The sequence below is a fragment of the Talpa occidentalis genome, unplaced genomic scaffold (assembly GCF_014898055.3).
Source record: "Talpa occidentalis isolate TD23 unplaced genomic scaffold, MPIMG_talOcc4v2.1 talOcc4.16, whole genome shotgun sequence".
In the NCBI taxonomy this organism is placed as follows: domain Eukaryota; kingdom Metazoa; phylum Chordata; class Mammalia; order Eulipotyphla; family Talpidae; genus Talpa; species Talpa occidentalis.
The window spans coordinates 66,503,503-66,575,591 of NW_023601653.1; the positions used below are offsets into that span (position 1 = coordinate 66,503,503).

Sequence of the window (72,089 nt, forward strand, 5' to 3'; positions counted from 1 at the left end):
TAAAATTACATACCTTATATTTTGTAAGTGATAAAAATGTCATTCACCGATAAGTTAAAATGCAACAGATGATGTGTTTCTTTATTGACATCCATGCAAGTTTATCTGAACAGCCTGGAGCTCAACTCCCTCTTCAGCGTCCCCTGCTCTTGCCTCCTTTTCAGTCTCCCTTTTACTTCCACCTTCCTCCATTTTTGCCCAAATTCTACTGGTACACATCTTCTTTTCCAACATAAGTATTTCTCCAACCTGCATGTTTCATTCAAACTCTCTCTTCTCAATTGTGCTTTCTTCTTATTTTTTAAATTTTAATTATTTGATTTATAAATCATATTCTATCTACTACCTGCAACTTAGCTCACAATCCTTCCATAAAAATTGTTTCTTCTATTTTTCCACAATATTCTTCATTTGTCATCATTCTGTGGTATCTCCTCTTACCTTGCTATTGTTAAAGCTTCCCCAATTAATTGCGAAGCCCTTGATAGGTCTCACATCTGTTTTGCCTTAAACGCTTGTTTGCTTTCTTAATGCACTATGAAAATAGTTAAATTTATCTTCAAAACTAATAATATATAATAAATAAAATCTAGCACTGAGAAAATTTGAAAAACATTTTCCTCATTATAATATTCCACAAAATTTGAAAGGAATCATTGTAAGATATTTGTTGTTCTCTACTGGAGTATAATAGACCCAAGTTGCTAAAATCCAAAGACAAATCCTGTGGGAAGATTAACTATGATTTAGTACGGTTGAATTTTTTATGTCCTTGTTTATTTCCTTTGAACCCATATTTCAGATAATTTAACAATTCCTGTGTCATACAATATCACATCAAATAATAATATAATAATAATAATAAAATTATTAACATATATAATATTTAAAAGTTCCCTATGGTCTCTCAAATACGCCTGACTCCCCTGAAGCATCTCCCTTGTTAATCTTTTGTCATTTCCTTTTTCCTATGTTCTATGTTCTCTTCCCCTATCTGTAAGTCATACTTCTATTCCCTTTTCTTACAAACAACACACAAGGAAATATAGATAGATAGATAGAGATTGCATGAAAATCCTATATATATGTATAATTTGTAAGAAAATATATATATATATGCCTGCATTGTGAATTAACATTCCCTTTGCATATAAACCTTTAATTTCCTATAATCTCATTTCCCTCAAAATTCTAAATAAGCACAAGTTGAGAAAGAGAATGAATATCTGGGAAATTATAATTACCTGATTTTTAGAAGAAAATGTCTGATCTTTTGAAGAATGCGTGTATATATCCTGGAAAGAAGCAGATGCAAACTCTTATTTAAAAGAGCTGGAATTTAAAATTTTTAGAGTCCATGGTAGGAATCTAGGGTCCAGAATAGAAGAAAAGAAAAGAAATGAATATACACAGGCTAGTGATGCCTTTTTCTCTTCGTGAGAGATTCTGCAGGTGAGCACAGAGTTCAAGAATAAGAGAGCTCTGGATGCAACCACACAGGAAACTCTTCTACTGCTGCTCAGCTTAGTTCTGCATCACCTCTAGATTGGGCCTTTCTTCTGGCTTACCTTAGGTTACATAAGATATGTAGTATATTGCATAGCAAACCAATCCCTTTCACTCAATCTTTATATTATCACAGATACAATCAAATATCATTGACTATTAAGAAAGTAGCTAAATATATTTTTATTAATTTAATGTACTTTCTTATATTCTAAATTTAATTATTATTTTGGATTTATTTTTGAGGCACTTTTCCTATGTTTCTCATTGACCCATTCAGTTCTAAGGTAAGTGCTATATTTTTTCACTAGATGGTACATGAGTAAACTGTCTCAGTCCCCTCCAACATTTCCTGTTAGTGGGCTATCCATTGATTCCCAAGAATCATCTTTATTGGCTCAAGTCACAAAAACAAGAAGTCAGTAAATACTAGCAATAAGATTTTCACATTCTTATCAAATATAATTTTTCAAAATTATTTTATTCTTTGTGTGACATAAAATATTTCAAACCCTTTAACTATCATATATGGTTTTATCCTATGTTAGTTTGTATTTGTATTCAATTACCCTTTCCTTTGAAATTTTCAAAGATCTTTAATTTAATGGACCTTTCTTCATCATCTGTAGGAAAATATGCATATTTCATGATATTAAATACAAAAAATATTCACAATAAATAATTTGTGGATAAATGTCAATAACCCTTTTAAAATTTCATAATTTAGAAAAAAGAGTAAATATAATAATGAATTAAATCTAAGTGTGAGAACTTTATATGTGTCTGTATATGTATATGTATATGTATATGTACACATACTTGTAAACATTATGGTACCAAAGGCCTTTATTGGTGGCAAGAGGAAGTAGAAGATTGTGGGGACTATGACAGCTTGGGCTCCAGGGAAGCTTTCGAAGTTCTGGTAGCAGCTCTAGGAAAAGTAGGGAGAGCTTTATCAATAAATGTGATATAATAAATTTCAAAAACAAGATGAATTTTTGAAATCAAATATTTGACTTCTTATTTGATTTTTAAATTTATTATTGAAAATTAGTTGTCAGCAAATAATAAATACAAATGATTATGAATTGTGTCTTGAAAATCTAAAGCTATCATATATACTAGAAGATAGAAAACGTAAAATTTGCAAACTTTTAACTATTAATAATTAAAGTTCCTATTCTTTTAAGAATGAAGAACAGAGAAAACTCTGAACTACATGCAGCATTGTAACTGATGTTACCTTAATTAAAAAAGAAAAGGCTTTAACTATAAGATGCAACTACTTTATCCATCTGCAAAAATTGTTTGAATTGTAAAAATAAGCATCACTTTTATGAGGTACTAGGCACTAATTGACCAATATTTGAAAACTATATATATATACATATATATATATATAGTTTATTCACTTTTACAGAATTCTAATATTGCAAAATAATTGAAAATAGGAAATATTTTCTTCAAAGTTTCTCACTGAAAGATATTTTGTAACATATGTAATATAATGGGAAAATTTTAAATATGATTCATTAACTCTGCATGAAATGAAACATAAAAACATTTGATCAATGAGTACAAAAATATTTCTGAAGACTTTTGTTAATTTAATGAAAACAGTAGTGACAAAAAGGAGAAGTTAATTACCCACATTTAAAATTCATGTAGTAGAGAACCCCAAAAACTCCACAGAAAAATTAATTCAACTAATCAATCAGTTCAGTAAAGTGGCAGGATACAAAATCAACACACAAAAGTCAATAGCCTTCCTATACACAAACAATAAATCAGAAGAAGAAGAAATAAAAAAAAATCCCTTTTATTATCAAAGCAAAAAAAATCAAATACTTGGGAATAAATCTAACAAAAGAGGTAAAAGACCTATACAAAGAAAACTATAAAACACTGTTAAAAGAAATAGAAGAAGACACAAAGAAATGGAAAGACATTCCCTGCTCATGGATTGGAAGAATAAACATTATTAAAATGGCCATCCTACCAAAAGCAATTTACAGATTCAATGCTATTCCAATAAAAATTTCAATGTCATTCTTCAAAGAAATAGAACAATTATTGATGAAATTTATATGGAATCACCAAAAACCCTGAATGGAGGCATCACTCTCCCAGACTTCAAACTATACTACAAAGCCATAATCATCAAAACTGCATGGTATTGGAACAAGAAAAGACACACAGACCAATGGAATCAAATAGAAAATCCAGAAATAAACCCACAGATTTATGGTCAACTAATCTTTGACAAAGGAGCAAAGAATATGCATTGGAGCAAAGAAAGTTTGTTCAATAAATGATGCTGGGAAAACTAGGTGGCTGTATGCAAAAGAATGAAGCTTGACCACTACCTCACACCATACACAAAAAACAACTCAAAATGGATTAAAGAACTAGACATAAGACCTGAAACCATAAAATACATAGAAGGACATATAGGTGAAACACTACAGGATATGCACCTCAAAGACATCTTTACAGACACATCACCCAAAGCAGTGATAGTGAATGCAAAAATAAACAGCTGGGACTACAAATTAAAGAGTTTCTGCACAGCAAAAGAGACAATAACAAAAACAAAGAGAAACCCCACCAACTGAGAGAACATTTTTGCACACAACACTAATGATAAGGTACTGATCACAAAAATCTACAAAGAGCTGATGAGACTCAACAACAACAAAGAAAATAATCCAGTCAAAAAATGGGCAGAAGAGCTAAAAAGAAACTTCTCCAAAGAGGAAATGCAAATGACCAACAGGCATATGAAAAAATGTTCACCATCACTTGTAATCAGGGAAATGCAAATCAAAACTACCATGAGATACCATCTCACAACAGTGAGAATGGCACATATCAAAAAACTAGCAACAACAAATGTTGGCGAGGTGTGGAGAAAAAGGAACTCTCCTGTACTGTTGGTGGGAGTGCAAACTGGTCCAACCACTATGGAGAGCTGTGTGGAGATTTCTGGACCTACTAAACATAGAGCTTCCATATGATCCAGCAATTCCACTCCTAGGTATTTACCCAAAGGACACAGAAACATCAATTCCAAAGAACACCTGCACCCCTATGTTTATAGCAGCACTGTTTACAATAGCTAAGCTTTGGAAACAACCCAAATACCCAAAAATAGATGACTGGATCAAGAAGATGTGGTACATATACACCATGGAATATTACTCAGCATTCAAAAAAGATAAACACATGCAATTTGCAGCAACATGGATGGTGCTGGAAGGGATCATGCCCAGCGAAATAAGCCAGAAAGAAAAAGAAAAATACCGGATGGTCTCACTCATAGCAGGAATCTAGAAAACTTAAATAAGGGACCAGGAAAAAGAATAACTATAAGAAAGAAAATATCAAAATCAACAAACAATTATGAACCAGAGACACTCTATGGGGGGTGGGGGTGGGGAAAGGAGGGATTGGGGTCAAAATAAGGGTGTTGTAATTGTATGGGGAATATAAAAATAAAATTTATATAAAAAATTTTAAAAAATGTAATCATGTGGTGTTCAAAAACTCCTTACTTTAATTAAAATAAAATTTTAAACTTAAAAATAAATAAATAAATAAATAAATAAATAAATAAAATTCATGTAGCCTCGGGGCAAATTCTTTTATTTTTTTTACGTATTTTCTGTGTTCTTTTCAACAAACACATATGCACACACACACACACATTGTTACTATTTCTAGTTAATTTCTTTATTATTGAAGAAAAATGTGATATGATTTGAATTATTTTAAGTTATTAAATTTGTTTTATTGAACAGATTACAGTCTATCAGAAAAGTTTGTTTGCATTTGAAAATAATTCACATTTTTTGTTGTTGTCATGTGAAGTGTTGTATAAATGTCATTTTGACAAGTTGTTGGATGTGTTAGATAAGTTTTCAATGTAATTTTAATACTTATATTATTAGTTACTAACTTAAGTGTTGCATCAGGAACACTACACTGATAAATGGGAGTCGTGAAATGGGCTGCATAATGCAGTATGATGCTGCACAAACAAGATCCTGGCCTTTTTATTGATAGAATAATCATATAGCATCAGTTATGTAGGGTAGGAGGACAAAGAAAAAGATGGGAGAAACTAAAGAATGTGCTTTTGTTATCTAGAGCTTCTGGGCGACATGAATCTGCTGATCAGATAATTCTTATCAGCTTGACAACAAGTGTTGTAATCAAAACCATACCCGGCCCCGGCCCTGGTTCCAATCTTGTCAACAAGGCATTCCACTGATCAGCTTCTGGGGTCCCTTGTCATACATCGGTCCTCAGCCTCCTGGGAGTTCCCAGTTATACCTCATGATGCATAGCCTTCCCCAAGTGATCAAGCTTTCTGCTCTTGGTTGATTTGTAAGGTGACTGACTGACTGGGCAGCTCTGACCTTGGATTGGAATGCAGAACAGCAGGTAAGAAAAATGATGGCCAAACAGGCAACATGAGTCTAGCAGACTTAAGCTTTTTAATATCTCCAGCAAGAATTACACATATATCTATGTCTCATTCCTTTCTTCAATTGTGTCAAATTTTGTTTCATGTATTTTGAATAACTGCTACTGCATTCATGACATTAGGATTATTATAGTTTTTTGATGAATTATTCTTATTATGAATCTTCTTGTTTTCCTCTTTTCTGTATCTGCCACATATTCATTATCTGTGTATAAAAGGGCACCAAGAGGATTCCAGCTTTTGTCTATTATAAATTAATTTCTATTTTATAATATTCACAGAGAAACCTTTCTGATTTCCTAAGGACATAATTATACATACAAATATTTTTTGCTTCAAGTCGTTTTCCTTATTATGTAACTTATTTTCTTATCTCATTAAATTAGATGATATGGGCCTCCCCTAGTGGCACAGGCAGTTGAGCACCATGCTGTAAAGCTGTCCGCAACCTCTGCAGCGCCGGTTCGATCCCCACCAGCAAGTGAGGGTCTCTCATGGCACGCCAGACCTCTCCTGTCTCACCCGCTGCTCCCCTCAGCAGTGTATTTCAGTAATTCTGCTCATTCTGTTCCCCTCTCTGTCTCTGATGAATCCTCTCATCCTCCCGCACATCTGGCCTGTACCCCAGTTCTCGTGTGAATAAATAAATAAATCTTTAGAAAAAAAAATTAGATGATAATTCCAAAGTAAGTTGACTGGCAAAGGTGAGAGCTTACCATATGAATTTTCATAATGGAAATGTTTCTGGCTTCTCTCTGCTACCCAGATTTGATTGTAGTTTGGGTCAGTAGAAATCAAAGTTATGATCTTTTTTCTATTACAATTTTATTATTTCATCATTTATTTTCCTATTTTATATAGGATGTGTTTGCCAAATTTTCTCAAATTATTTTAGTACTTAAGAGAGGACCTTATGAGACTGTGTTCTCATCTTCATTCTCAAATGGATTACCTCATAATAATAGAGGCCCTCTAATTATCATATCTTAGTAAACATTTGTAAGCTGCACAAAATAAATTTGAGGACCTTTATCTTTTTACCAATGTCACAATACTTTCAGTAGATAGTAGCAAAGTTTTCTTAAAGTTTAAATAAAATCTGTATGAAATACTATGTGAATATTTTTAATGTTAAACTACATTTTCTTTATCAATGGCTTCAGTGGTTATTAATGTGTTTGTGTTATTTTTGTCTCTTTGCAGTAATCAGGTATTATATGTTGCTAGTTAATCACCTACTACCTTTCATTTTTTCCAATTTATCAACAATTGTGTGGCCAAAATAATGATATATTTTTGATTTTCAATTGGTGCCACTGAACTAAACTTTTGGCTTATTAAATCTTAGCTCTGTACTACTAAGTTTTTTGTTCCTTTATCAGATGTCTTAGTGGTTGATTTTATTTGCCATTTCCACGATTGAACTTTTGGTTATGCGTAGGGTTTATATATATGTACATACATATATATGTATTATCTACACATCATCTAATATGTATCAGTATATGTCTTTGGGATCAATAAATGAAGACTTAACAGACATTAAACAGAAAAGGATATCTAAATTAACAAAAATCAAAGCCATTCATCATAAAAAAAGTAAGTCACAAATATATCAGGAGTCCTCTCTAAGAGTTGCTTCATTAGCATAGCAGGCTAACTAAAGCTAGGAGAGGAGAGGAGAGGAGAGGAAGGGAGGGGAGGGATAGAAGGGAGCAGGGAGCAATTCCTCCATTGTTGTGTACCATTTAACAACCCTGCCTTCAATGTATGAAAATGTGAATTTTGCCTTCAGCTTCATCAGGCTTATAAATATTTGCCTAAATGACAGAATAAAAATGGAATTCAGTGTAATTTTCCTTTGCATTACTCTTATGATGATTGCACTTAATTTTTTTTAATGTTCTTGTCATTTGGATATCTATTGGAATGAATTAACCTTCCAGATGACTTTGACCTTTTTTTTTTCTATGCAATTTCATCTTTTTCCTCTATGTTAAACATTCTGTCTTAAGGATTTTAGTCTATTATCTGCAATGTATGTTGGGAATATTTTTCCAAGTTTTCATGTGTTATTTTGACTTTAAGTGTTTTATTCTAAACCATATTTTTCTACCATTACATTTATTATATCCGATTTTGAATTATAAAAATTAGAAAGCTTTCCCCAGACCATAGAGAAATGTTTCCAGTTATCCTCTAGGATATTTGTACTTTCCTTGTACATATTAAGATTTATGATTCCTTTGAAGTTTACTCATGTATATGATTTGAGGAATATATACAATTTAACCTTTAACAAATGCCTATCCACATGTCCATATTGAACACCTATTAAAAATTCATTGTTTGAATTTTACTTTATTATAATTAGCCTTTTTCCTGGTCCCTTATTTAGGTTTTCTAAATTCCTGCTATGAGTGAGACCATCCGGTATTTTTCTTTTCCTTTCTGGCTTATTTTGCTGAACATGATCAAAATCAACAAGCAACTATAAACCAGAGACACACTACTGGGATTGGGGGTTAGGAGGGATTACAGTCAAAATAAGGGGGGTGGGAATTGTATGGGGACTATAACCAAGATGAAAATGCATGCATTGTGCAAAAATGAAAAATGATGTAAAAAATAAAAAAATTTAAAAATTCATTGTTTGAGAATGTAGTCTTTTTTTTTTTCATTCATATTTACTGCTCAAGGTTCCTGGTACAAAGTTCCCTGTTCTTTCAGTACTCTCCTATATCACACATTTTCATTTCCAGATTGTGATGATATGAGGTGAGGAAGACATCAACATGTCTGTCTTCTCTTTTTCTTTAGATCTTCAAACCCTCCAAATTGGGCTTTGCTTTCACACTGACATCTCTAAGAGATGCTCTTCTTCTTTATTATCTGCTTCTCCTAGAGAGGAAAAATGCTTTTCCAAGTTCTTCACTTCTTGTTTTATATTTTAAATCCCTCCTCATTTTAATGATCTACCAAACTACATAAAGTATTTTAAAATTTGCTCTTGCACTTTTATTATTCTGAGTTGATTATATGTATACTTCATCTATGCCCTCTGTACTTGTATTTTTCTAGAGAATACTTTGATAACTAATTCCCTTAGCCCATATGTGTTCAGTATTAGGTTGGAGAAAAAGTTCTGTTAAAATGTCTTTTCTCTATCACATTTAATTTTAAGTCTGTGGTATCTGTATCTCCAGATCCATTCCAAAAGGCATGGATCGTGTGTATTTTTAATTTGCTTTTTAAATTGATTTTTGGAGTGAGGGAGACATGGATGTTAAAATGTTCTTACCAATCAAACAATTATCTTTTTTATCACAATGATATGAAAACTAAGCATAGGAGGAAAAAAACTAGAATTTCCCAAACTTGTTCCACTATCTGTTTTCGAAATAAGTTCTTATGCAACACAGATGAACCATTTACCTATTATCCATATCTTCTTTTTCCCTCGGTGAAAAAGTGGAGTAATGTCAGCAGAGCCTGGCCCTCAAAGTTGAAAGTATTTTCTACCTACTTCTTTAGAAAGAGCTTTTCAACACACTGCACTAAGATATAAATAGAAAAGATTCAAAAGATTCAATATAATGTTTAAATAATAAAAGGATTTACAGGCTTAGAAAATGGAATGAAACCATAATGGTACAATGAACATACTCAAGAAACTCATGCAATAAAGCAAATAATGTGAGACAAGAGGGAAAAGAGAATTCAAGGAAGCATTGGGAACCATGAAACCACCAGGGGCAACCTTCACCACATTGTTATTTGCCTGGTGATATATATAATCTCTGGTGAAGCTGTTGATAGTTATATCTAAAAATGTTTTCAGAAGGGCTCAAGAAGTTTCTTACAAATTTCATCATATAGAAAAAGGAATTGCAATGATTATCATTACTGCAAGTTAAAATTCAAATATTAAACTACTTGTCCCTAGATTCCACTTGGAATTTTGAACATTAATCAAAATTAAATGTGATAGAGAAAAACCTTTTTAACCGAACTTTTGCTCCAACCTAATACTGAACACATTGGTATGGGCTAAGGGAATTAGTTATCAAAGTATTCTCTGGAAAAATACAAGTACAGAGGGCATAGATGAAGTACAGATATAATCAACTCAGAATAATAAAAGTGCAAAGCAAATTTTAAAATACTTTATGTAGTTTGGTAGATGGGATGTTGACCTCTTGAATGGAATTCTCCATTGCTGGGTTCAAACTGTCCATTAATTGATGATTCTCCTCCTCCTTCTCCCTTTTGATGCTATCTGGATGAGAGGAATGCATCTTCATCCATCTTTGTGCCCTCAAACAGGCCTCGGTCTTTCCTAAACCTAGTTTACAGAAGGCAGTCAGTATTTGCCCAAGTACAATTTCGGTTGAAGTAGAAGATTGGACTCCTCTTAATTGAACACAATTTTTAGAAAATGCTGAACACACACTCCTGATAAGCCTCCCAGAGGAAAAAGAAAATATTAAGGTGAAGATTGAAACTGAGCCCATATACAGTACCTTCCATAAAACGAAAATCATCTTCCATGCACCAGACTCCATGATATTACTCATACCAAGATTGGAAGAAAAAATATGAGGAAGAACAGTCTGAACTAGTGGCTAAACTGATGTCTAGATCAGCACAGAAAGAACTTTATTGATGCAAAACCAAGGTCCTCTAAACAGAGTGAAAAATCTCACTGTGTGTTTCACAACTGCAATGTGGATATGGTGACCAAAACACGGAAGGGTCTTTGAAGCTGATCAAACATGGTATGATGGTCTTACTGTTGGGCACCAAGTTGTTTCTTTGTACCACAAGGAAAAAGGGGGTGACCTAGATATGAATTCTCACTCTCATACTTACAAACTCAGTATGATACCCAAAGTAGATATATAGAGATAAATTTTCAAAGGGTTTATTTGCAATGGGAAGAGGAAAGAGAGAGACAGACAAATTGCTGAACACTTCCTATAAGCAACACCATTTGATGTGAACAGCCAGGGTACAAGTTGAACTTGGAAAGGCAAGAGCTAGAGCACCCATTTGTTCAAGTTTTGAGTCAAGCATTGTTATTAAACTCTGCCCATAGTTCTCAACAGACTAGATCAGGAAATAGATCGATGGAATGCTGGGAATTGTAATCCTAAACTTCTGCAATCTCACGGGCTGGGAGAAAAGAGTGGAGTTTGTAAAAATATCAGAAGTTGTAGTTCATGCAGAACATCACTCACAGGCTATTTGTTCCTTTCAGTTTTTCTAACACATGGGGAAATATTTAACTGCACAATTCCATGAAACTAATAGAACACCTAGCTATCTAAATGCAAGAGGCCTTACATCAAGACCCATAATTGTCAAAATGTAAGCTTGTTAATATAAAGAACTGATTTTGAGAAACATGAAGAAAATAGAACTTCCCAATTTAGTATTTCATACAAAAAACTAAAATGATGTTGACATACAGTGTTTGCAGAAAGTGTTTATTTTATTTAAATTTCTGCAGTGAAAATGTACAAAAAAACATGCATAATATGTATCAAATTCAATGTTAAACGTGTATTTAGCAAAATTTTCATTACAATCTTTATTTTGATGTTTTATCATTTCAGGTTGGTGCACAAATTGATAAATTTTAAAATATTTTTCAAATATTTTCAAATCACATGATCAGACACAATTTGAAATATTTTCCATATTCTAGAAGCAGACAATTGTAGGGCCTCCCCGCTGGCACAGTGGTTGAGCACTGGGTTGCGAAGCTGCCCACAGCCTCTGCAGTGCCAGTTCGATCCCTGGCCACCGGGCGAGGGTCCTACATAGCGCGCAGACCTCTCCTGCCGCCCGCTGCTCCCCTCAGCAGTATACTTCGACAGTCTGCCTGTTCTGTCCCCCGCTCTGCCTCTGGTGAATTCTGCACCCTCCTGCGCTTCTGACCGTGCCCAGTGCTTGTGTGAATGAATAAATAAATCTAAAAAAAAAAAAAAGAAGCAGACAATTGTAATAATATGAGAGGTAAAGCTACCATTCTTGAGGTGGACCTCCATTGCCCACTCCTTCTGCTCACTTCTACCTAAATCAGTTGTTGTTTACAGATATAAAAGTTTTTCTCTGTGCAGCGATCTCTCAAAGTACTGCCACTTGGCCTGTATGCTATGCAATAATTTTGTTCTGCAATATGAGATATTGACAACCTGCAATTAAAAAGAAAAAATGTTAACATTTGGGAAAAGAAATGAGAATTTGGGGGGATGTCGTTTTTATTAAATGACAGAACTTTTCAAAGCATATGAATGATGCAATACATACTGAGATGACATGTGGTTTTTATTCAATAGTGACAATTTTCATGATTTCAGAGTAAAGTATGAAACCTACGTTGTTGTCTCAATAGCTAATAACACAAAGACTGAGTTTTTTGTCTTTGTTTTTTAGTGGATTTGATATATGATATACTTTTCTTCAATTCTGCATATACTATATTAACTAAACTAGTCTAGGAAAACAAGTTAGGGCATGCAATTTGATTGATGCTGAAAATCCCACGTTTATGAAAACGAGATTTTAAAAAACTAAAAATATACTGAAAAGTGCCTCCCTGGTGGCGCAAGGGGCTAAGCACAGCACTATGAAGCAATCCAAAGCCTCAGAAGCGAGTTCCATGCTTGAAGGCAAGGGAGAAACCTACATGGCGCACAGACCTCGCCCCCTCCGCAGTGTATTTCAGTCAGTTTGCCTGTTCTGTTCCCAACTCTGTCTCTGATGAATCCTCTCACCACCCCGCACCTTTGGCCTGTACCCCAGCTCTTGTATGCATAAATAAATAAATCTTTAAAAAAAATATTCAGAAAATAATAACTGAAAATTTGTAAAACAAAGCTGAGAATATTGGGATCCAGCAAAATAAAGAAAATCACGGTTATAATGTTTTCTCTGGACAGTCTCTGAGAATGTTACATCTGTGCACATACATATACCCATTAAAGAGAAAAAAAAACATTGTCACAAGCTCTACTATGGTCATACCACAAATGTTATGTCACTTGAGCATAACATATTTTTCAGATGCAGCTAAGATTGTTATTCTGTTGAATCTAGTTTTTCTGTATGCTCATGGCCAAGGTAGATTATCTTGGCTACATCAGTGGTGAGATAAGAATAAAGTCATAAAGAACAGAGAATCCCTAGACTGGCAACAACTTACAGATCCGGGGAGATTTTAGAGCCATTCTCCCACACCCAGTCACGGTGTTTTTCACTGTAGGTGATTCCAAGCCAGAAATAGTCTCCACTGAATTTCATAAAGTTCTGCTTAGAAACAGAAACAAACAAACTGACCTAATTAAATCTACTCTGGGGTAACATATTTTTTAAAAGTAAGTGTCCAACATCAGATTTAGCCTTTCAATCACACAAACTGAAAGCATTTATGTTTGGTTTAGGAGGTAGTCACATGTCTTATATACCTTCACATAACACGCCCATCCACTTACAGAAAAAAATACCACAAAATCTCACATCTAGACAGAATGAAAATCATTACAAATGGAGTTTAGCATTTTCAAAAAACACTTTCTTTGTAAGGAGAACATTCAAATTTGATTCTATATCAGTGACTTAGGGGATAAATTTTGCTGTTATAATCTCAACCTATGTCCAGCATATATTCTGCATGGGATGAGAAAAATGTTTCACTTTTTCTTAAGAATCGGATATGTTTTATGATCATATATTTCATATTCATTCCACCTCCCAAAATGATGCCAAAATATTCAGAATTACAAAACAAATTATCAGCCCTCCCTGTGGTGCAGCAGGATGAGCACCACACTGTGAAGCTGTCTGCAGCGCCAGTTCAATTCCCAGCCAGCCAGGGAGAAACCCACATGGCGTGGCAGACCTCTTCTGCCTCACCCACTGCTCCCTCAGCAGTGCTTTTGGTCCTTCTGCCTGTTCTGCTCCCCGCTCTGTCTCTGGTGAATTCTCTCACCCTCTCGCGCCTCTGACTGTACCCCAGTTCTTGTATAAATAAATCGTTAAAGTAAATAAATAAATAATCAATTGAAGATGAAAAATTACAAATATTTAGTTGTGTTCTTAAATAAAATAAACCTACAATATCTTTAAATTTTCTCTAAAATAGTTCTTGTATTTTATTTGACATTTGTCTTGAATTCTCATCTAACAACACAAATCATTGACAAATTTCATGGAGATTTTATAATGGTTGTTTCAAGTTATAGGATATTAGTAAATCATCAGTTAAAAAAAATCCGATACTATCTGATTAAAGACTTAAATCAAATTATTCAGTTCCTTGAGATGGTACATTTTCCCAGACCAAAACACATATATGGCCAGAATTAAATACATGCCAATTCATCTTTGTTGTGCATCTGAAGTAGAGCAGAATTCCTTGAAGCACAGAAATGTCTACTTTCTTCCCAAGTTTTCGATTCATGGGAAATAAAGTAACAGGTACACCGATAGCCAACCCATTTTTCTTGGCAAGAACTGTTTCCAGAGTCTAAAAGAAAAATAACACACAGCTGTTTACAGTGGAGATTATATTTCAGTGCTCTATACTCATTGAAAAATTATTTGTAATCTATTCATTTTTTTCTACAAAATTTTTGAAAATCTGACTATGAAGTTGAATATTCTAGATACAGCTAAAAATATTTTTCTGTTGAACCTGCTCTTTTTTCTGTAGTCTGGAGTAAATAGATCTAAGAGTGCATTAGATCCTAGAGATCTTTAAAGGACCAGTGTTGTGGCATATTTCCTGGAAAATAAAAAATTTTGTATGTCGAAAGAATTCTGATATGTGTGCTGGGTATTTTATTTTATAAAGAAAGATACAAAAAAAAATTAGTTTAAAGTCTCATCCTACAGTTTACACTGTAGTATCCTGAATATTTACCATCCTCAGTGACAAAAGTCATGACACATGGTAGGGACTCAAATTGTAGCCAAATGAGTGGTGCTGGCATGTGACTACAATGAGGGGGTGAGAAGGGGTATGAAATTAGAAGATGAAGATCAAAGGATATAAACTTCCAGTTAGAACATGAATAAATTCTAAGTATCTAATGTGCAACATTGTGAAAACAGGTAATATTACTCTAATATATACTTATAATTTGCAATAAAGATTAGATCTTAATTTTTTCAACACAAAAAGAAATGGTAATTATGAGATGTAATAGAGGTGTTAGCTGATACTATGGTGCCATCATATCACAATGTTTATCAAATTAACACTTTGTAAGTCTTAAATATGCATGATATTCTATGCCAATTGTATTCCAGTGAGCAGGAAAAGAAACTGAAGGGCAAAGACATAAACATGAAATGAGATATGATCACAGAAAATGCAAAGACAACATGGAAAACATTTGGATAAAATACATTCAAAAATGAATTTTGAGCTGGTTTTCAGGGGATAAATAGGATTTAGAGCTTAAGACATGAGGCACTAAATTCTGAGTCACAGAAGATAAAGAAACAAAGGTAAAGAGACAGAAATTAATAGTTTATGAGCAAACACTGCAAATTAATTAAGATTAGCTGGGAGAAGTACTGCAACTCAGTTTTGATTTTTTTTACTACAATGTGAACACTCATGCAGGAAAAATTAGGTCACTTCAGGCTAGTGTTAATTTTACATTTTAATATCAATATATAAATAATGCATTCAATGTAATATAATCATTCTAATATTAGAGAAAAATGAAATGAGACTATCTTATAGTTATTAGGTCAACTTGTGTAACTAGATTAGAAGATTCCTTAATTAGTTTGTGTGAGCAAAACAGGAAATTATCTATTTCATCCTCTACCAGTCCCAAGGTTTATAAAATATGGAGCCTACCTTCCTGGAATTCAGTGGTGGTTCTTGGAGAAACTGTTGGCTCACTACTTGGTTTATACACATCTATAAAAATGATTAGAAACTATTAGACACAAGTTTGAAAATATTAAAATATTGCAAATTTTTAAATAAAACATTTATTGTAAAGCTGCTTATCAAAGTTTTGAATATTATATAGATTTGTCAAGAAAAACTTACGGGTTTTCAACACAATTCCCAAAATAGCCACCAACGAAAGGCATATTACTCCTAAGATCCCAGAAATCCATCTCCACTGAGTGGTCTGAAAAGCTGAAGGAAAAGGGAGGTAGGGTAATAACTTCAGGGAAAAACACAGAAGTTCTTAAAAGCAGGAACTAGAAGGGGAGAACCCAAAACATTTTTTGGCCTGCTGTATAATATAATATAATTTTCCAGTGAAAAACTGGAAAATGAAGACAAGCTATTGAAAACTTCAAGCAACTCCAAAACTTATTCCTCTGTAAATTTCCCTTACTTTTTTTTTCGTTTTCACAAAATCCATATTAGTGATGTGGATTAACCAGATTTTTTTTTCTTTTTTTTTTTCTCTTTGGCATAGAAATATGAAGATCTAGAGTAAGAGGAGCTCAACAGACACAAAGTTATGTTTTTGGTCTTCATAGCAAACACCAATTTTTATTTTCTTAAGAAATAGCACAAGAAGTATAATTCCCAGTAAGCAGAAAAGTTAAGACTCATTAATAATGTTATTTATTCAAGGTATCAAAGCTAGTAGGTATCGAACTCAGAAGTATAATGAGTTTGCCAGGTCGCATAGTCTTTCATATAACGTGTTATCATTGTGAAAATAATACTTGCTGAAAGTGTGCCCTTCTTAAATTAATTGTAATGCAGTCCCTGTTCTGATAAATGTCAGACTGTTCATAATTCTGTAGATATTGCATGGGGAAGAAAAGGCATAAGATACCCTGGACCTGGTATGATGAGAGGCTCCCCAACAAATGCAGGGTGACACCACAGTGACCTGCATTTATTTTACATACTATGAATGGTAATACATAAGCAACCATTGGTTATAAGGCACAGAATTTTCTCAATCCCCAAATTACTTTCTTATAGGCATTTCCCAAAAACAATTGAACATTAGAAGATTCTGCATTAACACTGGCACATTTCCTAAGAATGTTGTCATTATCAGCCTAATTTGTCAAATTGTTCATCTGGGTGCCTTAGGATGTCAAAACAAAATCTTGAATTTTTATAAATTGAAGCATCAGCATTAATGTTTGGCATTCTCCACTTATTTCCCTGCTCAAATTGTGTTGCTCATAATTGAATCATGTAACTTGACCCTCTAAGTATTTAGTGCTATCCTTGTCAGAAACCATCCTTTTACCTTTAGAGAAGTTTCGCAAAATAATTTCTGGTACAGAATGAAGAATCAGAGAAATAAAAGTCATCATAGACAAAACCTAAAAATCTCATGTGTTTCCCAGCTCCATCCTGAAATAATCAATATCCATGGCATATATTTCCTGGATGGGTTTTATTTTTTAATTGTATAGTAGGGGCTGAACGTACCTGCCATGAGGAGGGGTGCTCCGGGTCAATACATGGAAGGCTCGCTTGTTCCAGAATCTCCGGGTGGGATCATAGAATCAGCTGAAGGCTTAGGAACCCAAACGCTGTGTAAAAAGAAAGTTAAAAGAACAAGGAAAATTGTGTATTTAAATAATAATCTAAATCACCTATGTATTTGGTGAGAATGGACGAACAGTGTGAATCAAAAGTAGCAAAATCACCAGCTTCTAAATGTTCCGGAACCACAATACAGGAAATTATCACAGTACCTGCCCTGCGCCTCCCTTTGTTTATGATAAAAGGTCAGAGTGAGATTTTTTTTTTTAATGTTTGGACATCAAATGATTTTTACAAATTATTTTAAAACCATTCAAAAATAGAGGAGCATGGGCAAACCTATGTATATTAGCCTTAATATAATAAAATTCCACAAATAATATATCCCTCTTTTAAAAATAAGTAACATCTATATTTACATTGTTCTAACATCGACTAAAAACACTTAGCATATATAATCACTTTTATCTCTGAAACTGATTTAATAATGAAGATCCATAATTATACTCATTTTACCAGTGAGAAAATTAAGCAACTTGATCGAACTAAGCAACTTGTCAAAGAAACTGATCTGAAATCAGGCAGTATTTCTCCAAGACACATTCAATATATTTAAATCAAGCCATCTTTCTCTGTGTCTAAACATTTTGTGGATTTTCATTTTGTTTACGAAGAACGGATGGTATTTCCATATTTATTTGTGCTTTTACTTGCCTCCTTAAGTCAGCCAGGGAAGAAAAAGAATAAAAAGGTAGAACTACAGTCACCTCCCATTACTGTTCCATACACACACACACACACACACACACACACACTCTACAATTGCCTCAGCTACTGTGAGCCCACATTCAGTTCCTCATTCAGATTTTGAAATCTGTGTAGCTAGAACAAATTCATATTAACCCTCATGTGTTCTGTTTATGTTCCTCATCCTTGCGCAGCTCTCTGAGACTCATCACCATCTTATGGATACAAATTACAGTGACCTGTGGGTTAGACACACAGGTTGAAATCAGTTGGGGCCCAATTTGGATACGGGAGTGGCATCCATTTTACAGAAAGCAAAATATATAATAAAGATTATCTCAAGGAAATTTTCAGATACTAAAAATCTAGAAGGATGAAGATTGGAAAATTGTACCTCCTTTTCAAATATTGTTGTGTTTATATTTATTTTACTTCAGGTAGGTTTTTATGAATAAGCCTATCATTGATCTACATATTTGGATTTACTTTAATAAACAGTAAATCTGAGAGTGAATTTCTTGTGTACCAAGTGTAATGAATTAGGGAATATATTTATGGATGACATTCTTTAAGTCCAGAATCAGCAAGAAAATAAAATTATCAAGATGAGCAGTATCTTCCATGAGCTTTATCTGAAAACATTTATTACATAAATCATTTCTGAATTTACCACCACTGACATGGAAAAGACATTATGTTAAAATATAAGAGAAATTGACATGTAGCTGAGACATAAGAAGGAAAGGAAAATGAGGACAGCTAGTGCTAACAAGGAAGAACAAATACACTGTCTTCTGTTAACTTCTGGGCTTTGCTTTCACTTTTTATTTTGAAATGAATATAGATTGACAGAAAGCAGTGACAATACCACAGCACAGGGAGCTCTCTTGCACCATTTACTCAATTTTCTCTAATAAAAAAACCTTACACAACTAGAGCCCAATGTCAAAAACAGGACTTTTACATCAGTACAATCAGATTTCACTAGTTTTACATACATGCATGTGCTTGAGTGTATATATGTGTCTGTGTGTACACAATTTAACAAATTTTATTACATGTCTAAACTCATGGATCCATCGTCACATAATCCCTGTTTTTATATTTTAGAAAACATATTACCAGCAATTATTTTGTTACTCTGAAGTATTATTGTTAAAAACCAGGTAAATGATTTATTTCCTTTGCTTACAGTTTCCTTTAATGAGTTGGTTCTTCTTAAGAGAATTTTAACACCTTACTGGGCACACATTAGAGCCCCTGCTGTGCTAAATGTGCATGTCTTACAACCTCAGAGAAGAATTTTGGCTTCCACTATTTCATTGATGTAGAATTGTATAATATACCAGAAATTCGGTATGTGCAATGTTTTCTTTAATGTGAGGATTCCACAAGTATGTATGCTCTATAAATCATTTATGCTTGAATATCTGAATATCCTTGACCTAGTGTTAAAGCTCTTGACATTTTTTTAAATCAGGTCTTGCCCTGTCCTTCTACAGTGTAGAGATGATGATTTTGCAGCTCCAAATTAAAAGCAGAAAGACAACTCTTTTCCATCAAGAGAAATAAACACATAAACATTAAAATCAGAGTGACAAATAATTCTTCTTCAAATTCAGGAATAGCTCATTAAGACCTCAATACAAGATATAAAAACAATGTGGAAATTGTGGATATATTTAGTTCTTTCATGGTCCTTGACATGACCTTATGTCTATTTTATAAAATGAGATTCTACACAGAAAATGAAACATCCGAATAATAGCTACCTAGTTGGTGATATATATTTTAGATAAAAGTTGGCATTCTCCAATTGTTTATGGTAGAGCAATGTTTATAAATCCACAAGAAAGCATATAACATGCTTCAAAATTTCTTAATTTTGAGCCTTAAAGCACATCTTTTCTCACTAACAAGTACATCACATGGACTGAAGTGAGAACCTCAAGTAGGCGCTGCAAAGAGCTTGCTGGCTGCACTGTGGCTTTGCAACCCCTTGAAGCTGGAAATAGTTTCTATGTGGTGAGTGTTGAGGACCTTTGGGTATTAGTTGATAAGTTGGTCACTTGTTAATGTCTAAAGCACAGATATTTTACTGAGTATCATTGAAAAGGCACTGAGCCACTTTATTGGCCTCTAGGCAAAACCATTACATTGTAAAATGCTATGGCCCGTATATCTTTATATGAATTAGGCAAAAAGAAAAGAACAGGGTAGTAAAAGGTCTTCTCAAGAATTTAAGATGCCTCACTACCCAAACAGGATACTGTTCAGATCAGTAACAATCTGTCAGTCTTGAAGACTTTTTATTAACTCTCATTCCTGGTTAGGGAATGTACCCATTCCCAAGCTGTGATTCAGCAGGTAGGACTGTATGACAGGTAGAGAGATAGATAAGGATATCTAATATATGACGCTAACAACTTTGGCATTAAATAATCTGGATAAAGGGTTTACATCAATCTTTCATTGGTACTACTTTTTCAGGCATGGTTGAATCTGAAATTATGTCAAAAACTAAAACAAGTAAACAAAAAACTGCAGTTCCACTTGAAGCCATTTTCTCTAGATACTACACTAATATATCATTATATACATCTAATAAATCATGAAATCTGATTTGCAAGTATTGGAGTAAAACTATGTATATGTGCGTTAAGTGTGTGTGTGTGTGCATGTATGTGTGTATTAGCCATCATAACTCATCACCTCCATTACTCTGAGGTCTGCAATTTTGACCAATTGCAAAAGCTTGACTTTTTTGAATATTTAAATATTTAAATGTGTGCTGTTAATTTTATCCTAAAAATAAAAATTTTACTTCCATTTATTTCAGAGGAGCCATGCTTCTTTCGTGTCTATAGCAATGAAGGTACTGGAAGATTTGAACATCTGTGGCCCCAGGTCCCCTGGTGTCTGGCAGTCCTGTGTGTGATTGTGAAGGGGGAAGAGCAGGAAGCTTCCTTCTGTTGTGGATCAATTTGGGAACTTTAAAGATTGAGAGTAACCTGAAGATGGCGAAGTTCGTCTCACAGTCTTCAATCTGTGTATTTTCTGTGTCTCTCCTTCCCCACAATTGTATCCCACCATTTCTACCCCACCCCGGAATTCTGGGGATCCAGCCCCTTCATGTTCATTCCAACACAAGAACTTTCCACTTGCTGCTTCTTTGTCTCTGTGAAATGCTCCTAGTTCTGGATCCTTATTTTTTTTTTGTTAATGTTATTCATTTCTCAGCTTTCTCCCTAAATATTACTGTTCAGAAAGTCTTCACTAATTTTTCCTAAACCAGGTCTTTATTTTATTCTCCTTTGCCCGCTTGTAAGAACTTATTTTATTTATATTATGTATTATTAATTTATTTAGTAATGTCACTCCTGCCTCTACTTCATAAGCATCATGAAAACAAACACAGCTCTTTAATTTGTACAAGTGTCTGCTCTAGTGCTTAAAGTTCAGTGTGTGACCAGTGGCAGTAAAATTCCTTGTTTGTGAATGAAGTAAATTCTGTTTACTTTTCTTTTATATATATATATTTAAAGGGCAGGTTTATTAGAGAAGGGATGAAACAGTTAAAGACACTTGCATAGACACAAGCAGGCAGGAAGAGCTGCCCCAGAAGGGACAGGTTTCTGAGAGAGGCCTATATGGTTGCAGGCAGGAAGGCTGCTGCCCTGCAGAGGGGGAGAGTTGGTGAAAAGTGACACCTGCATAGTCACAGATGGACAGTGGTATTGCTGTCAATTCTCTTTACTTTTCTCACTGAGGGCAGACTATGCATTTTCAAACTCTGTGTACTTTGTGTGGTGAACAAATTTGAAATGTCTCCTGACAGGCTAGAAACATTTTTTATCCATTATCTTACCTTATAATTTTCTAGAGATTTATTTTATCAGGTAATTTTGTCTTCTTCCCTGAGCATTCATTCCTCCCATAGATACCATCATGAGACACAGGAAGCTTGGTCTTGTACAGATCCATTAACATGAGTATGTGACTACAGTGACAAGAGTTACTTTGAAGGTACTGGAAGATTTGAACATCTGGAAATTTCTTAATATCTCTGTCCAGCATGGAGGATTTTATTTCATATTTTGTTCCCAATAGTGGTCCTTCACATTCCTTATTTCTTTGTATAATTTATGTTATTAATAAGGTGTTTATTTTATTTTTACTATTAAATAGATGAATCAAAAGAATAATAAATGAAATTCAATGTATAATGACATTGATTTTTAGCTAAGTAAATATTCACAGTTGAAGTCATCACAACGGGAAATCTTAGATGTCCACTTTCTGATCTGATGTTAATAGACTGTCTTCTTACAGATACAGTAGCCATTACTTTGGCAATCTTCAGCAATTACCCAGAGATAATTTATATGTATGCATTCATTGTCAGTACTGTTATGTTCTAGAATTTCAAGCCTAGAAGAGAAAATAATTTCCATTAAATTCTGAATATTTTATATAACATTATTGTTTTAAGACCGATAATATTTTTATAAACTCATGAAAAAACAGAAATACTATTTTTCCTAGTCCTTCAACAGGCAAATAACAAATAGGTTGTATCTTCTAAAATCTAATATTTTCCAGTTGGGATGTTACCAAAGTTTTTAGTTGTGGCAATAATCTCTATGACCTCAGGCAATTTCAGAGTGTATTCCATTTTCACTAGGGTTTACAGATTGCCTTTATACATTATATATAATATATATATATATACACTTAAACATTTGATAAACATAAAACACATTTTAGTGTTTATATAGCACAATAAAATTGTAGTAAATCATCAATAAAAATAGATTATTTTCTGAAAAAAGATGGTTTGATCCATCGAAAGTAAAGAAATCCTTATGACAGAAAGGCAATTATTTCAAATGATCAAATATTTTTATATATCAAAGGGAATAAAAGTAATTTAGGAAATGTCCATCAAAAATGTATTATGATTCCTGAAGTTATCACATGATAACTACAAGAAAGTGAAACATTAGAAATGAAAATGCAGTCACTTAGAATTTTAGGTAAATGTGAAGTTTTAATTTAAACACAGAGCTGTCTGAGAAAATCATATTCTTTAAGTGTGGAAAAATTGGAAGAAGATGTGCATAATATACTCATAAGATCTCATAGGAGAAAGTATATATTTTATTTTTTTAAAGATTTATTTATTTATGCATACAAGAACTGGGGTACAGGCCAGAGGTGTGGGAGGTGAGAGGATTCACCTTAGACAGAGCAGGGAACAGCACAGGAAGATTGACTGAAGTACATTGCTGAGCGGAGCAGTGGGCGAGGAGAGGTCTGCTGCACCATGTGGGTAGCTCCCTGGCCAGCCAGGGATCAAACTCGTGCTGCAGAGGCTGTGGACAGCCTCATAGAATGTGTCTTAACCCCTTGCACCACCAGGGAGCCCCAGAAAGCATATATTTTAATTAGATTTCTTATTTAAAGATATACCAGTGCTTCCCTGGTGGCGCAAGGGGTTAAGATGCAACCTATGACGATATCTGCAGCCTTCGCAGCACAAGTTTGATCCTCTGGCCAGGCTGCTACCCACATGGCGCAGCAGACCTCTCCTGACTCGCCCGCTGCTCCCCTCAGCAGAGGATTTCACTTAGTCTGCCTGTTCTGTTCCCCACTCTGTCTCTAGTGAATCCTCTCACCCCCCACACCTCTGTCCTGTACCCCAGTTCTTGTATGCATAAATAAATAAATCTTTAAAAAACTAAATATATATCAGAGATTGATTTATTGTTAAGAGTCAGGGAGAGGGCCTCCCTGGTGGCGCAGCGGTTGAGCGCTGGGTTGCGAAGCTGCCCGCAGCCTCTGCAACCGGTTCGATCCCCGGCTGCTCCCCAGCCACCAGAGGAGGGTCCCACATGGCGCGCAGACCTCTCCTGCCGCCCGCTGCTCCCCTCAGCAGTGTACTTCGGTCCTTCTGCCTGCTCTGCTCCCCGCTCTGGCTCTGGTGAATTCTCTCACCCTCCCACGCTTCTGACTGTACCCAGTGCATGTATAAACCAAACAAACAAACAAATAATAAATAAATAAGACATGCCTCTAGAAAATTTAAAAAAAAAAAAAAAAGAGTCAGGGAGAAGAAAAGGAAGAAGGAATGAATGTAAGATACTATCTTCGTGGAGTTATTTTTATGTGCCAGAGACCTTCTACAAACTGAAATTATCATGAAGATATTTTTTCACAACTACCCTTTGAAGTATGCTCTTATTTGTCTTATTGTTATATGTGATGGCACAGAAGCTGGAACACAAATTGTTAGAATAATTTAAGTCTTAGAATAAGCCTAATATCACTGAAGTGGCAGGGCCAAGATGTCAGTCCAGGAAGGTTAGCTTCAGAGTCTGTGCTATTAATTCCTCACCACACAAAACTGTGGAATTGAAGACAGGGAAACCAGAGTGTTGATATTTCATTTTTTCCCAAAGGTCTTGCTAATCTAAATTTTATATGTCATGACTTCCCTGATCACATTGTGAAAAACAGAGAAAATCATATAGGGATGGGCTTATAGGTTAATTTTTTTTCTCTTTTAATTATGTTTATTGATGTTACATTGATTTACAATACTGCATGTGTTTTAGGTGTATAAGTTCAAACCTCTATAAATATATGTTAGCACATCATGCCCACCACCAAAGTACCTATTGTGGGTCTGCTAGACTTAAGCGGCTGCTAGATTTAAGTGGCCTGTTCCGCCACCATCATGGTTAGCTGCAGTTCTGCATTCCCATACAAAGGTCAGAACTGCCCAGTCACAGTCATTTGAGTCAAACCTTACAAGGTGCCTTTCAAATCAATCAAGGGCAGAAAGCTTGATTACTCTGGGAAGGGTATGCATCAGGAGGTATGACCGGGAACGCCCGGGGGGCTGAGGACAGATGCATAAACTTACTCCTGACTCATACATCATGAGGTATGACCGGGAATGCCCAGGGGGCCGAGGACCGATGTATGAGATGTATGACAAGAGACCCCAGAAGCTGACCAGTGGAATGCCCTGCTGATAAGATTAGGACCATGGCCGGGGGTCTGGGGTCTAGTTTCAATGACAACACTTGGTCATCAAGCTGATAACATGGTCAGCAGACTCATGTCTCCCCAAGCCCTAGATGACATTCCTGAGTTTCACCCATCCTTTTCTCCTTGTCCTCCTAACACACGTAGCTTGATGCTGTATGATTATTCTATCAATGAAAATGGCCAGGATCTTGCTCTCAGCAGCATCCAGCCTGTTCCATGACTCCCGTCTCTGTCAGTGTGGTGATACCTGACACAACAACCCATAATCTTCCACCATGGCTCCCTGAGCCCCTTTCCCCCTTTGCTCCTGCCCCCACCCCTTTCTGGTAGCCTCAGTTCTGCAGTCAGATCTCAAGGGTTTGCTTTGTTTTGGTTCAGTCTGTTTATTTGCTTTGTTTTCAATATGAGTGAAATAATCCAGTATTTGTCTTTCTCCTTCTGACTTATTTTGCTTAGCATAATCTCATCCATGGTATTTATTTTTGAAAGATTTATTTATTTATGCAGACAAGAACTGGGGTGTAGGCCAGCGTTGCAGAGGGGGATGAGCAGCGAGCAGAACAGGTGAATCTACTGAAATACACTGCTGAGGGGAGCAGCGTGCAAGACAAGCGAGGTCTGCTGTGCCATGTGGGTCAGCTCCCTGGCCAGGCATGAAACTCATGCTGCAGTGGTTGGTGATAGCTTGATAGCACTGTGTCTTTAACCCCTGAGCCACTTATTGGGATGGGCTTATAGTGATTGAATAAAACAATCAATAAATAGGAACTAGGGATACAAAGAGAAAATATAAATTATAAAGCACAAAACATAAAGCTTAAACATGGGGATGAACTTTAAATGAAAAATATAGTGAATCAGAATCTTAGTTTGTTATTGATGGAACTGAAAGTTTCAGTTATTTTGTATTAACATCTTAGAAGAATTTTATTTTTATATTCAAATCATTTTGTTTGTCTAATTTTTTCATAGGGAGTCAGAAGTTTTATCTTTCACCACCACATTCAACTATTGAAGGTCTGACTTCACAATGTATGAGGAAGTCCACACTTTCTATACCACGGTGAAGATATCTGCATTTAGGGCCTCCCTGGTGGCGCAGGGGTTAAAGACAGCACTATTAAGTTACTGCCAGTCACTACAATATGAGTTTGATCCCTGGCTTGCCAGGGAGGTGACCCACATAGCGCAGTAGACCTCTCCTCTCTTGCCCACTGCTCCCCTCTGCAGTGCATTTCGGTCGTCTGCCTGTTCTGCTCCCCAGTCTATCTGTGGCAAGTCCTCTCACCCTCCCATGCCTCTGGACTGTACCCCAGCTCTTATATAAAAATAAACAAAAATCTTTCAAAAAATAAAAATTAAATTAAATTAAAGACAATATCTGTAGTGAGCTATATCACCACAGTGCAAGGGATTGCAAACTGTGCTATTTTTTATAATTTTCAAAATGTCTTTGTATACCTCCCACATCTAGATACCCTAATGAAATCATCTGAGTTGAAGTGTAGTAATCTTCGTAAGAATGTAATGTATTGAATAATGTCCCCTAAAATGGATGTCCACCCAGAGCCTCAAAACGTGACATTATCTACAAATAGCTTCTTTGTGCATGGAAGTAAACATTTAGATGAAATCTTACTGGATAAGGACCTAAATCCAATGAGAGCATCCTTATAAGAGAAATGTCCACAGAAAGAAACAGAGAAGAAGCAATGTGAGGTTGAAGGTGTATATTTGGGTTTTTTGTTGTTGTTGTTGTTTGTTTTTTTTTTAAGATTTATTTATGCATACAAGAACTGGGGTACAGGTTAGAGGTGCGGAGGGTGAGAGGATTCACCAGAGACAGAGAGGGGGGAAGAACAGGCAGACTGACTGAAATACATTCCTGAAGGGAGCAGAGAACAAGACAGGAGAGGTCTGCTACACCATGTGGGTAGCTCCTTGGCAGACCAGGGGATCGAACTCGTGCTGCAGAGGCTACAGACAGCCTCATAGTGCTGTGCTTAACCCTTTGCACCACTAGGGTGGCCCCTGAAGGTATATAATTGGATGAACCAGGGACCACCAGACCACTAGTCAGCATCTCAGTGATGCCAGTAATTTATTATCTTCCATTTTCACTGAGGTTTGCTTTATTTCCTTCATATGTTGGTATTTTGATAAACATTTTCTACAACATATACCATATAAAAAAAATAATGTATGTACCATACAACAATGATTTTTTTTTTATTACCTAACATGTTTCCCCTAGAAAAATTTCAGCTAGCTCCACACGAGAAAAGAACTTCCAAAGGAACCAAATCAACAATTACCTTGACTTCAGGCTTCTGCCTTCTGAACTATGAAGAAAAGAGTTCTGTTGTGGTAAGCCACCTAGTTTGTGGTGTATAACAAATACAGATACAGTTTGTGGCAACAAATACAAAAACATTAGGTGAGTCTTTGAGAGGGTGAGAAAAACTTCAAGAAAATCTCTTTGTGAGCACGTCTTGGAATCAAACAAACATTAAAATTAAAATGACAGGGCCTCCCCTGGTGGCGCAGGCAGTTGAGCGCCACTCTATGAAGCTGACTGTAGCTTCTGCAGCACCGGTTTGATCCCAGCCTACCCACATGGTGCAGCAGACCTCTCCTGTAGCGCCCATTACTCCTCTCAGCAGTGTATTTCGTCAGTCTGCCTGTTCTGTTCCTGGCTCTGTCTCTGGTGAATCCTTTCACCTTCCCGCACATCTGGCCTGTACCCCGGTTCTTGCATAAATAAATAAATATTTAAAAAAATTTTAAAAAGATTAAAATGACAACTGATATGTACTCTTGAAAGCTTTAACAAGTTTATTTAATCTGCTTTTAATGAACTGTAGAATGATAGACCTCCCCTTTTCCTGGGCACCACCCTGTTAAAATACCTCAATTATAAAACTGATGAGCAGTCTAAATCAGTTATGAAAATTAAATGTTTAGGCTGGTACTATAATCTTTCACTTCCTTCCTTCTATTTATCTTGTCTTTTCCTGGTTGATTTATTATGGCTACTTCTGTTATGTAATCTAATATATGTGCACAAGCACAGTAAATATTGACATTTGGAAGAATATAAGATATTCTAATTTAGAATTTAAAATAGTTAGAGACTTACTTGTCCAGAGTAAGATCTGTGCCATCGAGCCAAACCCATTTTTGTCGTTTGCTGTTGTAGGATAAACTGATGAAAAACTTTTTTTGACGCATTTCACACTGCATCTTTGCCAATATCAATACAAAATTCTACAGAGAGGAAAATAAATCAGAAAGTAAAAATTTCCCTGAGAAAAGAAGCATTATTTTTTAATATCTTTATTTCATTTATAACTTTCCTTTTAGACTCTGTTCTATGATATGCAAAGAAAATGGAAGGATTAACTTAGAGTCTTTAGAAATGACTGCTTGTCAACTGCTAATCACTCTTTTATCCATGAGCAATATTTTTTGTCTACATTATACTTCAGTCATTTTCTTTGATTCCTGGGTTGTAAAAATAATAAGTCACTAAGACTAGACATTAAAGAAATAGATCAAAAAAAAAAAAAAAGAAATAGATCATAATTAGCCAACATAATAATTAGTGACACATGCCACATGATTAGAAATACGGTATCAAAGGAGAAGAAATAGCAGAGTTTTATCAGGTCACAGTGAGCCCACAATATTTTCCAAAGGGACTGTCTACTAAGCTAAAATCTTAAAAATCAGGATGCATTAACCAAGAGATTTGTGGTGAGAGATGGAGGGGATAAAATATGTCACAGGCACATGAAAAAACAATTTGAAAAACAAAGACATGAAGGAGCACAGGGTCTTTAAGGATGTAAAGAAGTTCATGAACACAAACCCGGGGCAGGCTGATCTAGAGCAGGTGCTGGGGGGTTCTTAGTAATAGAGGAGGCCAGGATAACAGGCAGGAATCAGGTTACACATTAATACACAGATAATTTGCACTTTATATTAAGAACTAAGAAAAACCATTCAAGCATTATTAAAGTTAACTCTCAAAATTACAGTCAAATCATAAAAATTCCTGTCATTGTCATATAGAAGATTCTTTAGAGGAAGATAAATCTTGAGTGATTGCTGCCATTTTTAAATTATCTAAAACCAAAGTCACTAAAATTTAAGAAACAAAATCTTATCTTACCATCTCTTCTTCAGTGTTCACTTTAACAAAGCTTGAATTTAAACCAGTGCAATAGTGGGCACACTCTTTCCAAAGACGGCTGTTTTTTGAGAAAAAGTAGCAGTTTTCTCCAAACTGATGCCAATTGTTGGAACAAGTAAGATATTTCCAAGCTATAATAGAGGTAGAACACAATTGAATGTCTTACATCAGTGTGAGTCATCTGGTAAGTTTATAGAGCAAATCTACCCTCTACAAACAAGCATCTTTTGTTTTATATATGTATGCACTTATATTTAGAATTATCAATAGATTACTCTTAATAATTCATCTGATTGAAAACACTTCATTCTTAAAGTTTCCTAAGAATGCATTATAAGAATTATAATGTATAACTCCATTATAAGAATAAGTTAAAAACATTTTCAAAAAAGAAACAGGCCAAAATGGAGTTTTTCTTGCAAGATCCCATCAAGACTTAATACTTAACCAATCTTATTAATGTTTCCTCCTCTCCTCAAAGTACAATTCTCAGGCTTCACTGTGAAGTCAGCCAAGCATTATAAGGTCATCTGCATGACAAGACCCCAAGTCCTACCCTCAGGTAGGACTTCTTGCTAATAACCTTGTCCTTCCCTCTTTTGCAATACAAAAACTTCCTTTTTGTGAATTCCCTACTAGAGCTTTTCTGTTTGCTAGAGGGTAGACTGCCTAATTCATGACTTGCTTAACACCTATTGGAGATCTCATTTATTCTCATTAATCTTGCTTTTTAACAAATGCATGTATAATTTCTATGTTTAAATGAAAAAGAAACATGGGTCATTTAATTTTAAAGTCATTAAGTTAAAAAATCGAGATAATGAAAAGCACATATATGAAAACATAAATAGATAAGGGCTGGGACACAGAGACTTAGTTCTTGGGCACAAAGACACTTAGGCGGTGAGTGAGACCACCTAGAACTAACCAATCACAAAGAGGCTGATGGGGCTTTAGAATAATTAGGGAAAGAAGGTGTATATTCCCTGAGGCACAACTCCTCTTTGGCTTCCTTGCCCCTCCTTGGCCTGGGTTCCACCAGCCTGTGAGTTCTACTTTATTTCTGTTCTTTTTCTTCTTGATAAACTTTTTTGCTCTCCCAACAAATCTGCCTCTTCTCGCTTGCTTGCCTGAGTACCTGCAAAGTTTCTGCTGCAGCTTCGTGAGACACCAACCCATGGTGGTCTTGGGGTTGATTCGTGGCTGGGAGACTAGGCCTGAAAACCTATAATTCCATTATCACTGACAAAGTATCTTATTCAAACTTAACTCATCATTTGCTATTGCTGAATCCTAGGGCAAGTTAGGGAGAATTAGGCAGCCTCAAGGACAGTGCAGATGGGGGTCTCCCCAGAGTTAAGGAGGGCTCCAGAGATAAGGACAAGAGAAATGTAACTAATTCCACTGGGAATAATAAACATCCCAGGACTAAGGTCAACATTGTTACCAAACAGAGACCTCGATTTCCTTCAGCCAATAAAGGGAGGTGGAGTCTGGGGAAAAAGGAGAGTGGTTTAATTTATTGACTAATGAGGAGGGCAGCAAACTCATGGCTGAAAGACCACCATCCTGCCCTTTGACAGAGACCGGTGGGCGCCAGCCTTTTTTTCTTCAATAGCACATGTTTAAATTTCTCTTCCTTAAAATGCAGGGGTGCTCATCTGGGAGACTGGGCCATAAAGATAAATCTATCAAACAAGGGGGAAGATGCAACAAATGGGGAAAGACAAACCTGTTAGATAACGAATGTGAAGATCCCCGCTCAGTAGCAGATTAAGTGAGACAGCTGAGAACTAACCAATCACAAAGAGACTGGTGGAGCTTTAGAATAATGAGGGAAAGAAGGTCTATATTCCCTGAGAGAAGACTCCACTTTGGCTTCCTTGCCCCTCCCTGGTCTGGTTTCCTGGCCTGGGAGTCCCACTTTATTTCTGTTCCTTTTCTCCTCAGCAAACTTTTTCTTTCCTTAAACAAACCTGCCTCTTCTCACTTGCTTGCCTGAGCATCTGCAAAATTCCTTCTGTGGCTTCGTAAGACACCAACCCATGGTGGTCTAGCGACAGGGACTCAGTGCTGCCCCTGCAGGCTGGGATCTGTTCCTGGCTAGGAAGACTAGGCCTGAAAACCTACAGTTCTGGTATCACTGCCATCATTTTGAGAGTATAACTTCTATATTATAATTTTTCAAAAGGCCCAAAATAGAACCATCCACGCCAAGAACCACCAAGACTGAACACCTAACCTAATGATAGGTTCAACCTCTCTGGAAGTAAAATTCTGAACCCATCAATCTCAGAGACTCCTGGTCAGCACTAGTGAGGGCATATACATGATGAGAACCCATAGAGCTTCCCTAATCATTGCCTGAAATCAACTTTCTGTTCTACTCTTGTTCTACCCTTTTTCTCTTTTTTAAAGATTTATTTATTTATTTGTTTTGTTTATTTATTTATTTATTTATACAAGCGCTGGGTACAGTCAGAAGCGTGGGAGGGTGAGAGGATTCACCAGAGCCAGAGCAGAGAGCAGAACAGGCAGACTGACGAAGTAAACTACTGAGGGGAGCAGCGGGCAGCAGGAGAGTTCTGTGCACCAAGTGGGACTCTCGCCCAGTGGCCGGAGATCGAACCGGCGCTGCAGAGACTGCGGACAGCTTCAGAGGGCTGAGCTCAACCGCCTGCGCCACCGGGGAGGCCCTACCCTCTTTCTGATGTGGTTGTTATGTCAATTTCGAGAGGTGTTGGGTTCAGAGAACGGGGTTCTTGGGTTACCTCTGGGAAAGTTTCACCAGAGTTCCCCTTTTGAAAGAGAACTGCTAAACAAATAAAATCTTTCCTGTTTCCTGCTAAAGAGTCATAGGCCTGGTAATACAAAGTAAGTGTAAATAACAAGTTTGCTTCCTTAATAAGCATATCTAAACAAGGTCTGGCAGCCAGCTAGGCTGATTGATCTCCCAGGCCATCCTCAAATATCTGTATCTTTCCCCCTTTTGCCAAGAATTTGCATGCTAACTGACCAATGTTATCAATGTAAAGTGGTTATGTATAAAAGAAACCCTTTGTCTCTAGACGGGTGCTCAGGTCTGAGACCCAGGTCTGAGACCTCATGCAAGAGTAATAAAGCTTCTGACCTCACCATTCCTGAAGTACTGCTTGTTCTTCCCTTGCTTGGATAAAAAGCTAGAATTTATTTCTGCCACATTTTCAGCGGCACACAGCAAGTCCCCCCACAAGGCAGAGATGTTTAGTTATATACAAAGAGGCAGGTTTAATATAGAAAAGGGAAGAAAACAAAAGGACACTTGCACACTCAAGTGGGCAGAAGGAGATGCTGCCAAAAGGGACAGATTTGTAAAAGGAAAGACCTGCACAGTCACAGGTGGGCAGGAGAGCTGCCTCTTGCCAGTGCAGAAATTATAGTGATAAAGGTTCTTTTGGGGGGAGCGGTTCATTTCTTTGTGGAATGGTTATCTATATTGTTAAATGAATTACTTCTATGGTGTGGCTAGGTTCATCCTTAAGACCAGTGATTCTCTACAAGGGTCCTCAATCTCCACATCCCCACCTCTGGTCTGTGCCTTTGGATACCTTCTGCAGTGATGTGAAACTCGCTGTAGAGATGGTCCCTAAGGATTTTTCATTTCTGTAGCTGGTTTAACAACCATATTCCTCATTTCGGCCCCCACCTCATTTCTTATCTGTGAAATTTTCAATTTTCTATTCTTAACCTCCATCAGATGTGACCAGATGTAGGGGGTCAGCAAGCAGAGTCCTTGGGTTACCACTGAGAAAAGTTTCAGCAGTGTTCCCCTTTCACAGTCACACAGACAGTTTGCCAAGGCAACGAAGACCTTTGCAAGAACACCGGTAGACAAAGGATCTATCCAAAAGGGCAGATTTATTAGGGAAAAAAAGGAAAGGAGAAGACACTTGCATCGACATAGGCAGGCAGTATTAGGAGGAAAGCTGTATTTTGCCAGGCAGGAGTTGTTCTGATACAGTGTTCCTTTTGTGGAGAGGCTTGTTCCTTTGTGAAGTTTTTAAGCTATTGTTAAATTAAAAAATTCTATGGTATGACTGGGTTAATTTATAAAAACCAGCATTCTCTATAAAGGCCTTAATCTCCATGCCCCCATCTGATATTTTCTATCTATACTGATATTTTCTTTATTATAACTGACAGTTTCCATGTCCACCTCTTCTGGTCAATGCCTTAGGTTCTTTCATTTCTATAGCTACTTTAATGACGATATTATCATCGCTGCTGTTTCCAGTTTCCGGTCTTGCAACACTTCCATCTCAAATTTTCTACTCTAAGCTTCCATCAGTGTCTAGCTTTAAAAAACAAGCATTTTGAGTAAGCCTTTGCAGATCCTTTCTACTTACTAGACAGGACACTGTCCAAGTCCTGAATCATATAATAAAATGATTTAAATAGTTATATAAATAAACGTTAATTTTGTTTTTTTAAAAACACTTGAGAAATACTGGGTCCTATAAGTAAATTTCACTCATATCTTCTTATATATACAGTTGTATGCATCAAGCAAAATAGTTCATAAAAAGTTAATTCTCCTCTCTTTATGCATATAAGTTTATGACTCACAGACTTCTAAAACTACCTGTTTTATTTTCCAGCTTGTTATAGGGCATATTACCTGGATGTCCTTCTCCATTAATTAAATTCTAATTCACTGAAGAGAATTCAGAAAGATCATTTTTAAACTCAGAGGAAAAACATGACTGAACAATACTGCATGTGAGATACTGAACTATATAAAAAAATACAAAAATGATTAATGATACATCATTTGCATTGAACAACTCAATTTAGTAGGCACATAAACATAAAAATCAAACAATAATATGAAAAGTTCATACAGCAATTACTCAGAAGGAGGAAATCCTGTTCTCATAACAGTGTTAGCAAGCTTTTCATAATCAGATAAAAAATATTTCAAAAGGAAAAGAAAGAAACATTTCTGGTAAAAAAAAACATGAGAACAAATAGGTAGCATGTCAAGGTCATGATATACTTTAAAATGAACAATTTGATGTATCTCTGAGAAATCATCTTCAGTCTCTACAGAGAATATCATACTTGTTCAATGAACAGAGAGGATCAAAAATGCATTATCTTCAACCGATTTCACTATATGAGTAGGAAAAAATGTATTTCTATTCTATATAGTTACTTACGCTTTGCAGCTGAGAGTCCAACTAACAAAAGAAGTGCCAGGCAAATGATCCCCAGAATCACAGCAATAAATTTCCATGAAGAACAGAGAGAAAGCAGATCTACAGAAAGGAACAAATACACCTGTGACATCAGTGTCTAAATATTAATAACAGTTCAACTTCTCTTTTTGGTATAGTAAAGTTCACAACACAACTAAGATTCTCAAATAGGGAAAAGCAAGGTAATCTACAACAGTCATTACGCATTTTGAGTATGTTAGTTCAAGTCAAAACCATTAAGGTGAACTGAATTCCACAGAGGGCATATCCCTGTGTCCGTGGGGAGACAGAACACACACTCTACTTTACCTAGTCAACTCAGAGGAGGGAAGGAAGCAGCCATGAAGTACCAAAGAATTTTAACAAAAAACTTTAAGGCAAGAACAGGTTTATTATAAGACTAGAATCCGTTGCAGCTGTAGACCAAGGGATTTTCACACTTTTGTCAACAGAATCTGTTGATTTCCACTGGTGCTCATTGAAACAGGGGGTTATTTCAAAAGAACCAAGAGACCCCTTCTGTGGCACAGTTGTATAGGACTGCCGACATTTGTGGATGTAGTGGATAAATTTTGGGACCATACCTCCCCTAAGTGCTAAGAAAACATTACAGAAGTTTGCCTTTGAAGAACAAACATTGAATCCACCTGGTGCCTGCATATCCTGTTATTAGAGCCCCAGTAAAAACAAGCTGCCTCTGGAGAAGGGAATAATAAATATTCCACCACATACCACCTCCTCCACTCTAGAAAGAGCTTAGATAATTCTGGGAGAAAAAGGAGAAATCTAGCCTGCCCTGTACACTGTACTGCCAATGAGTAATAGTCATCTGCTTCTAGAGGAGAAGAAACCAGCTCAGGATCCTGAGAACGTGCCATCCAGACCTCAGCCAGTAGAGAAAGGAAACTGTCTCACTCAGGAGACCCACCAACACAGGATGGATGCCCCAGAGGAAGGGACAGAAGATCAGCCAGCTTGAGCATAAACTACAGTGAGTAGAACACATTTTTAAAAGATGAATCATTGAAAATTAGATATGGAGATAGGATATTGTAATTACAGATATGGGGCTTGCAATAACAACAGTTGATGAGGCAACACATTTAGTGGGAAAGATTAAAATTGAAATTGAAATAAACCCATGTGACATTTCAGCAGAGATCTGAGCATTACAGGACACAAAAACTGGAAATGCTGTCAATAAAAACTTGGCATCAGATATGAGGAACCCATTCTATGGACTTGTCAGTAGATTCAAAGCAGGAGATAAAACCGTCACTGTGATCAGACTGATGATTTTACCTTTAGATCTTCTAGGTCTCTGGTGCATAAATTGACACCACAAATATCTCTTCTTAAACCTCCGAAATTTGGACTTCTTGAATTTTCATTCTTCAGAGCCTCCAACAATATCACCTAAACACACCTTTCAGAGTAGAATCAGTGAAAAACAGTGGGGCTGTCCAACCTGTATTTATCTGACTGAATTCCATGTCTTTCCTTTCAACATCAAATTTATAAAGGTTTTTGTGTTCACAATGGTGAACATATTTATAAATGTGACTCTTCTCTCCCTTTGCCTCTTCAACACAACTCCAAGGGCATATGTGTAACTACTCAGAGTATTTGATTCTCTCTTTTTCTCATCTAAAGAAAATTCTTTTTTTTTTCAGGTTTGACTTGTGGTTTTCTGTGATTTTACATTAAATGATGAATTAAAAAATAAAGCAAAAAAATGCTAATCTTAATAATAAAGAGCTTAGTTTAGCTACTGGGTAGAAGTAAAGGCTAAGGAGGAATAACATGTTACTTAAATTGTGAAGAGATGCAGAATGAGAGTTTTGAGAAAAGATTTATCCTGTTAAAAAAAATAGACAATGGAAAATGAAGACAATTGTGAGAAAGATTACTATGATTTATAAGTAAACCTCTTACTATAGCAAACATAAAATTTGAGTTCTTCTGAAAATTCTTCTGTTTACTCTTTTTTGCTATTGCTAAAATATTTTATGTAAGTCTAATGGTAACTGCATATACTGGTAAGATGAAATTTTCATTAGCTATAAAAGTAAAGAAAACAATTGATGAATTGTTTGCAGGCAGATTCTAGTGTAAAAAGATTTTATAAAAACTGGTAAGAATACAGTAGGTAAAATTAAAAAATTCTTCCTCATTAATCGTGTTAATCACCTAAATAAAACCTAATATTCAACAATCTAAAATTTTAAAATATAATGAACTAAGGAATCAGTAATATAGTATAATTTCCAGGAATATCCATTTATATAAGACAAACTAGAACTAGTATTTTAATTCTAATCATCCCAAATATTGATTTAAAATATCTGAAGAGGGGCCTCCCCGGTTTAGCGCTGGTTGCAAAGCCAGCTGCCTCTGCAGCCAGATCCCTGGAGAGGGGTCCCGCATGGCGCACAGACCTCTCCTGCTGCCCGCTGCTCCCCTCAGAGTGTACTTCGGTCCTTCTGCCTGCTCTGCTCCCCGCTCTAGCTCTGGTGAATTCTCTACCCTCCTGCGCTTTTGACTGTACCCAGTGCTTCTATAAATAAATAAATTAATCTTTAAAAATAAATAAATAAAATATTTGAAGAATACAAATTAAAAGCTGATAAAATATAAAGTAAAGCAGATTCCCAATAACAGGGAAAAAAAAATCAAACTTCATATGTTTACGTATTACAGTAAAATGATAGCATGTCATTCATGTAAAGAATCTCCTAAGGAGAAAGTCTTAATCTGTCCTCAAGTGTATTTATTTTCCCCTGTTTTATAAGACAAATATTTAATTCTATATGTGTATGCATTTGACCGTATGTGAACTTGATAATATATACTTTGTATAGTTTTTTTCAGTTTTGAAAAATAAAATGTAGAAAGCACACATACCTTCACACCTATAGTTTAATAGATGTTTTTTTCTAGTTATTTTAATTTCTTGCCTTCTCTCTTGTTCAGATGGACATTCATAGTCAATGGTAGAATAAGTATTTTCATCCATTACTGAAAGGCAGAAAGATGATCAAATGAAGAAAGTAATTGTGAAATTAATAAGTAATATTGGTGTTTAAAAAAAGAATGTTGGGAATGAACTCAAATACCCAGTAGTTTGGATATAATCCCAAATATAAAAATATTTAAGAAAGAAAAAAATATTTTTTTTTCAAGTTAGTTCATGAGTTTTTTTGACATCATTTCTGGATTCTCTAATGCCTTCTATTCACAATTACAAATCTTATATAAATTTTATGTCTTCTAATTTATAAATGATGAACATATTATTCATTGATAAGCAAAATCAAAACAGGTGATCTGTTTCTGTGCTGACATGCATGAAATCATTTTGTCTGTACAGCCTGCATGTAGGTCCTGCCTCACCTTCCCTGCTCCTGCCTCCTTCTCAATATCCCCCTTACTTCCACCTTCCTCCATTTTCCATAATTCCACTGTTACACCTCTTCTTTTTCAATATAACATAAGTATTTCTCCAACATGCATGTTTTATTCAGCTTCTTTCTTTTCAAGTATAATTCCTCCTATTTTTGCTCATTGTAACTTTAGATTATTTGATTTATAAATCAGTCTACCATGTGAAACAAAATACAAATCTTCCCATAAAAATCATTTTTTTCCAATTTTTCTCATTATTCTTTATTTGTCATCATTCTGTGATATATCTCCTTTTATCTTGCTGTCATTAAATTCCCCCCAATTAATTATGAAGCCCTTGATAGGTCTTATTAATCTTTGTTTTGCCATAAATGCTTGTTTGATTTCTTCTGTGAAGAAGCACTATGAAAAATGTTAAATTTATCTTCAAAGATAATTAATATATAATGAAGTCTAGCTCAGACAAAATTTGGAAAGTATTTTTCCTCATTATAACATTTTACAAAATTTGACAGGAATCAATGTAAGATATTACAACATAATAGACCCAAGTTGCTAAAATCAAGAATCATCTTTTGGAATGATTAATTATGATTTAGTCCTTCTGAATTTTTATGACCTTATTTGTTTCCTTTAAACCCATATTTCATATAATTTAGCAATTCCTAAGCATTATAAAATGTCATATCAAATAATAACACAAGAATAAAATTAATATAAATAATATTCAAAAGTATCTTTAAGGTGTCTCAAACACACCTGATTTCTCTCTGAGCATCTCTTTTGAATCAATATTTTCTCATGTCCTTTTTTCTCTATTGTAAGTCATACTCATTCCCTTTTCTTGCAAATGACACACAGAGAAATATATTATAGATATATAAATATAGATTGCATGAAAATCTTGTACACATATGTGCAATTTGTTAAGAAAATATATATATTTGCATATTGAATTAACATTCTGTTGTCAATATAAATCTTTAATTTCCTACAATTTCATTTCCCTCAAAATTCTCAATAAGCACATATTGACAAATAGAATGAATATCTGGGAATTATAATTACCTGATTTTTAGAAGAAAATGATTTTTGAAGAGTGCGTATCTATTCTGGGAAGAAGCAGAAGTTAATTCTTAATTTAAAAAAATGGAATTTAAAAATTTCGAGAGTCCACAGTATAGATCGAGTCCAGAACAGTAGATAAAAAAAGAAATATATACACTGACTAATGATGCCTTTATGTCTCCTGTGAGAGATTCTGAAGATGAAGAGTTCAAAATTAACAGTGCTCTGGATGCAACCACACAGGAAACTCTTCTGCTGCTCAATTTAACTCTGTATCATCTCTAGATTGGACCTTTCTTTAGTCTTACTTCAAGCTACACAAGTTACCAATGTATTTGCATATTGACCATTCCCTTTCACTCAGTCTTTGCATTGTCACAAGCATGTATAATTGAATACTAACTGTTACAAAAACTAGTTTCAGATATTTTTATTAATTTTATGTACTTTAATTCTAAATTCAACTGGAATTCTGATTATATCCTTTGAGACACATTTGTGATATCTTTTGTTGACCCTTCAATTCTAGAGTAAGTGCTGTACTTCATCACTAGATGGTGCATAAGTGACCTGTCTCAGTGCCCTCAGCATTTCTTGTTAGTGGACTGTCCATCAGTACCCAAGAATCATCCCTCTCATGTCATTGAAAGAAACCAACCAGTAGATACTAACCAATGAGTTATTAACATTCTTATCAAATACAGTTTTTCAACCTTATTTTCAAAGTTATTCACATTCTTATCAGTTTTTCAAAATTATTTCATACTTTGTGTGAAAGAAAATATTTCAAGCCCTTTTACAATTGAACACTGTTTTATCTCAGATTAGTTTAAATTTGAATTCATTTCACTCTTTCATTTGACATTTTCAAAGATTTTAAACTAATATGGGTCATTTCTTCATCATATGGAAGAAAAATATTATATTTTATGTTACTTAAGAGATACAGAAATATTCACAATAATAAACACTGAGTAAAAAAAGTCAATAACCCTGTTAAATGCTAAATATAATAATATTTTAAATCTAAGGAAGTAGTAGAACTTTGCACGTGTATGTGTATTTTTGGTATTGTGGTAGGGGATATGACAGCTCCTGGCTCCAGGGTTTTTCCAAAGGCCTGGTAGCAGTTCTTGGAAAAGCAGGGAGAACTTTAAAATAAATGTGATAAGATAAATTTCAAAGGAAGAAGCATTTTTTGACCTCAAATATTTACCTTCCTATTCAATTTTTTATTTTTTTAATTTTATTTTTTAAAAGATTTATTTATTGATTTATTTATACATGCATACAAGCACTGTGTACAGCCAGAAGCATAGGAAGGTGAGAGAATTCACCAGATCCAGAGCGGGGAGCAGAACAGGCAGAAGGACCGAAGTACACTGCTGAGGGGAGCAGCAGGCGGCAGGAGAGGTCTGCGTCGCCATGTGGGACCCTCCTCCGGTGGCCGGGGAGCAGCCGGGGATCGAACCGGCGCTGCAGAGGCTGCGGGCAGCTTTGAAACCCAGCGCTCAACCGCTGCGCCACCGGGGAGCCCCTTTTTAATTTTTTTAATAAAAAATAATTAGTAGTAAATAAATGAATGAATATATATAATTGCATATTGTATCTTCAAAATCTAATGCTGCTATATACCAAAAGACAGAAAACATAAAATTTGCAAAAATAACTATTAATAATCAGTCATTATTCTTTTAAAAATAAACAGAAAACTCTAAACCATATGCTGTTTTGTAAACAATACTACCTCAATTAAAAAAGAAAGAAAACCATCAGATGAAACTACTTCATTAATCCCATTTGCAAAAATTGTTTGAATAGAAATAACCTGTGCTGGGCCTCCCCTGGTGGTGCAGGTGGTTGAGCGCTGCGCTGTGAAGCTATCTGCAGCCTCCGCAGGGCAGGTTCAGTCCTGCTGGCCAGGGAGGGTCCCACATGGCAGGGCAGACTCTGTCTCTGGTGAATCCTCTCACCCTCCCCGGTGCCCACATCTCTGGCCTGCACCCCAGTTCTTGTATGCATAAGTAAATAAATCTTAAAAAAAAAAAACAAACCTGGGGCCTCCCCAGTGGAGCAGCAGTTGAGCACTGGGCTGCAGAGCTGCCCCGCAGCCTCTGCAGGGCCAGTTCAATCCCTGGCTACCGGTTGAGGGTCCCACACTGCGCAGACCTCTGCTGCCTCCTGCTGCTCCCCTCTGCAGTGTACTTTGTCAGCCTGCCTGTTCTGCTCTCCGCTCTGGCTCTGGTGAATTCTCTCACCCTCCCACACTTCTGACTATACCCAGTGCTTGTATAAATAAATAAATAAATCTTTAAAAAAAAAACCAAACCTCATTTAGTCTCATGGACAAGTAGCCGCTTATTTACATATTTTCAGTGTTGAATTCAACAAAAACACATACACACACTCACTATTATTTCTGATTAATTTCTTTATGATTGAATAAAAATGTGGTATTATTTGAATTATTTTAATTAACTAAGATTTGTTTTATGGAAAAGATTATTGTGTATTGGAAAATTTTCTGTGCATTTGAAAATAATTCACATTCTTTTGTTGTTGTGCGAAGTGTTGTATAAATGTCAGTTCCCACCAGTTTTTGGATTGGGTTCCATAAATGTTCAATATTATTTCAATACTTATATTATTAATTACTAAGACAGGGTTTTAATATCTCCAGCAAGAATTATACATATGTCTAGCTCTCATTCCTTTTTTCAATTGTGTCAAGTTTTGTTTTTTGAATTTTGAGCATTGGCTATTGCATTCATGACATTGTGATTGATATAGTTTCTTCATTTCATGAATTTTTTATTATATCATCATCGTGTTTTCCTCTATTATGTATCTATCACATGTTGTCTTTTTTTAAAATATTTATCTATTTATGCATACAAGAACTGGGGTACAGGCCCGAGGTGTGGGGTGTGAAAGGATTCACCAGGGACAGAATGGGAACAAACAGGCAGATTGACTGAAATACAAGGCTGAGAGAGCAGCAGGTGAGACAGGAGAGGTCTGCTGCCCTATGTGAGTCATCTCCCTAGCAGGGGATAGAACTCGTGCCACAGTTGGCTGGTGATAGCTTAATAATACTGACTTACCCCTTGCACCACCAGGGAGGTCCTCTATCCATATTCTTTATCTATGTGTGTTTCAAAGGGTACTTAGGGAAGGCTTCCCTGGTGGCGCAGAGGTTAGAGACAGTGCTATCAAGCTATCACCAGCCACTGCAGCACGAGTTCAAACCTCAGCAGGCCAGGGAGCAATCCATATGCCACAACAGACCTCTCCTGCCTCTCCCACTGCTCCCCTCAGCAGTGTGTTTCAGTAGATCTGCCTGTTCTGCTCCCCACTCTGTCTCTAGTGAATCCTCTATCCCGTGCACATCAGCTTACACCCCAGTTCTTTTATGCATAAATAAATAAGTCTTTAAAAAATAAAAGGCCACTTAGGTTGCTTCCAGCTCATGGCTATTATAAATAAATTGCTACTTTATTGTAAATGTTCATAAAAAGAACCTTTCTGATTTTGTAGAGTTATAATTATATATAAAAATATCATATTTTTTGTTTCAATTATTTCATTTATTATGGAATTTATTTTCTGATTTCATTAAATTACACAACAATTCAAGTAATATTGTAATATTGACAGGCATAGTTGAAAGCTAGCCATATGAATTTTCAAGACTTTTAATGGAAATTTTCCAAGTTTCTCTCTGCTGTGCAGATTTAATTGTAGTTTAGGGAAGTAGAATGCAAAAATAACAATTTTTCTTCTATTCTTATTTTACTATTTCATCATTTCTTTTCCTATTTAGATAGGACCTGTTTGCCGAATTTTTATCTAATAATTTTAATAGCCTGTTAAAGGGTCTTATGATATTTTCTTTTGCATCTTTATCCACCAATGGATCATTTATAATTTGGAGATCTTGTAATTATCAAGTATTGGTAAAGATTTTGTGAGCTACACAAAATAAATTTGAGGCATTTTATTTTTTTAAAAGCTCTAAAATATTTTAAGTAGATGTAGCAACTTTTTTTAAAGTTTAAATAAAATCTATATGAAGTACTACTTGAACCTTATTTTTAATGGTGGATATGTAATTCCTTTTTTAATGACTTTATATATATTTATTACATCATCCTTCATTTTTATACACTGTATAATTTCCCATGAAATTTCCACCATCAATTCACCCATGGTTATGATTGTGTTTATTTTCTTCCTCTCTTTGCAGTAATAAGATACAATATGTTGCTAGTAAATCACCTTTTACCTTTCAATTTTTCCAATCTATCACTATTGTGTAGCCAAAACATTGATACATTTTTGGCTTTCTATCTGTGCCATAGAATTAATTATTTTCCCTTTGATTTAGGTATTTTATACTATGCCATATTTCTTTATATTTACATTCATTGTATTTACATTTTAGAATAACTAGGAAGTTTTCCTCAGACCATAGAGAAATGCTTTCAGTTTTCTTAAATTACACATATAATTTCCTATTTATTGAGACCTGTGATCCCTTTGAAGTTTTCTCTCATATCCAGTTTGAGAAATATATCCAATTTTAACCTTTTATAAATGCTATCCAGTTGTACATACAGAATAACTATTAAAAAGCCCATGTTTGAGATTGTAGTTGTTTTCTTATTCACTCAGTGGTAAAGATTCTTAGTACAAAAAATTCTCTTCTTTCAATAATCCCCTATTCTGTGCAGTTACTTTTCACTATAGTAATGATATGAGTTGAGGAAGTTCTTTTCTTTCTTTTCTTTAGATCCTCAAACCCTCCGAATTTGTCTTCACTTTCACATTCACATCTCTAAGACACTCTCCTCTTCTTTATTATCTACTTCTCCTAGAGAGGAAAAATATGTGTTCCCAAGTCTCTCACTTTTCATCTTACATTGTAAATCCCTTCTCATTTAATGATCTATCAAGTTCAAAACTATATAAAGTATTTTGAAATTTGCTGTTGCAATATTGTCATCCTGAGTTGATTATGTTTGCATTTCATCTATGCTTTCTTTTGTTTTCTTTTCCATAGAATACTTTGAGGGTGAATTTCCCTAGTCTGCAACATAGGCATTCAATATTAGGCTTGAGCAAGAGATCTGTTAGAATTTATTTTCTCTACTGAAACATATACTTTTAAGGTTGTACAATCTGTGTATCTGGAGATGCTCAAATGGCATGGATCTTCTGTGGTTTAATTTGCTTGTTTAATTGATTTTAGATTGTGGTAGAGAGAGATGTTAAAACCATTCTTATGACATCAAAAGAGACTGAAACCAAACAACATTTTTTTTTTATTACAATGACATGAAACTAGAGCATAGCAGAAAGAAAACCAGGAACTTCCCAAACTTTGCTCCACTGTTTTTGTAAATAAGTTTTTTTGCAAGACAAACCATGTATCTATTATTTATATCTTCTTTTTACTTCAGTGCAAGAGTTGAGTGGCATCAAAACAGTTGAGTGGCCCACAAAGTTGAAGATACTTCTAACTAGTTCTATGGAGAGAGCTTTCCAAGCCACTGCACTAGGATATAAATAGAAGAGATTCAAAAGGCATAACATTATGGAAATTAGAAAAGGTGTTTAAGTAGTAAAAGGCTTTACTGGTTTAGAAAGTGATACAAAACTATAAGGATCCAATGAGCATTCTTAAGCAACCCACTTAATAACAACAAATAAAATGAGACAATAATAGAAAGATATTTCAAACAAGAAGTGGGACATCTGACTCCAACACCAACAGAGAGAGATTTACTGAAGTAAAACCAAGCTTCTCTAAGTTAGAGATAGAAAAATCCCAGTGCAAGTCCCATAATCACAACGCAAGAAGGGGTCTTGTGAACTGGTCAACTATGTGTGTGATGGCCCTACTGTTGCAGACCATATAGTTATAGGGCAACCCCAGGGGAAATAAAGTGACCTGGGTCTATCCTCACCCTCGGGTTTAAGAACTTGGGACAAGACCCAAAAGCAGAAAAAACGGAGAAATTTTAAAAAGGTGTGTTTATTAGAGTAGCAATAAGAGGGAGAAGAGACAAAGGAAGATCAGTGCAATGATATTTCCTACCACAAATGCCATCTAAAGTGAGACACCAGGGTGTAAGTAAAACCTGGAAAAGCAAGAGTGACAACACACATTTGTTCAGTGTTTTAGCCAAACATAACTGCTAAACTCTGCCCATAATTCCTAGCAATCTCTGTTCAGGAAACCAGGTTCTTGAAATGCTGGGAGTTGTAATCCTAAGTGTCTGTGATCTCAGTGGTTTGGAGATGGGTGTGAGTCTGTAAAGATGTCAGCAGGTGAAGTTCACTCATCAATGCAATCACAGGCTCAGATTTTGCTCCTACTGTTCCTTCCTCAGACAAACTAGGAGAGAACTAACTACACAATTCCATGAAACCAATAGAATACCTAGTAATCTAAGTGCAAAAAGTCCAATATCAAGACACATAATAGAAAACCACCAAAATTTAAAAATATAAATATACAGATATCCAGAAAGAAGTTTTACAAACATGGTTGAAGATGTCTCTTCCCAATTTACAGTGTACCACACAAAAGACTAAAGTTATATTGACATGTATTATTTGGTGTGAATTTTGTTTTATTTAAATTTGTGAGGAGAAAATATAGGAAAGTATAAACACAAAACGTATTCAGTGTTGAACATGCATTAAATCAAAATACTCATTACAATCTTGATATTCATACTTTACTATTTCAGGTGGAAGTACACAAATTCATCAATTTTAAAAACACTTAAAAACATCTGAAAATCATATGATCAGAAACAATTGAAAATATTTTTCTGATTCTAGCAGTAGAAAACTGTAATAGTATAAGAGGTAAAGCTACCATTTCTAAGGTGGGCTTTCACTGCCCACTTCTTCCACAAAGAACACCTAAATAAGTTGTTGCTTACAGATATAAAGGTTTTTCTTCTTGCAAGCTTCATCTGAAAAACCTTGGGTTTGACTATATGCTAAGCACTTCACGCGATTTTCAGTTGGAAGGAGTGACAATCTAAAATCAAAAATAAAACTGTTAACATATGGGAAAATGAAATGAGAATGTTCATAGGTGAATTTTATTAAATTATAGAATTTTTCAAAGTATCTGAATGATGCATTGCATACTGAGTCTGTATGTTTTTACTTAATAACCACATTTTCACTATTTTAAAGGATAATATTACAAAAACAAGATTTTTGCCTCAATAATCAAATGCATTGAGACCAGAGGGATTTTTTTTCCTTTGATTTTAATTAATTTAATATTTGATATACTTTGCTTCAATTTTGCTTAAAGATGTATTGACTAAACTCATCTAGGCAAAAAAGTCAGGCCATAAAATTGGTCTTTGTAGAATGCTGGAAATCCCATGTTTATGAATGAAAATGATATTCAAAGATTGCAAATGTACAAAAATAAATACATGATATTTGTATCATGGGGAGTTTGGGGCAAATATAAATACTGGTTTCCAGCAGAATAAAGAAAGTCATGGGCACAGTGTTTTCCCTGGTCATCTCCCTGGATGTAACATCTGCACATGCACACACACCCTTCACAGAAAATAAAAAAGCCTATTTCACAAGCCCTTTTGTGGTTGCAAGTACACAAACCTTATGTCACTTCAGCATACATTTAGATTTTCTATATGCTGCTAACATTGTTATTCTGCTGAATCTATTATTTCTGTATTCTCATGCCCTCAAAAGATTATTTTAACTACATTTTGTGGAGAGATAAGAATAAACTAATGAAGAACAGAAAAACCCTGGACTGGCAGAAACTTACTGATCCCAGGAGACAGCAGAGCCATTGTGATCTGCGCTGTAGGTAGCTCCAATCCAGTAAAAGTATTCATTGTACCTCATAAAGTTCTGCTTGGAAACAGAAACAAACAAATTAACATAATCTAAATTTACTCTGGGATAGTATTCTTTAAGAAGTTAGAGACCAGCATTTAAGCTCTCAGTCACACAAACTTAAAGCATTTTTAATGTTTGGTTTAAGAGGTAGTCAAAAGTCTACTTTTCCCTCAATTATCAAGCTCATTTATGGAAAAAAAAATACAACAAAACTGCACATCTTCACAAAGTGAAAATATTATAAAAGGAGTTAAGAGTTTTCAAGGAATACTTCCTTCACAGGAGACCAACATTCAAATTTGATTCTATGTCAGTGTCTTAAGGGATAAGTTCTGTGGCTATAACCTTCTATACATTCTGCACAGACCCTTCATGAAGCTTCAGAAATATTTCACTTTCTTAAGAATTGAGTAATGTTTATGATCAAATTCATTCCACCCCCCAAAAAATGATGACAAAATATACAGATTTACAAATAAAATATAAATCCAATTAAAGAACTAAAATTCATAGTTATTTGGTTGACTTTTTAAATAAAATAAACCCATCATATCTTCTTTGAATTCTCTCTTAAAATGTTCCTTGTACTTTATTTGACATTTGTCTTGAATTTTACTCCAGTAGCACAAATATTTGACCACTTTTTATGTAGGTTTATAATGATTGTTTTAAGTTTAAGGACATTAGTCAGTCATTAGTTCAAAAGATATCTGCTATCTGATTAAAGATACATCAAATTAATCAGCTTATTTAGATAGTACATTTTCCTAGGTCAAAAAACATACAGGAAACCAGAATTAAATACGTGCCAATTCATCGCTCTTGTTCATGTGAAGTAGAATGGAATTCTGAGAAACACAGAAATCCCTACTTTCTTCCCAAGTTTTTAAGTCACTGGAAATGAAGTAACAGTTACATTGGTATCCAATCCACCTTTCTTGGCAAGAACAGCAGTTAGAGTCTAAGAAAAAAATAAAACATAACTATCAACATTAGAGATTCTATTTTTCAGTACCCTTTCCTTATACAAAAATTACTTGGAGTTTTTCTTTTCTCCCCTCAAATTCTTTGAAAATCTACCTGAGCATAGACTAAGATGTTCCAGATGTGGTTAAAAATGTTTTTTCTGTTGAATCTATCCCTTTTGTGAATTCTAGGAGTAACTAGATTTGGGAGTAAATCAGACCTTTAAAGGAGAAAATTATTTTGTGGTATATTTTCTAAATTATAAAGTGTACAAGTACATTGTATATGATATATGTGCTTGAGAGCTGATTTTCTAAAGGAAGATAAATAGAATCAATCAGTGTGAGGTGTCATCATGCACTTCACAGTGATAGTGCCTTGAGCATTTACTATGTCCAGTGACAAAATTCAAGACACATGAAAGATACTCGACTCTTTGCTATAATGGTGTTGTGCTGTAGAACATAATGTGAAGGGTTATTGGAGTTGAGAAATGAGGAGATGTTGATCAAGGGATGTAAACTCCAGTTAGAAGATGAATAAATTCTGAGGACCTAATGCACAGCATTGTCATTAAACAATACTGTATTACACACTTGCAAATTGCAAAAAAAAAAAAAAAGAATAGATCATAAATGTTCCTCCACAAAAAAGAACAGAATGTAATGGAGCTATTAAATAATACTATAGTGACATCATCTTGCAATATGTAAGTTTATTAAATCAATACAATGTACATGTTAAACATACACAAAGTTCTATGTCTATTATATTCCAATAAGAAAGAAATATCTAAGAGAAAAAGGATATGATCACAGAAGATGTTGAGACAATATGGATAACATTTGGATAAAATACTGAATATTGGACTTTAGGTGGCTGTCATTAGATAAGTAGAGTTTAGAGCTGCAGAAATCTGAGCACTAAATTATGAGTCATGGAAGAGATAGAAACAAAAGGAAAGAGAGATAAATTCCTGGGTAATGAGCAAACAGCCTAAAAATTAAAATAAGCTAGATTGTATTTTTGATGTGTTACCAAAATACAAACAGAAATGACTATGTCATTTCAAGCTAATGTTTTATAAATGATGCACATTATTACATCCAAGAAATATCCCACTATTAGTAGGTCAACCTGTATTACAAGTGTTATGTTCCATCATTATTCTTTGTAATACAATCAGAAAACTGCCTATTTAATCCTCTACTAATGCCAAAGTTTACAAAGTATGGATCCTACCTTTCTGGAATTTGGTGGTGGTTCCTGGGGAGATTGTTGGTTCAACACGTGGTTATCAGATACTATAAGAAATTATTAGATATTTACTATTAGATACAATTTATGCAATAATAACATAGTGACCATTAATAAATGAAATATTTATTATTAAATAGTTTCATCTGAGTTTAGATATGACTAGAAATATGTATGCTTAAAAAAACTTACACATTTCCAGCAGCAACATTCCCAATGCAGCTATCAACAAAATGCATGATACTCCTAAGATTCCAGAAATCCACCTCCATAAGTTGTTGCAAAAAGCTGTAGAAAAAGAGGTAGGATAATGACTTAAGTGAAAAACACAGGCCTATTAATAGTCAGAAACTTGTGCAAGAAATACGTACAATTGAGTTTGATTTGGTAATCCTGTCATCTTGTTAATTAAAGCTTGGAAAATGAAAGCATTGCATCGAAAACTCCAACTAATACCAAACTTCATTATTCGGTGAGATTATCCTCTTTACCAACTCCATCTCAGAAAAGTTGATTAACCAGTTATTTTTTTTATTTTGGCATAGAAATTTAGAGATCTGGAATAGAAGTGACCAGACACAAGGTCTGTTTTTGATCTTCATAACAGACATTTACTTTTATTTTCTCAAGAAAAATCTCAAGATAAGAATTTCATTAAGCAGATGAGAAGGCATAAATTCATTAGTAATCTTACTCATTTATAAGATCAAAGCTAGTGAGCATCCAACTCAGAAATAAAATTAATTTGTCTACTCCCAGAGTCTTTCATGTAACACATCCGTCAATGTGAAAACCATAGTTCCTGGGACTGTGCCCTTCTCCTTGTCTCAGTTCATTCCCTGTTGAAGTGATGTCAGGCTGCTCATAACTCTGTGGATGTCCTTATGGGGAAGAAAGACATAGGACACGCTGGACACGGTGTGATGAGAGCTTCCCCAACAAATGTAGGGGTGACACCCTAGGGACCTACATTTACTTTACGTACTCTGAATGATGATACATAAGCAACCATTTTGTACTACACATTGCATTTCCTCATTCCCAATATTACTTTCTTATAAGCATTTCCCTTCAAACAACTGAGTATTAGAAGGTTCTGCATTAACATCATCTTACTGCCTAAGAGTGTTGGCATTAACAATCTAGTGTGTCAAATTTCAAATGTGAATCTGGGTAGCTTTTGGATATCACTACATAAAGGCTAAATTTTTATAAACTCGTAAACACTGCCGTTAACATTTGACATTCCCTACTTATTTCTATGCTCAGATTGTGTAGCTCATCATTTAACCAGGTAAATCAGTACCCATAAGTATTTAGTTCTATCCCTGTCAGAAGTCCTCCTTTTAACCTGTTGGAAAAGCTTCACAAAATAATTTCTATGCGTCGAACACCTGTACCCCTATGTTTATTGCAGCACTATTTATAATAGGCAATACATAGAAATAACCCAAATGCCCAAATATAGAAGACTGGATCAAGAAGATGTGGAATATATACAGAATGGAATACTATTCGGCAATCAAAAAAGATAAACTCATACTATTTGCAGCAACATCGATGGAGCTAGAAGGAATTATGCTCCGTGAAATAAGCCAGAAGGAAAAAGAAAAATATCAGATGTTTTCACATATACTAGTAATATAGAAGAACCAAATAAGACGTCAGTGTAAAAAATGACAGAACAAAAATCATTTATAAAAAGTTAAGCAGAAACAATAATATGTGGAAAATCTAAAAATGTTACTTTTTCCCATTCCTGCCCTGAAATTAGCAATACCCATCACATGCTCTTTCTAGTTGTTTTTATTTTTTGAGTTGTGTGGTTCGGGCTGCACTTACCTGCCATGAGAAGCGATGCTCCTGGTCTGTGCGGGAAAGGCTTGCTGTGTGCTTGCTCCAGAAAATCCGAGTTGGGTCATGAAGTGAGTGATGGGCTTAGGAATCAGAACATGATGTAAGCAGAAAGTTAAATGAAAAAGAAAATTGTGTATCTAAAAATGTTCTTGAAAGACCTGTTTATTGGTTAGAATGGATGTACAGTATCAAATAGAAGCAAAAAATCACTAGCTTCTTAGTGTTCCGGGACCACAATACAGGAAATTCTCACCTTGCTTGCTCAAACAAGCCAAACTTTGTCTATGTAAAAGAAGGTCAGAGAAAGTTGTTGTTTTCAAATGACTGACCATCAAAATAACTGTTTAAATTATTTGAGAAATAGAAAAAAAACAAAAAAAAAGGCAAATCAGAGTATCTGTACTTAGTATAATAAAATTCCACAAATAAAATTTTCCTCTTTTAATAACAAGAAACATTCATTAATTACATTGTGCTAAACACTGAGTAAAGCACTTAGCATCTATTAGAGTGTTTATTTCTGGAACAGACTTAATAACGAAGATACATATTTATAATTACTTTGCCAGTGAGAAAACTAAGAACTGATAGAACTAAGCAGCTCTTCAAGGTGACTTACAATTGAACCAGACAATATATCTCCAAAACACTATGTATTTCAAGTCAATCCATCTCTCCCTGTCTGTACAGAGTGTGGAATTTCATTTTCTTTACACAGAGTGGTTGGTATTTCCTTGTCTCAGTCTGTGCTTTTGTTTCCTGCCTCCTTAACTCAGCTTGGGAAGGCAGGGATCAAAAAAGGTAGCAGCAAAGTGACATCCCATTACTGTTCCAAGTACACACACACACACAAACACACATGCATTTGCTCCAGCACAGACTCTGCTGGCCTCAGCCCACACTCAGTGTCTCTGTCAACATTAACCTCCAACCCTTCCCTCAACACTGGACTCTTCCTGTTCCCTCCCCTTCAGAGCTTTGAATTTGACCTCGGCTACTCTGTTGTCCTAAATTATTAATATTTTAATATTATTTTTATTGTGTTATATCCTTAAGAAAATATGCTCATAGTTCCAGTTACACATTTTGTACTCAGAAGAGTAAACAGGAGTGGAAATTCCCATGTGCGTGAGGTCTGCAGACTAAGAAACCTGAGCAATTACTTGGATCATGATTAACTATCTGGAAATACAAAGGTCCATTATCCCCACTTAAAAGCTGGTGGGCAAATAAGATTTTTGCTGTGCATATTTTAATTTTTAAGCTTTTTAATGTTAGCTTTTTCAACAAATAAAAAAAGAAAAGAAAAAATCTGGAACTATGTTTTGATTTCTAGTTTTCTCAGTTAAAAATTCTCTATATGGGCCTCCCTGGTGGCGCAGTGTTAAGCACAGCACTATGAAGCTATCCACATCCTCTGCAAAACGAGTTCTATCCCCAGCCAGGGAGCAACCCACATGGTGCAGCAGACCTCTCCTGCCTCGCCCGCTGCTCCCCTCAGCAGTGTATTTCAATCAATCTGTCTGTTCTGCTCCCCACTCTGCCTCTGGTGAATCCTCTCACCTACCACACCTCTGTAGCCCTGCTCTTATATGCATAAATAAATAAATCTTAAAAAAAAATGTTTTCTATACTTTCAAATTGTCCCCTCCATTCCCAGAACTTCCATTGCTCTGAGGCAGATGTCTGCACCTCTGTGCTGAGGTCGGGGAATTGTTTCCCCCATAAGAGCTGCTGAAAACTTTGCTGCCCAGGACTGAATATGTTAGCATCCCAGCTCCCCTGCTTTTCTCTATGAAGGGAGTGTTTGGAGAAGTGTATCTGAAGGAGGAAATATGTGAAATAGATGTTCCCTATATTCAAGTCTAAGAAAATCCCCCACGATGAAGGAATGGTGAATAAGCTCACAGTGTAGGGAGGAAGAGGACAGAGGACAGAGAGAGAAGTCAGAGAGACAGGTCTGGGTACTACAGAGAGGTAGAAAGCAAGTGAGAGCAGAGGGGCCCCTTGGTGACACTCACCTGTCACTCACACCTCCTCACCAGCACCTGAGGCATATGGAGCTGAGGAACACCGGACAGCAGCTCACCCTGCATTCTATGGGCAGTGCCAGGCACTTCCTTCTCCCAAGGGATGCTCCAGTTATTCTTTTTCTCATCAGCTGGAGATAATTTCCTCTTGTATTGGAGACCCTAAGGTGTGAAGTGCTGAGGAAGACTGGCCTGTGTGCAGATCACGTTGCTCCTTCTTGTGTCAGCAAAACTGAGAGTGAGAAAAGAACAATTTGATTATGCAAAACCTTGGTGGTGAATGTGTCCCAGAGTACCAAAAAAAGTGAATCTTTGTTCTGTAGTTCTACTTATCCTGTATTCGCACTTTGTAACTTAGCTGTTTCTGCTAATAAAAGCTGTGGTGTGCTTAGGAGGCAGAGCAGACCTTGAATCTGTCTCCCCAGCTGCCCTTTCAAACTTCTTAAGACTCACACTCTTAAGACGTCCTTTTGCCTCGGCTATCCGGGACAACTTTGGAATAAAATACAACCCTATTTAACAGATGAATACCTAGTGTTTCTTGTTCTGTTCAATAATTTTATAATCCAGAAGATAAACATCATGATGATGTTAATAAATTAATTAAAAAACATAATATGATGAGGTGGGAAAAAATATTCCTGAACTTTGGCTTGCTGAGACAAAGGAAGTCCAAGATACATCCTAGGCTGTATAAAACTTACCTCTATACTTTTACAATAGAAAATGGTAAAAGTAGGGTCTCCCTGATGACACAAGGGGTTAAGCACACAGCACTATGAAGCAATCCGCAGCCTCTGCAGCCCAAGTTTGATCCCTGTCAGGCCAGGGAGCTACCCACCTGGCGCAAAGACCTCTCCTGGCTCTCCCGCTGCTCCCCTCAGCAGTATGTTGTGGTTGATCTGCCTGTTCTGTTCCCCACTCTGTCTCTGGTGAGTCATTTCACTCTCCGCACCTCTGGCCTGTACCCCAGTTCTCGTGTGCATAAAAAAAAATCTTTTTTAAAAATGATAAAAGTAGAAAAAAGCAGATAGAATCAGTACCACTTGCTGAAGGACCACAGTGAGGACAAACAGAAGAATTACTGGTTTTACTACCAAGCTCTTCTATGATTTTTTTTTTTTTTGTGAATATGCGAGTTTAACTTTGGCAACAAAATAGGCTTTTAGCCAAAAAAACAATAAATCTCCAATAAGAATAATTTATACATACACTTAAATATTTTAAAAGATGTTATTTTATAATCTGTCATCATATAATATTATTACTTGTAATTCTCACCTTATTGAAGAATGAACTGCTTTAGTTTGATATATGTTTTCCCAATACCTTAAGAAAGAAATGAAGTTTTCTTTGCTTCACATTGGATCATTATGGTGAAGTGGTGACATCTAATCACATGCAACTTGTCATATTTTTTGTGCTTGCAATATAAAATAAGGGTCAAAATGACATTACCAATCCAGGTTTTCTAAGATACATCAGAAACATTACAATAAAAGTGAGTTTTATAATATATGACACATGACATTTAAGAAAGTGTTCTCTGGATTGATCAGGAAAAAAAGAACAAAGACTTCTTTTAGTGAAGAGCAAGAACATCCAAGAGAAAAAGAACTGCTATACCTAGTCACCATGGCATCAGTAACTGTGTGTTGGGAAAATCTGGAATCAGTCACTGGGTTTCCCATGATTTCAGAGAGGCTCAAATTCAGTTTTATAAAATACATTAAAACCAGGGTGTTTCTTTAAACCTTTTTTTAAAGATTTATTTATTTATTTATTTATTTATACAAGCACTGGGTACAGTCAGAAGCACGGGAGGGTAAGAGAAATTCACCAGAGCCAGATAGGGGAGCAGAACAGGCAGAAGGACTGAAGTACACTGCTGAGGGGAGCAGCGGGTGGCAGGAGAGGTCTGCGTGCCATGTGGGACCCTCCTCCTGTGACTGGGAATTAAACTGGTGCTGCAGAGGCTGCGGGCAGCTTCGCAACCCAGCACTCAACCTCTGCACCACCAGGGGAGGCCCTAAAAACATTTTTTGATAGTTACATTTCAAGAAACATAATCTATTTGGTTTAAAATTTATGTAATACTCATTACAATGAGATAAAGTATACTCTGATAGAATCCACTGTCTTATAGAGAAATGGGTGTGAATTGTTAGAATGTAAAAGATTCCATTTTTGTCAAATAGACTTTACTTTTTCCTAAGAAAACAGTTAAGGGGATGTAGGGTAAATGGTTTTTCAGGCTTTTCTGCCCTCCCACCATTAGGATTGCCCTGCCTGATGGGCACCTGCAGTTGTTACATTGTTGCAAATGCTCTTGTTTACTTCTGTGGGCCAAGGGAGGAGTATTGAGATAGTCACCTAGAGAAGAGAAGCAGGAGAGACAGGAGAGAAAAGAGGGGGAAGATAGCCAGAAGAGAGAGAGAGAAGCCTAGAGTGAAGACTTGTGGGGGCTTGGAGGCCTACCAGCCTCCTGGCCTCCAGGCACCCTTGCCTGACATGTACCTGGTTGCTGCACTACATGTAAAGCTCAATAAAAGCCTGAGAAACCCACTGAGGGCTGCAGGACTCCTCCTTTACCCAATCTGCTCGCATCATAGACATCATGCTAGGTCCCATCCTGCCCCTACAGGGGATATTTCTTACAAACAGAATAACTTTGATATTTTAAATTCCCCCTTTCCCTACACAGTGCAGGAAATGATGATAATGAAAGAGGAAAAAAAGAATGTGTGAATATGTGTGTGTGTTCATGCCTGCACACACATACCAGTGTACAAAGACACACAAGTCTGAAATCTGTATGAACACAGAAACACTTAAATGCTTTGAACTGACTGGGGTGAACTGGGTGGAATGGAGTAATTATTATTCTTATTTTTTTTCTCTTTTTGTCTCACACTTTACACCCTGAGCTTGACCTGCAGTGCAAGCTATGAAATGTGAATTGCTGATGTCAGATCTAAGGTAAAACTCAAACCTAAAAAAGCAGAAACGCCGAGAACTCTCCAACACATAAACAAATTATAGAAGCTGCAGCTCAGCACCTCCACAACCAGGTACTGAGAGAGTCTCTGACCCAGTCACAAGCTGAAAGAGGGTTCTCAAAGCCCTGCTGGAAATAGATGAATCATATAAGATGAATCCCAACCCTTAGGCCCAGAGAGACAAAGATACAAATATCCATTTTTGTTTATGCAACTCTCAGCATCTTATATTTTGTATAAATTAAATACCCCATGGCCATTGAACCTCAAGCTCCAAAGTGATTTTTTTTTTTTGAGAAGATAATAATCAAGTAATTCATCTTTTTAGTTAATATCTTTCTTTCTGGGGGCCTCCCCTGGTGATGCAGTGGTTGAGCGCTGGGCTGCGAAGCTGCCCGCAGTCTCTGCAGCGCCGGTTCGATCCCCAGCCAGCCAGTGAATGTCCCACATGGCGTGACAGACCTCTCCTGCCACCCACTGCTCCCCTCGGCAGTGTATTTCGTTATCAGTTTGCCTGTTCTATTCCCTGCTCTGGCTCTGATGAATTCTCTCACCCTCCCGCGCTTGTATAAATAAATAAAATAAATCTTTAAAAAAAAAAGAAAAAAAAATCTTTCTTTTTTGGCCATTTACATCTTGAGTGTAAACCACCACTCCCCTGCCTTCACCTAAGGAAAGTTGAGAACAGAAATGTGATGAACAACGTTTCCTTCTTAAGTTATTAAAGATTCCACCTCCTGACATCTGAATCCAATGAAACTTTGTGGAAAAGCGCTGGCTTGTCCTATAGCTGGAGAGTCAGGGTTGAATGAAGCCATGGCAGTACCTTTTTTCTATTTTTTCATAATCGGAATATCTATTTTTGTAATTCAGACCTCTAAGATGATTCCACCTGATATTTCAGAGATGTGAAAAAACTACATCATTTCAAAACAAATGATAAAAATAACTTAAAATTATTATGAGTTAAGTTCAATAGTTGTTGAATAAATGATATGGATAAGATGACATTTTATACATATTGAAGCCAAGTGTTAGAATTATGATGTTCTTATTTATCTCTAACCACTAAAGCACAAAATATGAACTTATTAAACTTATTAAATGAAAATATTACAGGGCAGGGGTATGGACTCACTGTAGTCACACAGCAGAAACATGATTCTTCTTTGCAGGGAAAAAAGATATTAATATCTTTAGTACTATCTATTTTATTATAAATTTTCTAAAAGTTTTATATACATTGTAAAAACTTGAATTTTATCAAAATTATATCACATTATATGATGCCTTATTGTTTTATACTGAAAATTTGAGAGTACAATAAACAATTACATAATTTGTTGAAAACTTCATTCAATGCCTAACAATCAAAGTAAATGTTCAGGTTAATTTTGAAATATTATTCAATATCTTTCAAAGGAAACTATGTAATAAGTTTTAATGTACATTGATTCATCTCTACTACACCACTGGAAGTGAAATTCTAAACCACAGCTACCCTAGCTATGTATGATACTTTTGCTTATTGGAACTGAGAAAGTAAAACATGAATCTGTTCCAAATGTGTCACAGAGGAAGGAGAGTACAGATTTGGAAAAAATAAGACCTCATAATTAAATTGAAGTTTGAGTATGATCTTGTAGAATAAATAGGACTTGGAAATACAAAAATGAAAATGTTGTTACCATAAAGTGAAAGATAAGAGAAATGCTCATGTGAAAGTCTAAAAAAGCAAAAAAAAAAAAAAAAAAAGAATAAATAAACAAACATTCATTCCTGCAACCCTTTTAAATGAAACATACAACTTCAATTCCAGGTATTACCATTTCTTTCTTTAGGTTCTAATACCATAGATTAGTTTTGTATGTTTTTGAAATTTATGTAGCACAAACAAATAAGTATAAATTCTCATGTGTTCTGCTTATTTCTTCATTCTCCTAAGAGTCTTCTGAGACTCTTCTCCATCTTATGGAAGCTGATGAGGCTGGATATAAATTATAGTAGCAAGTGGATTAAATATACAAATTAACTGAAATCACTGTATTCTGGAATGACATCTATTTCACTGAAAGCAAAATGGAAAGTTATGACTATCTCAAGGAAATTTTGAGACACTAAAAATCTAGGTGGATGAACATTGGACATTTATGGACACCTTTCTTTAGGTTTTTGAATTTATGTTTTCAATTTCTTCAAATAGGAGAATAAGTCCATCACTGATCTACATATTTAGTTCACTTTGCATCACAGTGAAGTTAAGAGTGAATTTCTTGTGAACTATTATCAATTAGAAAGATATTTGGGTCTGTGGATGACATTCTGTGTGTCCAGAATCAGCAAAAATAAAATTATCAATATAACCAATGTCTTCAATCACCTTTGCTTGAAAACATTTATTACAATAATCATTTCTGAATTTACCACCACTAATGTGGAAAGAAAATTTTGTTAAAGAATACAAGAGTGTGACCTTGCTGAGAGAAGTAACCATGCAACTGAGAAATAAGAAAAAAGGAAAATGAGGACAGCTAGTGCTAACAAAGAGGAATAAACAAACTACCTTTTGTTAATGTCTTTCTGCTTTCACTTTTTCTTTTGAACTGAATATTGTATGACAGAAAGTAGCAAAAATAACACAATAAGGGGATTGCCCTTGCACCATTTACTCAATTTTCTCCAATAGTTGCATCTTATATAACTAGAGCACAAAGCCAAAAGCAGGATATGAGCATTATTATAATCAGATTTCACCATTTACAGTAACTTTGACTTGCATTCATGTGCTTGAGTGTGTGTGTGTATACAGTTTAAAGAAAAGACAAGATAAATGATTTAATCCTTTCCTTTGATTACAGTTTCATTTTAATGAGTTTGTTCAAAAGGAAAAAAAATTAGCATGTACTGAGCACACAACACAGCTTACATCTGGTAAGTGTGTATGTTTTATAAACCCAGTGAAGAATTATGGCTTCCACTATTTCATTAATGTAAAAATTTATAATTGACCAAAAATTGCTATGTGCAATACTTTCTCAAATGTGAGGATCAGACAAGTATGTGAACTCTAGTAATAATTTAATTTATGCTTAATTCTGAATATGTTTGTCCTAGAGTTAAAGCACCTACATTATATTAAAAAGACTAGCCAGCTTCTATTGAAACTTCAGTTCCACTACCATTTTTCTAAGGAATAGAGATAATTTGTTTGTAGCTTCAAACAAATGAGGAAATATTTGCCAGTGATTGACAGGTTGATTTTCAGTTTTTATTCAAAATATTTTATTTGATTTCTCGCATGCTGCTCAATATCTTTGAAATTATAGCATGGATTTGGGACACTGCATTGTTCTTTTAACATATGTCATCATTTCACAGTAGTATTTTAACTGATATTTACATATTCAATCAGGGATAGTGATCAGACACAAAGTTTCTTTTTGTGCATGGAATTAAAAGCACTAAGTCAACTACTTCTCAGCAAGAGGGAAAAAAAGATAAATATTTAAATATTAAGACCAAAATGACAGTCAAATCTGCTCCAAATTCAGGAAGAGCTATTCAGAACTCAAAAAAAAAAAAAAAAAAAAGGCAAAACAATGTGATAGTTGTGGAGAGGTTTAGTTCTTTCTTGGCCCTTGACACTACATGTAATTTATAAATTGAATTATTTGCAAAAAGAAGCATCCAAATAATGGTGACCTAGCTGGTAACAATATTTTGGATAAAACTGACATTCTCCATTTGGGTATGGTAGCACAAGGTTTATAAAGCCACAAGAAAACACATAACTTGCGTCAACATGTCTTCATTTCTCTTAAGCACATCTGTTCTCACTGACAAGCCCATCACCTGGGGCTGAAGTGAGAGATTCAAGTGGGAGCTGCAAAGAGCTGGTTGCTGCACTGTGGCTTCTCCACCCCTTGCAGCTGGAGACAGTTTCTCTGTGGTGAGCTGCTGGGTTGGCTTTGGGGTTGTCAATGTCAACTAGTCCACCAAAGAGGACAAATTGGTTACTTCCTGACATGTAAAGCTCAGTGTCTTTTACTAAGCATCACTGAAATTGCACTGAGCCTTTTTTTTTTTTTCAGGCAAACCCCTCTGTTGTGAAGCTCTATTGTATCTGTTGATCCTATTTAGGCAGAAAGAAAAGACCAGGGGAGTAAAGTCTCCTCAAGAATTGTAAGACAGTTGAAATCTTAACAGAAGATGACTCAGATCAATAAAAATCTGTCAAGCTAGAGAACACATCTAGCTTTTGTACTAAACTGTATCTTTTAGTGACATTCAGACAATATAGGTAGGTGCGTAGATGACAAATAGATATAGATAGACAGACAGACAGACAGACAGATAGAGTGATAGATAACAGAAAATAAATAGGGAGGATATATATAAACTATGACAATGTTTGAACTATTTTGACATTTAGTACTCTAGGTAAAGTATATACATCAGTCTTTTATATGATTTTCCAGGCATGTTTAGATCTGAAATTATGTCAAAAACTAAAACAAGCAAACAAAAACTAAAATACACTTGATACTTTTTCTTATATTTACTGTATCTAATATATCATTAAGTCTGATCTGTACATATTTTGGAATATACGTGTGTATAAGTGTGTACATCTCCGATGCTATCAGTTCTAGAACACTGACACATTGCAAAAGCTTCATTTTCTTATTTATTTTTAAAGTTTTTATTTATTTATATTTATGTAGAAGAACTGAGGTGCAGACCAAGGATGCGGTGGGTGAGAGGATTCACCAGAGACAGAGCAGGGAGCAGAACAGGTGGATCTACTGAAATACACTGCTGAGGAGAGCAATGGGCCTGACAGGAGAGGTCTGCTGTGCCATGTCAGTCAGCTCCATGGAGGGTTATCCAAGTCAGGCCGTCATGGTGGGCCTTCACAGTGGTAGTGCTGAGACTTAACCTCTAGGCCACCAGGGAGGCCCAATTACCTAAACTTTTAAATGTTTGTTATTAGGTAATTGTATCCTGAAAATGTAAATTTTGTTTTGCCATATTTTTTAGAGGTTCATTACTTCTTTGGTGTCTATAGCAATGGTCTGTGACTCGAGGTCACCTGCTGTCTGGCAGCCCCTAGTGTGACTGTGAAGGGGGAGGAGCAAGAGGCTTCTTTCTGTCCTGGGTCAGTTTGGGAACTCTAAGTGCTCAGAGTAACCTGAAGATGTCAGAGTCTGTCTTACAGTGTTTAAGCTCTGTGTTTTCTGTCTGTGCTCCCCCCGGGGATTATATCAGACTATTTCACTCCTACTACCCAGCTCCAGGATCTGTCCACTGATCTTCATTCCAACACACGGCTTTCCTCTCACTGAATGTTTGCTTCAAAATACCTTACTTCTTTACATCATTGTTTATTTTTAAACAATATTTGCTTCCCCCACCCCCTCAGGTGTTGTCCCCATAGAGTTTCCTTCACCAGTGCACCCGTCACCATCACCTCAGTCCCCTGTGCTCCTCCCTCCCTAAAAAAAAAATAATATAAAAAAATAAAAATAAATTTTAAAAATAATAATAAAGAAAAACAAAACAAAACAAAAAACAAAATACCTTACTTCTGGATCCCAGCTGTCTTTTGTTTATAAAACTATTCATTTCTCAGATCTCCATAAATATAACCATAGCAGGAAAGTCTTCACTAACTTTTTTTTCTAGAGTAGATCTTTATTCTAATACGATAACTCTTCCACTTTGTAAGAATTATTTGTGTTTGCATTGGGTATTTTTATTGTGATTACTGTCAATCCTCACTCTAGTGTATAAGCCCTGTGAAAGCAGATCCAGCTCTTTGATTTGTACACATGTGGGTCTCAGAACTTAAAACTCAAGAGTGCGACCAACGGCAGGAAAAATCCTTGTTTCCACTCCACTGTAAACTATGCATTTTCAGTCTCTTTAACTGTGTGACTAATGTAGTTTAAGTATCTCCTGCCCTCTAGAACCATATTTAAGCATTATCTTGTCTTCTCAAAAATGTATGTGTCTACACTGACAAGGTTTACTTTGAAAGCGCTAGAATATCTTAAAATTAGTGAATATCTCAGTCCCAACACAGAGGGTTTCATAAAAAATATTTAGTCCAATGATATTCTATTTTTTAATTTTTTTTAAGATTTATTTATTTATACAAGAACTGGGATACAGACCAGAGATGCAGGAGGTTGAAAGAATTCACCAGAGCCAGAGCAAGGAGCAAAACAGGAAGATGGACCAAAAACACTGCTGAGGGGAACCGTGGGCAAGACAAGAGAGGTCTGCGGCGCCATGTGGGCATCTCCCTGGCCGGCATGGAATCAAACCTCTGCTGCAGAGGCTGTGGACAGCTCACAGTGCTACACTCAATCCACTGCGTTATCGGGGAGGCCCACCAATGATGTTCTTTCACATTTTATTCTTTTTTATTAGTTCTTATGTTACTGATATGGTATTGTATCTACACAGTTAAATACTATAAAGTAAAATTAAAGAATACTACGTAGACATCACTCAATGTATAATGACATAGATTTTTAGCTAAATCAATAGTTCACATAGTTGAAGTCATCACCATGGGAAATCTTAAATGTTCAGTTTCTTTTCATTCTTATGGATTTTTCAGATCTTAAAAGATTTTCTTCTTACAGACACAATAGCCATCAGTTTGGCAATCTACAGCATTTATCAGGCCATTTGTTACATGTATGCATTTATTATCAGCATTTCTAACTGTAGGAAGAAGCCTAGAAGAGAAAATAATGTTCATTAAGTGCTGAATTTGCTTTAAATAGTATTTGCATTTTTAAGATTAGTAGTATTTTAATACCTTATAAAGAGGAAAAAAGCAACTTTCCCAGTTCTTCACAATTAAACAAATAATTTATGTATTTCAAAATTTAATATTAACTCTGAAATGTATATGATGCCAATGTCTTTAATTCTAAGATAATCTCCACAACCTCAACAATTTCAGTGTCTTCTATTTTCTTGGGATTTACAGATGGCTTTTATCCATTAACCCTTTGATAAATATGAAACACATTCTACTATTGATATAGTACAGTAAAATTATTGTTAAACATCTATAATAATTAACTCTCTTCTGCAAAGTGCACTATAATTCCTGAGGAGGGTATGTGATGACTAGGAGAGTGCAGCATTAGAAACAAAGAGGCAGTTGTAGGAAAATCTTAAGTATTAATTGAACACAGACCTTGTGTTGGAAAATCACTCCTTTTACTTGGGATTATTGGAAGGTAATGTGCAGATTATAGTCACAAGATCTCATAGGATAAATCATATATTTTAATTAGCTTTCTATACTTGAAGATTTATTTGACATTAATTTGTTGTTAAGATTCAGTAACAAAAGAGAAAAAGAAGGGATGAATGTGAGATAGTATCTTCGTGGAATTTGTCTATGTAGCAGACACCTTCTATATGCTGAAATTTATCACTGGGTTTTTTTTGTCAACTATTTTATGAAGTAGGTTCTCTTATTCACCTTATTTTATAGATTACGGACAGACTGAAACACAATTTTTTTGAATAACAAGACTAACTAACATCATCCAAATGGCAGAGTTAAGAGATGGATTCAGACAGTTTACTTTTACACCCTGTACTATCAATTCATTCACCACATTATACTGTGGAAGTGAAGACAGGAAGGCAGAGTATTAATACTTCAGCATTTCCCAGAGTCTTTATAACTGACCTTAACAAACATTGTGATCTACCTGATCGAATTGAGACTCACACAGATATATGGATATATTTGCAGTAATTGAAGTGAAATTTCAATACAAAGGAGTGGAGTTAGAAAGAGAGAGTGTCAATTATAAGACATAAAAATAAAACTTAAACATGGAGATGAACTTTAAATGATAACTATAGTGAATCAGAATTTCAGTTTGTGAATCACACCCAGGTAAATCAACTGTAAATTGAAATATCATCAGTTGAAAATCTATTATTTTAGGTATTTTTAATGCCCCTAACCTCCTGAATATGGTATCTTAACCTCAACTAAATTAAACAAGCTCAGAGCACTCACATTAGCCTACAGTTTTGCAAATCATCTAACACAGTTTATTTTATCAAGTGTTGAATATCTCATGCAATTTAATGACACTATGCTGAAAATGAATGAGTTTGAGTAGTATGAATGTTGACCCTTGGGCTGACCTGGTGAACTAGGAGCAGCTGCTCCTAGTATTTTTTAATTATTTTTTAAAAGATTTATTTATGGGTACAGGATCTGGGGCCTCCCTCGTGGCACAAGGGGTTAAGCATAACACTGTGAAGCTACCTGCAGCCACTGCAGCACAAGTTCAATCCCCAGCCAGAGAGCTGACCCACATGGTGCAGCAGATCTCTCCTGTATCACCACCTGCTCCCCTCAGCAGTGTATTTCAGTAGATCAGCCTGTTCTACTCCCCACTTTGTCTCTGCTGAATCCTCTTACCTCCTGCACCTCTGGTCTATACCCCAGTTTTTGTATGCATAAATAAATAAATCTTTAAAAAAAAATATTTCCCTAGAAAATTTCAGCTAACTCCATCAAGACAAATGAACTTCTAAAGGAACAAATGTACCAATAACTTTTCTTTAGACTTCTGTTTTCTCCACTAAGCAAAGTTCATTGCTTTATGCTACACACTTTGTGGCTTAGGACAAAAACAAATACAGTTTTTAGCAACAAATAGAAAGAACATTGGCAGAGACCAAGAGAGGAGAAATACATTTCAAGAAAATTTCCTTGGGTGTCTATTTTTTGGAGTGAAAATAGCTACATTAATGTTAAAATGAATCTCTGATATATGCTCTTGAATACTTGTACAAGATTAGTTTTTCAATTGTCTTATAATACATTGCAGAATGGTAAACTTCAATCATAAAACTGATGAGTATTTGAAATGACATATGCAAGTTAAAAGTTTAGCCTAGTACTGTCATCTTTCACTTCTTTTTTTTCCATTTATCCTTTCTTTTCCTTGTTGATTTATTATGTCTACATCTGTCTCATAATCTAACTTCTGTTTACAGATGCCCAGTAAATATTTAGATTTGGAAGAAAATAAAAGGATTCCGGTCTGGAATTTTAAAACAGCAAAAGACTTACTTGCTCAGGGTATAATCTGTGCCATCTTGCCAAAACCAATTTTTTCTTTGTTTGTTGAAGGATAAACTGATGTAAAACTTTTCTTGACGCATTTCACACTGCAACTTTGATAATTGCAATACAAAATCCTGCAGAGAGAGGAAAATAAATCTGAAAGTAGAACTTTCCCTGAGGAAGAGGAGTATAATAGCTTAAATACCTTTATTTCATTTTACAACTTCCCTTTAAAATTTGTTGTATTTTATGAAAAGAATGTGGATGGATAAACCTTAGTTTCTTTACACAAGAATTGGATTGTCAACTATTTATAACTCATTTATTCATGAGGAATTTTTTTGGCCTACATTATATTTTAGTCATTTCTTTTATTTGGTGTTGTAAAAATGACCAATAAACCTCATATGTATAGCAACTTTCTAGGCACACAAAAATAGAACAACATTCATTAGCTTAGTTAATACATAGTGACATATGTCACAAGATTGGAAATAGGGAATGGAAAGAGAAGAAATAGCAGAGGTTTTATCAGATTGTAGTGAGCACAGTAATTTTTTCAAGGGATTGTCAAGTAAGTTAAAATCCTTTTTTTAAAGATTTATCTATTTATACAAATGCTGGGGTACAGGCCAGACACAAGGAAGGATGAAAGAATTCACCAGAGACAGAGTGGGGAGTAGAATAGGCAGATGGACCGAAAACACTGCTGAAGGGAGCAGCGGGCAAGACAGGAGAGGTCTGCCGCACCATGTGGGTAGCTTCCTGGCCAGCTGGGAATCGAATCCGTGCTGCAGAGGCTGTGGACAGCTTCACAGAGCTGTGCTTAACACACTGCGCCACTGTGGAGGCCCTAATAAGTTAAAATCTTTAAAAAAGAGGGTGCATTAACCAAAAGAAGATTTTGGGGGTAGAAATGGAGGAGATAAAATGTGTCACAGGCACATGAAACAGAAATTTAATAAGCAAAGACATGAAGGAGCACAGGGTCATTTATGCACGTAAAGAAGTTCATGACCGTGAGCCCAGGGCAGGCTGCATTAGGGCAGGTGCTGGGGGTTGTGTAGTGACAGAGGAGGCCAAGATACAGGTAGCAATCAGATTTAAAATTAAAAATCTTTATCCTAAGTGTTGACAAAACCATAAGCATTTATTTATACTGTCAATTTGTAAAGATTTCTGCGGCTGTCATATAAAGATATTTTTAGAGGAATATGAATCTTGTGTGACTACTGTCATTTTGTTTTGTTTTGTCTCCAAAACAAAAGTCACTAAAATATAAGAAACAAAGTCTTATCTTTACCATTGCCTCGTTTGTATCCATTTTAGCAAAGCTTGAATTTAAACCACGGCAATAACCAGAACATTTATCCCAAGGAAGCATCATTCTTGAGAAAAAGTAGCAGTCTGCTCCATGCTGATACCAGCTAGTTGAACAAGTCGAGGGTTTCCAGACTGTAAAAAAGATAGAATATTCATGAATCCCTTATTTTAGTGCAAGTCACATCAGTAAGTTTACACAGCAAATCAATGCTCTGCAAACAAAATGCATTTCTTTTATACTACATTTGTAAGTACTTAAATTTAATGTTAAATTTATCTCACTTTAAAATTCATCTCCTTGAAAACATTTTGGTCTTCCAGATATATAACAACGCATAAGGGAGACAATGTTTTAAATCACATGAGAAATACAACAGAAAACATAACCAAAGCATAGACATACAGTTTCTAAAAAAGTTTAAAAGAAAAAGAACCATAGGTGCACAATGGAGCCAGCCATGCAGGATCCCACCAAGACATGATTACTAACCAATTATAGTTTTATCCTCTTCCGAAAGTGGAATTCTCAACCAGTCCATCTCCGGGACTCCTACTGAGGTCATTTAATCATTCAATAAATCCCCCTAATGGAAGGCAGCTTTGCGGAAATAATCTTTCTTTCCTTTTGCCAATAACATTGGCCCATCCTTTGTTTGTCTTTAAAACCGCAAAACCTCAATTTTGTGTAGGCCCTTACAGACTTTTTTCTACTGACAGGACACTGCCCAATACATGAATTGAATAATAAATCCAATTAGAAAAAGTAGATTTTACTCATTTCTGTTTATATGTATATAGTTGCTTGTATCAAGCAAAATACATTCTATAAAATAAATTCTCTTTTCTCCCCTGCCAATAACATTTTGACTCAAGGATTTTCCAAAATTACCTTTTTCATATGCTTCCTTGTTACACGAGGAATTTCCTGGATGCTTGTCTGCATTAATTGAGTTCTGATTCACTGGAGATAATTCAGGAAAAAAAAAAAAAGTATTTAAACTCAAAAAGAAAAATAATTGGAGAGTCCTGTGTACCAGATGTTTACTATTTAGAAAATGCAAATTAATCATTACTGAAACACTTGTATTGAGGGCATTTGCAAGTAGTGCCATCCAACTTTCCTTAATGGAAAGTGATTTTGCCTGAAATAATCTTTGCCAATAACTTTGTCCTACCCTGTTTCTGTCTATAAAATCCATCCATTTTGTTTAAGCCACTGCAGGTCCTTTCTACTTGCTGCCAACTGAAGAATCATATAATCAAGCCAAATAGAAATTTATATTTGGTAACTATGTTTTTTAACAATACTAAGAGTCTATGAGAAATGTTCAGTCCTATAAGTAGATTTCACTCTAACTGCTTACATGGATACAGGTGTACTTATCAAGCAAAATTTGCTGATTACAAGTGATTTCTCAACTCTCTCTTGTAAATAAAATCATGACTCAGACACTTCCCAGATTACCTTTTTTATTCCCTTCCTTGAGGCAGATTTTTTTTGCATTATTTGAGTTCTGAATAACTGAAAAGAAATCAGAAAGAGAAAATCAATTGGACAATCCTGTCTGCCAGACACTATACTTACATGGGAAAAACAAAAGTTTTTAATGAAACATTACTTGCATTGAAGAACTCAGGGTAATAGAGATATAAACATAAGAATCAAATTATAAATGACAAATATATATAGCAATTGTATAGACGAAGGAAATTCTGTTCTCATAACAGAATGAGCAAGCTTTTCACAGTTAAATAAAATAATTTTCAAAAGAAAAGGAAGGAAAATTTCTTGTAATGCAAATATGGCAACTGATAGGACTTAAGTAAAGTTCATGATATACTTTTAAATGAACAACATTTTAATGTGTCTGTAAAACATAATATTCAGTCTCTGCAGAGATTATTATACTTGGTCAAGGAATAAAGTGGCTCAAAAATGCATTGCCTTCAACAGATTTCATTATGTGAGTAGAAAAAGAAGCATGTTTCTATTTTACATAGTGACTTACATTTTGTGGCTAAAAATCCAACAGCCGCAATTAGTGCCAGGCAAATGATCCCCAGAATCACTGCCAGGATTTTCCATGAAGAACATCGTGCAGGAGGTTCTAGGAAAAAGATAAATAAGCCTGTGACATCAACTCTAAATGTTTGTCTGACTTCACCTTCTCTTTCAGGTGGAGTAAAAACTACACAACACAGCTTACATCCTAAAATAGGGAAAAACAAGCTACCCTCTGGAGTCATTCATTTTGAGTGTGAGAGCACAATTCAAAAGCATTATGTTGAACTAAATTCTAATGTGGACATATCCCTATGTCCATGGAGAAACAGAACACAAACTCTACTTCAATTTGTCAAATCAGAGGAAAAGAGGCAGCAATGAAGCAGTGAAGAATTTTATCAAATTCTCTGAGACCAAGAGCAGGTTACTGTGAGAATAGAATTTCTTTTTGCACTAGCATAAGGGCGATCACTTCTCTTCCCAACAGAAATCTACTGATTTCCACTGGGTGCTCATGGAAAGAGGGGGGAATTTCAGAAGACCCTAGAAGCCCCCTTCTGTAGCTAAGGTCTACATGGATGGAAAAAATTGTGGATTTAGTTTGTAAATCTGGAGACCATTCCTGCCCTTCTGGTAAAATAAAATGTGATTAACAGGTGCCTTTGAGGAATAAACATCAAATCCACCCGGTGCCTGAAAGTCCTGATTTCAGAATTTTGATGAAGACAGGATGCCTCTATAGAAGAAATAATTAATACTTCACCCCCTACTTGCAAACATAAAATCGAAATATACTTCTGTATACTTTGTTTTGTATTAGTAAAGTTTTCTATAAAAGTCTAATGGTAACTACATACATTGGTAAGCTGAATTGTTCATTAGAAATAAAAATGTAAAAATAATTTCTGAATGCTTTATAGGCAATTTTAGTGTAAAAAAGATTTTTTAATAGTTAAGAATACAGTAGGTAAAATTACAAGATACTTCCTCATGAATCAATAATAATCACATAAGCAAAATGTGATATCTACAGTCTAAAAATTTTAAATGTAATAACTGAGGATCCAGAAAAAATTATAATGCATCTTAGGCATGTTCATGAATATCCATTTAAATAAGTCAAACTAGGACTAATGTAGTAATTCTATTCATTCCACATATTGATTTAAAACATTTGACATATACAAACTCAAAACACTTAAAAAATAAAGGAAAGTAAATTTCCAATAATAGATTGTCAAACGTCACATACTCACATTCCACTAAAAAGATAGCATGTCAAGATTGTAAATATAGAAATGTGGCAATTATAAAAGATATACTTATTTCTTTATGCTGGCTAATAGATATATCAAGAAAATAATAATTCTCAAGTCCAAATAAGAATAAAAAATGAACATATCTAAACATTTTCCCATTTTTCTGCTTCCCAAATAAACTATCATATATGTTGACATTGTAAAACACAGAAAAAGGTAAATAATTCATTTAACAATTCTTTCACTAATTCAAAAAAATGATTCAATGTTTCCAATGCAGTGAAAATTATACTTCATAAAGTAAAAGCCTTTATCTGACCTCTATGGTGCTTATTTCCCCTGCCTTACAAGAGAAACATTTAAATTGTATGTGTATGCATGTGTGCATATGTGAACACAATAATGTATAATATTGTATGCTTTTAATGAATTTTTAAAAAGAAAATGTAGAAAGCACACAAACTTTTATGCCGATAACTTGATAGATCTTTTACGTTATGTCTTGGAGGTTCTGGCCTTCTCGGTAGCTGAGGTGGACAATGTTGTCGTGTTTTAGCATAAGTTACTTCACTCATAACTGAAAAGTAAAAAAGATGATAAAATGAACAGAAAAGGTATATATTCAATGAGTATAAATTGTGAAATTTGTAAGTACAATTGGTATTGAATAAAATAGTTTTGTGAGTGAATTCAACGACCTGGTAATTTGGATATAATTCCAATCATGTAAATAATTAAGAAAGAAAAAAATGTGAATTCTTATCAAGATATTTTATTAAGAATATGATTTTGCATACATAAAATTTTATACATATATAAAATTTATATACGTATATAAATAAAGTCTAGCTCTGATGAAATTTGGAAAACATTTTTCTTCATTACAATATTTTACAAAATTTGAATGGAATCAATGTGAAGTATTTGTTATTTTTTCACTGGAAGACAATAGATCCAGATACGGATCATCAAAAGTCACATCTTGTGGGAAGATTCTGATTTAGTCTTGTTGAATTTCTTATTTCCTTGATTGTTTTGTTTAAAACCATATTTCATATAACCTAACAATTCCAAAGCATCATGAATGTCACATCAAATAATAAAGTACAATAATAATAAAACATTAAAAAATAAATATCTAAAATAACTTCCTTAAGGTCACTCACACTTGAGGTCCCTCATATCATCTCCCTTTTTAAATATGTTTATCATATCATTTTCTTTATGTCCTCTTTCCCTATATGCAAGCTATATTTTATCCCTTTTCTTCCAGGAGATATCGATTATAAGTATGGATTATTTGAAAATCCATATATATAATTTGTAAGAAAATCTCTATATATGCATATTGAATTAACATTGTCTTCAAATATATATATATATAACTTTAGTTTCCTTCAATTGTTACTTCTCTCAAAATTCTAAAAAAAGAACACATTTGAGAAACAGAATGAATATCAGGGAAATTACAATTACCTGAAATTTAGAAGAAAATGTCTGATCTTTTGAAGAGCACGTATATAATATCCTGGAAAGAAGCAGATTTAACTCTTATTGAGGAAGTTGGAATTTAAAAATTCCGAGAGCCCATGATATACATCTAGAACCCAGAACAAAAGATAAGAAAAGAAAGAAATGCACAGGCTAATAATACATTTGTCTCTCCTATGAGAGACTCTGATAGGGGAGCCAGAGTTCAAGAATAAGAGAGCTCTGGATGCAACCACACAGGAAACTCTTCTACTGCTGCTCAGCTTACCTCTCTATCATCTCTAGATAGCATCTTTCTTCATCTTACCTTACATTGCATAAGATACCCACCATATTTGCATAATAGGCAACCCCTTTCACACAATCTTTGTATTATCACAGATCAAGAGAATATCATCCACTATTAAGAAAGCTGGTGATATCTTTGTTAGTTTCTGTGAATACTATAAAATTCTAAATTTAATTAGAATCCGGGTAAATCCTTCAGGCGCTTTTGTGATGTCTCTTGTTGACCCTTTCAGTTCTAGAGGGGGTGCTGTATTTCATCGCTAGATGGTGCGTGCGTGACCTGTGTCTGAGTCCTCCACCTTTCTTGTTAGTGGACTGTCCACCAATTCCCAAGAATCAATCCTAGCAGTCTTGTCACAGAAACAATAAGCCAATAAAA

General features: G+C 35.2%; 2 protein-coding genes and 1 long non-coding RNA gene across 3 annotated transcripts; all 3 read right to left on the reverse strand.

The window, feature by feature from the left end:
- Positions 1 to 12,074: 12,074 nt before the first annotated feature.
- LOC119247015 (natural killer cells antigen CD94-like) lies at positions 12,075 to 22,319 on the reverse strand. The gene is made up of 6 exons (XM_054696773.1): positions 22,187 to 22,319; positions 16,074 to 16,166; positions 15,876 to 15,938; positions 14,377 to 14,528; positions 13,206 to 13,309; positions 12,075 to 12,195 (listed from the first exon to the last, which is right to left on the reverse strand). Exons 1-6 carry the CDS (start codon positions 22,317 to 22,319, stop codon positions 12,075 to 12,077), a joined length of 666 nt encoding a protein of 221 aa, XP_054552748.1.
- A 23,630-nt stretch (positions 22,320 to 45,949) lies between these two features.
- On the reverse strand, positions 45,950 to 49,367 carry LOC129146034 (natural killer cells antigen CD94-like). Its single transcript, XM_054696816.1, has 4 exons — positions 49,320 to 49,367; positions 47,921 to 48,072; positions 47,038 to 47,123; positions 45,950 to 46,260 (listed from the first exon to the last, which is right to left on the reverse strand). The coding sequence occupies exons 2-4, from the start codon at positions 47,939 to 47,941 to the stop codon at positions 46,140 to 46,142; spliced, it is 228 nt and encodes a 75-aa protein (XP_054552791.1). The 5' UTR covers positions 47,942 to 48,072; positions 49,320 to 49,367; the 3' UTR covers positions 45,950 to 46,139.
- Positions 49,368 to 49,532: 165 nt separating this feature from the next.
- On the reverse strand, positions 49,533 to 53,494 carry LOC119248348 (uncharacterized). Its single transcript, XR_008552346.1, has 3 exons — positions 53,213 to 53,494; positions 51,177 to 51,271; positions 49,533 to 49,622 (listed from the first exon to the last, which is right to left on the reverse strand). It is a non-coding gene; the product is annotated as an uncharacterized LOC119248348 (long non-coding RNA).
- Between the last annotated feature and the right edge of the window lie 18,595 nt (positions 53,495 to 72,089).

Bases quoted from the DNA above. Each gene is read 5' to 3' on its own strand.
- LOC129146034 (XM_054696816.1), bottom strand. From the start codon at position 47,941: ATGAACAAGAGCGATGAATTG. The intron at 47,124-47,920 runs GCACGTATTTAA...GTTTCCAAGCAG, and splicing joins TGAACAAGAGCGATGAATTG to AACTTTATGAGGTACAATGA. The intron at 46,261-47,037 runs GTAAGTTTCTGC...TTTTGATTTTAG, and splicing joins TCTGCTGTCTCCTGGGATCA to ATTGTCACTCCTTCCAACTG.
- LOC119247015 (XM_054696773.1), bottom strand. From the start codon at position 22,319: ATGCTGGACAGAGATATTAAGAAATTTCCAGATGTTCAAATCTTCCAG. The intron at 16,167-22,186 runs GTATCTATGGGA...CTTTTCCTTCAG, and splicing joins GCTTCCTGTGTCTCATGATG to CTTTTCAGACCACTCAGTGG. The intron at 14,529-15,875 runs GTAGGCTCCATA...TTTTTCTTTTAG, and splicing joins CACCACTGAATTCCAGGAAG to ACTCTGGAAACAGTTCTTGC.